Genomic DNA, 72,089 nt, shown 5'->3' with positions numbered 1-72,089 from the left:
AGCGGATCCTCGAGACAACCAAAACACCTCCTCATCCCGAGTCGACCGAACAAGTGCTGGAAGTCCCCCTCGATAAGAACCGACCTGACAGGGTCATTAAGGTTAGGTATGCACTTCTAGAAAAAGACCAAGTTCAACTCATCAATCTTCTTGCGAAAAACACTGATGTGTTTGCTTGGTCTCCTAAAGACATATCGGGAATCGACCCAAGGGTCGCACAACACCAGTTAGATATCTCTCCTAAGCCTCGTCCTATGAAGCAAAGGACATGAAAGTTCGCCCTAATTGACAAAAGGTAATTAGTGACGAGATGGACCAATTACTATAAGAATGATTTATAACTAAACTAAACTACCCTCAATGGCTGTCCAATGTAGTTCTAGTCAAGAAATCTTATGGAAGTTGGAGGATGTCTGTTGGCTATATCGACCTCAATAGGGCATGCCCAAAAAACTATTATCCCCTCCCAAGGATAGATCAATTGATAGACGCCACCCTCCTAAGGATATTAACTCCTTATGTTCATGGATGCCTTCTCAGGTTACAAACAACTCCAGATGGCTCCCTATGACTAAGAGTATACTGCCTTCATCACCGACCAAGGAGTATATTGCTACAAGATCATGCCCTTCAGCTTGAAGAATACCATAACCACATATCAAAGGATGGTCAACAAGATATTCAAGCACTAGATTGGGAAGAACATGAAGGTATACGTCGACGACATGATTGTAAAAAGTAAAGCAGTCGACACACACTTGGCAGACCTAGTTGAGACATTTCGAACACTCAAGAAGTTCGATATGTAGTTGAATCCTTTCAAGTGCATCTTCGAGGTTAGCTCTGACAAGTTCCTTGGCTTCATCATCCATTAGAGAGGGGTGGACACAAATCCCAAGAAGATCCAGGCAATAACCAAAATGTAGCTACTCCACTCGATCAAGGAAGTTCAACGCCCTACCGGAAGGCTAATAGTGCTCAATCGATTTCTATCTTGGTCGGGCATTAAATGCCTCCGCTTCGTCTGAGCTCTGAAGCACTCCAAGGACTTTGTGTGGACCTTGGAAAATAAGGAAGCCTTCGAGAAGCTGAAGGCACATGTCGCCCAATTGCCCCAACTCACCTTGGCCAATTCGATCGAGTTGCTTAGCTTGTATCTTGTAGCCTCGGGCCATGCAGTAAGCTCGATACTAATACGGGAGGACAAAGAACACAATAACCCATCTACTATACCAGCCACGTCCTAAACGAGTCAAAGAAGCAGTACCCCCTCATCGAGAAGCTAGTACTAGCCCTAGTGCAGGCGGCAAGGAAGCTACGATCGTACTTACAAGCCCACACAATAAGAGTGGTCACTAACCAACCACTCCGACATATCCTCTCCAAATTTAACATCTTTGACTAGATGCTCAAATGGTCAATCGAACTTGGAGAATTTGACATCCAATACTTTATAAGAAATGTCATCAAGGCCCAAGTGTTGGCCGACTTCAACTTCGAACTGGCCCCTATAGAAGCAACCGACAACCAAGGGTGTGCTAATGAAAAATCGACCTTATATGTCGACGGATTGGCCAATGCAGTAAGAGGAGTGGGGCACGTCTTAAAGGGGCCAAACAATCAGCTATATGAGCATGCCCTCCGATTCAAATTTAGAGCCACCAATAATGAGGTTGAGTACAAGGCACTATTGTCGAGGCTTTGACTCATGCTAGAGTTGCATGTGAAAGAGTTGGAGGTTTTCAACGACTCGCAACTAGTGGTAAGTGACATTGATGGAAGCTATGAAGCTCGAGATGTAACCATGGAGAAGTACTTGGCCGAGGTATGCCAACTCGCAAGTGCATCCTCCGTTTCTCAATAACAAGGGTTCCTTGGGCAGAGAACACATAGGCCGACACATTAGCCAAGCTAGCTTCGGCAGGAGCAACAAGGGAGTTCCCATTGAAGATCAAGACACTCACCCCCCGGGCCATTACAGCCTAAGATATCGTCGTAGTAGAAATTATGCTGAACTAGATAGAAGAGATCCTTCGCTACAAAAGGGACGGGATACTACCGATCAATCTGATTGCATCTCGTCGACTTAGACATACCCAAGCCTAGTACTACAAAATCAACAGCTAGCTCTAATGCAGATCGTTCAGCCAACTGCTCCTTCGATTCTTGGTGCCCCCGGAAGCCAAGATAGTATTGGCTGAAGTCCACAAAGGCATTTACGAAGTGCACATTGGCAGATGAACTCTAGCCTTCAAGATCCTTAAGTAAGGATACTACTGGCTAACCATGCATCGAGATGTTATAACATATGTGCAGCGATGTCAATAATGCTAGAAGCATTCCTGGGTGCAACATCAACTTGTGATCCCCCTAACCATGATCGATAGTGCCTGTCTCTTCGTGTGATGGGGAATGGACCTCCTCGGCCCATTTCCCCCTACTCGAGGATAGCGAAGGTTCCTTATAGTCGAGGTTAAATACTTCACAAAATGGGTGGAAGCCAAACAACTGACTTTTATCTCAAAAAGGTAGGTGGAATGATCTGTTTAGGGAAACATAATTACACGATTTGATAGACCAAGGGCGATCATGACTGATAATGAAACTCAATTCAATAACTCCAAATTCAAGGAATTCTACCAATCCTATAGAATCCAACTAAAGTTTAGCTCGATTACATATCCCCAAACCAATGGCTTGGTCAAGGTGACTAACCGAGCCATACTTGAAAGTCTTAAGAAAAGGGTCATCGAAGCCTATTATCATGGACTTAGCTGATTTTGCCTAAGTCGTGTAGCACCCTTGCGTATCCGTCCACAAAGGTTAGCCTTCCCAAAACCTCCTATAGTCCCTTAGGACCTATAAAACAGAAAATAAGTTAAAGAAAGCATCTCACTTATGATCCACAAGCAATCATTTCAGGAAATACTTTATAACTAATGCAAATTACAAATAGACTTTATAAGCTCTGAACAATTGCACAACAAAAGATCCAAAACCACTATAGATCGAAATCTCCCACAAGTGTCCACATGACACAACCTTTATTTACAAACCTAAAATGTGTTGGGAAATCATGGGGGGGGCGACATCATATGCGCAGCGGAAGAACAAGAAAACAAAAATCCCCGATTCCCAAAAAGATGTTCATCGTCGTGCGAAGATTGGTGCGCAAAATCCGCAAAAAAACACAAAAACTGCGTATAGAGATTGTGTTACCTAGGGAGATCGTATATCCCTGTTTCCTTGCAGATCCTTAGGAGAGGGTGAAGGAGGTCAAGCGTCCTCCTCTCTAGCGGTGATCCACACAGCAGGGTTGCGACGACGCTCCTCAAAACTCCAGGCCTACTCTGAGGTGGAGAGGGAGAGGAGAATAGGAAGGGCAAGCAAAGACTCTAGCCTATGAGGCTGTGAATCCCTCCTATTTATAGAGATCCCGTGTCAAAACCCTAATGGGTCCTTTCCCTAGTGGGTATTGGATCTGCATCCAATAAGACAAGGGCTCCGTCGGATATCTCATATCCGAACCTCTACTCATCGCAATGCCTACCATATGTGTGTGACCCTCTAGGCCCAATATCGAGCTGGCCGTGAGTCATACCTGTCAGAACTCCTTCTAACTCAGTGAATTATTATCTCTGTAATAATTCACTCGACTCATCGACTACGGAAGTACTAGGCCACTACGCCGTAGTCCCCAGACGATACAGGGGAATCCAATCCATTGGACCTGTCTGTCCTCAGTTACCATGTACCTATAGTCCCTCATCCATCTAATATCCCAGAGACCGTATATCGAGCATGGTGCTGTCAGACCCATACGGTTTCTACTCGAGTCTCGCTCTAATCGGATTCTCCCGGAGAACTCTTTCTCTCTCAACCCGAATGACCCTGGCCAGGGATTTGTTTGAGCAAGAACACATGGGATATTCCTCTCATGATACCGAGAGTGGATGATCCTCTATCGACACTCAATAGCCCTCGTAAGGTCGACTACCACTCCCAATGACCAGCTGTACTAGATCTGGGAACAGCCAAACCTATAAGTCTGGTATCAAAGAGTGGAGCACTCATACAGGACATCCTTGGTGTCTCAAGTCTAAGAACCAGATACACCACTAGGACTACGGAATCGTTGTCTGACAATAAGGCATCATCAACCATCCAGCATTCCGTAAGCGGATCAATCAGTGAACTCATTCTCCAATGAGCACCTGTACTGTATCCCTAGTGTCCCTACACGAGCAGCTATGAGACCAGCTGCATCCATCATATGGACGGGTATACAGCACACCAGTCTATCCGGTTATCACGATGTCCCTCTCGAGTAACCTATGACCGGGATTATTTAGGATATGTGTTTAAAGGTGAATCGATCTCATTATCGTGATCTCATCATGATCCGATTCCCATTGCACAAATCCAAGGACATCACAATATATATGCATTTATGCAATAGTTATAAAGTGATATACGCCAAAATATAATAAGCAAAAAGATTTTGTATCAAGTCACACGTGCCATCACTCACGTGATTGGCTTGCTGGGCACTTATGACTAGCAATCTCCCACTTGACCTAAAGCCAATCACCTATGTGTCTGATCCCCATCAGACCCCTGTGACGCTCAAAGACAATCTGAGACAATGGCTTTGTTAGTGGATCTGCAATGTTATCTTCGGATGGAACTCTTTCCACTGCTACATCTCCTCGGGTCACGATCTCTCTGATAAGGTGGAACCTCCTCAGAACATGCTTAGATTTCTGATGAGACCTAGGTTCCTTCGCTTGAGCAATTGCCCCGTTGTTGTCGCAATATAGGGAAATCGGCTCCTCACTATCCAGCACGACTCCCAAATCTGTGATGAACTTCTTCAACCAGACTCCCTCCTTTGCTGCATCTGATGCAGCAATGTACTCCGCCTCTGTGGTCAAGTCAGCAGTGGTATCTTGCTTGGAACTCTTCCAGCACACTGCTCCTCCATTCAAGGTGTACACATACCCTGAATTCGACTTGCTATCATCGACATCAGACTGAAAACTTGAGTCAGTGTAGCCTTCAACCTTAAGGCTATTACCTCCATATACTAGTAAAAGATCCTTAGTCCTTCTCAAGTACTTAAGGATACACTTTACTGCTTTCCAGTGCTCCAAGCCTGGATCCGCCTGATACCTGCTCGTGACACTCAGAGCATGCGCTATATCAGGCCTAGTACATAGCATGGCATACATGATAGACCCTATTGCTGAGGCATAAGGTATCATATTAATGTTTGCCCTTTGGAATTTTCCATGCCAAACCTTTTGACAATGGTTTCTATGTACCTGGACTGGGACAAGCCAAGCATCCTCTTGGATCTATCTCTATAGATTCTAATCCCCAAGATATAGGATGCTTCCCCTAAGTCCTTTATGGAGAAGTGTCTAGATAACCAAGTCTTTACTGTGGATAGCATTCCTACATCATTCCCAATGATGAGGATGTCATCCATATATAACACCAAAAAGCTAATAGCGCTCCCACTTACCTTTCTGTATACACAAGGCTCATCTTCGTTCTTAACGAAGTCATAAGATCTGATTGCCTCATCAAATCTTATGTTCCAACTTCGGGAAGCTTGCTTTAGTCCATAAATGGATCTAAGCAACCTACACACCTTATCTGGGCAGTTCTTGGACACGAATCCCTCAGGTTGCATCATATACACCTCCTCCTCCAGGTTCCCGTTGAGGAATGCGGTTTTCACATCCATCTGCCAGATCTCATAATCATAGTGTGCTGCAATAGCCAATAGAATTCTGATGGATTTTAGTATTGCTACGGGTGAGAAGGTTTCGTCGTAGTCAACACCTTGCCTTTGACGATACCCTTTAGCCACTAGCCTTGCTTTATAGGTCTCTACCTTTCCATCTACTCCGATCTTTTTCTTAAAGATCCATTTGCAACCGATGGGTACAATACCTTCGGGCGCATCAACTAGGTTCCAAACCTTATTGGAGTACATAGAATCCATCTCAGAATTCATTGCTTCTTGCCACTTCCCGGAGTCTATACTCATAATAGCCTCCTCGTAGGTCTGAGGATCAATATCCTCTACATCCTCTGCTCTAATATGTCCCACATATCTCTCAGGAGGATGGGATACTCTATCAGACCTGCGTAAAGTTGAAACTTGTGTATTAGATACCTGAACAGACTCGGGCTGTAGAGTGGTGCTTGAGCTTGGTTCTCCAACCTCGCTCAATTCTATCATTCTCCCACTGTCTCCGTCAAGAATGTGTTCCTTCTCAAGGAACACTGCTCTCTTAGCTACAAAGACCTTTTGGTCCTCGAGATGATAGAAGTAATACCCACAAGTTTCCTTGGGGTATCCCACAAATTTACATCGCCCTGTCCTTGATTCTAACTTATCGGGGTTGTGTCTTTTAACATGGGCAGAGCAGCCCCAAATCTTAACTACTTTAAGATCAGGCTTCTTCCCTTTCCATATCTCATATGGTGTAGACACCACCGACTTAGTTGGAACTCTGTTCAGAAGGTAAGCTGCGGTTTCTAGGGCATATCCCCAGAATGAGATGGGTAGGTCAGCGAAACTCATCATGGACCGTACCATATCTAATAATGTACGATTTCTCCTTTCAGAGACACCATTGAGCTGAGGTGTATAAGGAGGTGTCCATTGGGATAATATCCCATGGTCCTTGAGGAAGTGAGTAAACTCTGTACTTAAGTACTCACCTCCTCGATCTGATCGAAGAGTTTTGATACTCTTTCCAGTCTGGTTCTCCACCTCATTCTTATACTCTCTGAATTTCTCAAAGGCCTCGGACTTGTACTTCATTAAGTACACATATCCATACCTTGAGAAATCATCAGTAAATGTAATGAAGTAGGAGTAACCTCCAATGGCATGAGTTGACATGGGTCCACATACATCACTATGTATGAGTTCCAACAACTCAGTGGCTCTCTCTCCAGTTCCACTAAATGGAGAGTTGGTCAGTTTTCCACGAATGCAAGGCTCACAAGTTGCATATGACACATAGTCGAATGGATCTAGATATCCATCATTTAGCAACTTTTGAATCCTTCTTTCATGGATGTGACCTAGCCTATAATGCCACAGGTATGCACTGTTCAACTCATCTCGTTTCCTTTTGGACATATTTATATTCATGATATGTGGAGTGGTGTCTAACATAAATAAACCATTATGCAATGTTCCTTTCGTGATGATCTTATCATCTAATAATATCGAACAACCATTGTTCTCAAAAACAAATTTATATCCACTAACTGTTAAACATGAAATGGAGATAATGTTTTTGATAATAGAAGGAACAAAATAACATGCATCTAATGCAATAAAAGCTCCACTAGGCAGATGTAGGGCGACCTCGCCAACAGCTAAAACAGCAACTTTTGCTCCATTACCCATCTTGAGGTCCATCTCGCCTCTCTCTAGTCTCCTAGGCCTTGCCAGAACCTGCAACGAATTACATATATGATAAGCACTACCGGTATCTAATACCCATGTGTTATCATAAGAGTCTGACAAATGGAGACTGATCATGAATGTACCTGAAGCTTCATCAAGCTTTTGTTTCGCCCTTTCTGCAAGGTACTCTTTGCAGTTTCTCTTCCAGTGCCCATCTTTACCACAGTGGAAGCACTGGCCTTTGTCCTTTGTTGGGTCTTTCTTAGCAACCTTTGCTTTACCTTGTTTGCCCTTGCCCTTTCCCTTCTTAAGGGACCTTTCTGCTTTCCTTTTCTTTCTGGTCTCACCAGTGTAGAGAACTGGCTTCTCTTTCTTAATAGTACTCTCTGCCTCCCTCAACATATTGAGGAGCTCTGGGAGAGTCACCTCAAGCTTGTTCATATTAAAGTTCATTATGAACTGTGAAAAGGAATCTGGTAGGGACTAAAGCACAATGTCCACACACAAGTTATCCTCTAGGACCATTCCTAGACCTGTGAGTTTCTCTATCCACTCAATCATCTTTAGGACATGGTTCTGAACCGGTGTCCCCTCAGTCATCCTAGCGCGGAAAAGGCTCTTGGATATCTCATATCGTTGAGTCCTTTCCTGTTCCTCAAACAATTTACGGACATGTAGGAGAATGGATCTGGCATCCATCTTTTCATGTTGTCTCTGTAACTCTGGAGTCATAGAGCCCAACATATAGCACTGAGCAAGAGTGGAGTCATAAATGTACTTCACGTAGCGAGCGATCTCATCCTCGCTTGCCCCTTCTTCGGGCGTAGGCATCACTGTATCAAGGACGTACACGATTTTCTCCGCTGTGAGAACAATTCTCAAGTTACGGAGCCAATCCGTATAATTTGGACCAGTGAGGCGGTTGACATCAAGTATGCCACGTAAGGGATTTGAAAGCGACATTTTCTAAAAATAAAGATGTAGCAGAAATGAATAACATGCAGATTTTGCAAGAAATAAACTATCAAGATATGGACTTCTATCTTAATATGCTCCCACTATTTTATTAACGAGTCACGCGACACCCTCAGCACGTGAAACGGAAGTCTCCGGCAGACTTCTAGTGGGGATCAGGATCCAATCTGCGTCTTAGTGTAATCTCGAGGGACTCGACCAATCACACTAAGCCTAAAAGGTAGGCAACTCTTGCCGATCACAACTCCTTGTGATTCCCATCCTGTTCGGCCTCCGAATCACCATGGCCTCGAGGGACTCGACCAACCATGATGCTCGGTTAAGTCAATACCTTCGTTACAAGATGAGTCTGATTTGATGATATACCCTCGAGGGACTCGACCAAGCATATCATGCCCTCAGGTCACCGGTGACATCTCTATGTCGTAAGCAAGATAGCGAATCGCGATATAGGTGAGTCTCGAGGGACTCGACCAACTCAACCTACACCGGGATTCGGTTCCTACTCATAACGATGGAAGGCCACGTGGGTCAATCTAATTGCCTCACGTTTACCGACTTAATATTATCAAGAGATGTTTCTATGATTTGGTCTCCTAATATGACATGTCACACATATACATATTTAATATATATCTACATCGCATGCAAATATATATACATATCTAGTATGTGTATAAGCAATCACACCAGATGATCATGGACCACAACCTAATATGATTAGGCCCGAGCCAGTAGGCCTAATCACTCACATCAAGATCTATGTGTGCAACGGTGCATCTCCATGCCTTGTGATCGTCCATCTCGTCCTCGTCGGTTCCGTCGACATCTTGATGCATCTCCATGCATCACGATCGTCCGTCTCGTAGGTCCCGCTATGGCTTCCACGCTCCCGCTGCGCCTCCTCATGTGATTACAACTTAATCATAGGCACGCAGGCCCGACAATAAACGAGAAATATAATGGAGGTTCGCAGACCTCAATAATAATAATCACAAGTACACACATCACACGGTCCATGATCATCCGTCCACTCATCATACATCACATGTATAAATAATCATCATCATGTAGGACTACTAGATAATAATAAAAATAATAATCAACTAAACCTTTTAATTAATTAATATTTTCTGAAATCAGGGATATATAGGGAATTTCTCAATTCCTAAGGGTATTTTCGTAATTTGGACAAAAGACAGAAACTGGAATTTCTCAAATTCCGAGGGGCAAAATTGTCTTTTTCCCAGAAAACCCTAATTCCCTCTTTCTGCTGCCGCTGCCGCCGCCGCCACCCTGCTGGCGGCGGCCTGTGCGGCGGGGCGAGGGCGCTGCCCTCGCCTGCAGGCGGCACGCTCGCTGGCGGCGCTGCCGCTGCAGGTGGGCTCTCCCTTCGGGCGTCGCTGCCTCCGCAAGCGGTGCTGCCCCGCCGGGCGGCCGCCCCTGTGGGGGGGGTTTCGCCCGCGGGAGCAGCGGCGGCAGGCGTCGCGCGTCGCTGCCCTGCGGCGGCAGGCGTCGCGCGTCGCTGCCCTGCGGCGGCAGGCGCCGCTTCCTTTCGGCGGTAGGCGCCGCTGCCCTGCGGCGCCTCTGCCCGTGGGTTGCCAGCCCCGCCGGCAGCAAACCTGCTGCAAGCAGACCGCTGGCCGGCTGCTGCAGGCACTGCGCCGGCGTTGTGCTGCCTGGCTGCGGCTGCGGCTGCAGGTGGCTGCAGGCATGCAGATCGAGGGCAACAACTGTTGCTGCCCTTCCTTGCTTTTGCGTCAACGATTTTGACGTCAATATTCTTCCTAAACACAACACACGCAGTTCAAAAACCAATCATTCGCACGAACAACCTGGCTCTGATACCACTGTTGGGAAATCATGGGGGGGGCGACATCATATGCGCAGCGGAAGAACAAGAAAACAAAAATCCCCGATTCCCAAAAAGATGTTCATCGTCGTGCGAAGATTGGTGCGCAAAATCCGCAAAAAAACACAAAAACTGCGTATAGAGATTGTGTTACCTAGGGAGATCGTATATCCCTGTTTCTTTGCAGATCCTTAGGAGAGGGTGAAGGAGGTCAAGCGTCCTCCTCTCTAGCGGTGATCCACACAGCAGGGTTGCGACGACGCTCCTCAAAACTCTAGGCCTACTCTGAGGTGGAGAGGGAGAGGAGAATAGGAAGGGCAAGCAAAGACTCTAGCCTATGAGGCTGTGAATCCCTCCTATTTATAGAGATCCCGTGTCAAAACCCTAATGGGTCCTTTCCCTAGTGGGTATTGGATCTGCATCCAATAAGACAAGGGCTCCGTCGGATATCTCATATCCGAATCTCTACTCATCGCAATGCCTACCATATGTGTGTGACCCTCTAGGCCCAATATCGAGCTGGCCGTGAGTCATACCTGTCAGAACTCCTTCTAACTCAGTGAATTATTATCTCTGTAATAATTCACTCGACTCATCGACTACGGAAGTACTAGGCCACTACGCCGTAGTCCCCAGACGATACAGGGGAATCCAATCCATTGGACCTGTCTGTCCTCAGTTACCATGTACCTATAGTCCCTCATCCATCTAATATCCCAGAGACCGTATATCGAGCATGGTGCTGTCAGACCCATACGGTTTCTACTCGAGTCTCGCTCTAATCGGATTCTCCCGGAGAACTCTTTCTCTCTCAACCCGAATGACCCTGGCCAGGGATTTGTCTGAGCAAGAACACATGGGATATTCCTCTCATGATACCGAGAGTGGATGATCCTCTATCGACACTCAATAGCCCTCGTAAGGTCGACTACCACTCCCAATGACCAGCTGTACTAGATCTGGGAACAGCCAAACCTATAAGTCTGGTATCAAAGAGTGGAGCACTCATACAGGACATCCTTGGTGTCTCAAGTCTAAGAACCAGATACACCACTAGGACTACGGAATCGTTGTCTGACAATAAGGCATCATCAACCATCCAGCATTCCGTAAGCGGATCAATCAGTGAACTCATTCTCCAATGAGCACCTGTACTGTATCCTTAGTGTCCCTACACGAGCAGCTATGAGACCAGCTGCATCCATCATATGGACGGGTATACAGCACACCAGTCTATCCGGTTATCACGATGTCCCTCTCGAGTAACCTATGACCGGGATTATTTAGGATATGTGTTTAAAGGTGAATCGATCTCATTATCGTGATCTCATCACGATCCGATTCCCATTGCACAAATCCAAGGACATCACAATATATATGCATTTATGCAATAGTTATAAAGTGATATATGCCAAAATATAATAAGCAAAAAGATTCTGTATCAAGTCACACGTGCCATCACTCACGTGATTGGCTTGCTGGGCACTTATGACTAGCAATCTCCCACTTGACCTAAAGCCAATCACCTATGTGTCTGATCCCCATCAGACCCCTGTGACGCTCAAAGACAATCTGAGACAATGGCTTTGTTAGTGGATCTGCAATGTTATCTTCGGATGGAACTCTTTCCACTGCTACATCTCCTCGGGTCACGATCTCTCTGATAAGGTGGAACCTCCTCAGAACATGCTTAGATTTCTGATGAGACCTAGGTTCCTTCGCTTGAGCAATTGCCCCGTTGTTGTCGCAATATAGGGAAATCGGCTCCTCACTATCCGGCACGACTCCCAAATCTGTGATGAACTTCTTCAACCAGACTCCCTCCTTTGCTGCATCTGATGCAGCAATGTACTCCGCCTCTGTGGTCGAGTCAGCAGTGGTATCTTGCTTGGAACTCTTCCAGCACATTGCTCCTCCATTCAAGGTGTACACATACCTTGAATTCGACTTGCTATCATCGACATCAGACTGAAAACTTGAGTCAGTGTAGCCTTCAACCTTAAGGCTATTACCTCCATATACTAGTAAAAGATCCTTAGTCTTTCTCAAGTACTTAAGGATACACTTTACTTCTTTCCAGTGCTCCAAGCCTGGATCCGCCTGATACCTGCTCGTGACACTCAGAGCATGCGCTATATCAGGCCTAGTACATAGCATGGCATACATGATAGACCCTATTGCTGAGGCATAAGGTATCATATCCATGTTCGCCCTTTCTTCTGGAGTCTTTGGGGACATACTCGTAGAAAGCGATATCCCATGTCTCATCGGTATGAGACCTCTTTTGGAATTTTCCATGCCAAACCTTTTGACAATAGTTTCTATGTACCTGGACTGGGACAAGCCAAGCATCCTTTTGGATCTATCTCTATAGATTCTAATCCCCAAGATATAAGATGCTTCTCCTAAGTCCTTCATGGAGAAGTGTCTAGATAACCAAGCCTTTATTGTGGATAGCATTCCTATGTCATTCCTAATGATGAGGATGTCATCCACATATAACACCAAAAAGCTAATAGCGCTCCCACTTACCTTTCTGTATACACAAGGCTCATCTTCGTTCTTAACGAAGTCATAAGATCTGATTGCCTCATCAAATCTTATGTTCCAACTTCGGGAAGCTTGCTTTAGTCCATAAATGGATCTAAGCAACCTACACACCTTATCTGGGCAGTTCTTGGACACGAATCCCTCAGGTTGCATCATATACACCTCCTCCTCCAGGTTCCCGTTGAGGAATGCGGTTTTCACATCCATCTGCCAGATCTCATAATCATAGTGTGCTGCAATAGCCAATAGAATTCTGATGGATTTTAGCATTGCTACGGGTGAGAAAGTTTCGTCGTAGTCAACACCTTGCCTTTGACGATACCCCTTAGCCACTAGCCTTGCTTTATAGGTCTCTACCTTTCCATCTACTCCGATCTTTTTCTTAAAGATCCACTTGCAACCGATGGGTACAATACCTTCGGGTGCATCAACTAGGTTCCAAACCTTATTGGAGTACATAGAATCCATTTCAGAATTCATGGCTTCTTTCCACTTCCCGGAGTCTATACTCATAATAGCCTCCTCGTAGGTCTGAGGATCAATATCCTCAGCATCCTCTCCTCTAATATGTCCCACATATCTCTCAGGAGGATGAGATACTCTATCAGACCTACGTAAAGTTGAAACTTGTGTATTAGGTACCTGAACAGACTCGGGCTATAGAGTGGTGCTTGAGCTTGGTTCTCTAACTTCGCTCAACTCTATCATTCTCCCACTGTCTCCGTCAAGAATGTGTTCCTTCTCAAGGAACACTGCTCTCTTAGCTACAAAGACCTTTTGGTCCTCGAGATGATAGAAGTAATACCCACAAGTTTCCTTGGGGTATCCCACAAATTTACATCGCCCTGTCCTTGATTCTAACTTATCGGGGTTGTGTCTTTTAACATGGGCAGAGCAGCCCCAAATCTTAACTACTTTAAGATCAGGCTTCTTCTCTTTCCATATCTCATATGGTGTAGACACCACCGACTTAGTTGGAACTCTGTTCAGAAGGTAAGCTGCGGTTTCTAGGGCATATCCCCAGAATGAGATGGGTAGGTCAGCGAAACTCATCATGGACCGTACCATATCTAATAATGTACGATTTCTCCTTTCAGAGACACCATTGAGCTGAGGTGTATAAGGAGGTGTCCATTGGGATAATATCCCATGGTCCTTGAGGAAGTGAGTAAACTCTGTACTTAAGTACTCACCTCCTCGATCTGATCGAAGAGTTTTGATACTCTTTCCAGTCTGGTTCTCCACCTCATTCTTATACTCTCTGAATTTCTCAAAGGCCTCGGACTTGTACTTCATTAAGTACACATATCCATACCTTGAGAAATCATCAGTAAATGTAATGAAGTAGGAGTAACCTCCAATGGCATGAGTTGACATGGGTCCACATACATCACTATGTATGAGTTCCAACAACTCAGTGGCTCTCTCTCCAGTTCCACTAAATGGAGAGTTGGTCAGTTTTCCACGAATACAAGGCTCACAAGTTGCATATGACACATAGTCGAATGGATCTAGATATCCATCATTTAGCAACTTTTGAATCCTTCTTTCATGGATGTGACCTAGCCTACAATGCCACAGGTATGCACTGTTCAACTCATCTCGTTTCCTTTTGGACACATTTATATTCATGATATGTGGAGTGGTGTCTAACATAAATAAACCATTATGCAATGTTCCTTTCGTGATGATCTTATCATCTAATAATATCGAACAACCATTGTTCTCAAAAACAAATTTATATCCACTAACTGTTAAACATGAAATGGAGATAATGTTTTTGATAATAGAAGGAACAAAATAACATGCATCTAATGCAATAAAAGCTCCACTAGGCAGATGTAGGGCGACCTCGCTAACAGCTAATACAGCAACTTTTGCTCCATTACCCATCTTGAGGTCCATCTCGCCTCTCTCTAGTCTCCTAGGCCTTGCTAGAACCTGCAACGAATTACATATATGATAAGCACTACCGGTATCTAATACCCATGTGTTATCATAAGAGTCTGACAAATGGAGACTGATCATGAATGTACCTGAAGCTTCATCAAGCTTTTGTTTCGCCCTTTCTGCAAGGTACTCTTTGCAGTTTCTCTTCCAGTGCCCATCTTTACCACAGTGGAAGCACTGGCCTTTGTCCTTTGTTGGGTCTTTCTTAGCAACCTTTGCTTTACCTTGTTTGCCCTTGCCCTTTCCCTTCTTAAGGGACCTTTCTGCTTTCCTTTTCTTTCTGGTCTCACCAGTGTAGAAAACTGGCTTCTCTTTCTTAATAGTACTCTCTGCCTCCCTCAACATATTGAGGAGCTCTGGGAGAGTCACCTCAAGCTTGTTCATATTAAAGTTCATTATGAACTGTGAAAAGGAATCTGGTAGGGACTGAAGCACAATGTCCACACACAAGTTATCCTCTAGGACCATTCCTAGACCTGTTTCTCTATCCACTCAATCATCTTTAGGACATGGTTCTGAACCGGTGTCCCCTCAGTCATCCTAGCGCGGAAAAGGCTCTTGGATATCTCATATCGTTGAGTCCTTCCCTGTTCCTCAAACAATTTACGGACATGTAGGAGAATGGATCTGGCATCCATCTTTTCATGTTGTCTCTGTAACTCTAGAGTCATAGAGCCCAACATATAGCACTGAGCAAGAGTGGAGTCATCAATGTACTTCACGTAGCGAGCGATCTCATCCTCGCTTGCCCCTTCTTCGGGCGTAGGCATCACTGTATCAAGGACGTACACGATTTTCTCCGCTGTGAGAACAATTCTCAAGTTACGGAGCCAATCCGTATAATTTGGACCAGTGAGGCGGTTGACATCAAGTATGCCACGTAAGGGATTTGAAAACGACATTTTCTGAAAATAAAGATGTAGCAAAAATGAATAACATGCAGATTTTGCAAGAAATAAACTATCAAGATATGGACTTCTATCTTAATATGCTCCCACTATTTTACTAACGAGTCACGCGACACCCTCAGCACGTGAAACGGAAGTCTCCGGCAGACTTCTAGTGGGGATCAGGATCCAATCAGCGTCTTAGTGTAACCTCGAGGGACTCGACCAATCACACTAAGCCTAAAAGGTAGACAACTCTTGCCGATCACAACTCCTTGTGATTCCCGTCCTATTCGGCCTCCGAATCACCATGGCCTCGAGGGACTCGACCAACCATGATGCTCAGTTAAGTCAACACCTTCGTTACAAGATGAGTCTGATTTGATGATATACCCTCGAGGGACTCGACCAAGCATATCATGCCCTCAGGTCACCGGTGACATCTCTATGTCGTAAGCAAGATAGCGAATCGCGATATAGGTGAGTCTCGAGGGACTCGACCAACTCAACCTACACCGGGATTCGGTTCCTACTCATAACGATGGAAGGCCACGTGGGTCAATCTAATTGCCTCACGTTTACCGACTTAATATTATCGAGAGATGTTTCTATGATTTGGTCTCCTAATATGACATGTCACACATATACATATTTAATATATATCTACATCGCATGCAAATATATATACATATCTAGTATGTGTATAAGCAATCACACCAGATGATCATGGACCACAACCTAATATGATTAGGCCCGAGCCAGTAGGCCTAATCACTCACATCAAGATCTATGTGTGCAACGGTGCATCTCCATGCCTTGTGATCGTCCATCTCGTCCTCGTCGGTTCCGTCGACATCTTGATGCATCTCCATGCATCACGATCGTCCGTCTCGTGGGTCCCGCTATGGCTTCCACGCTCCCGCTGCGCCTCCTCATGTGATTACAACTTAATCATAGGCACGCAGGCCCGACAATAAACGAGAAATATAATGGAGGTTCGCAGACCTCAATAATAATAATCACAAGTACACACATCACACGGTCCATGATCATCCGTCCACTCATCATACATCACATGTATAAATAATCATCATCATGTAGGACTACTAGATAATAATAAAAATAATAATCAACTAAACCTTTTAATTAATTAATATTTTCTGAAATCAGGGATATATAGGGAATTTCTCAATTCCTAAGGGTATTTTCGTAATTTGGACAAAAGACAGAAACTGGAATTTATCAAATTCATAGGGGCAAAACTGTCTTTTTGCCCAAAACCCTAATTCCCCTTCTGCTGCTGCCGCCGCCGCCACCCTGCCGGCGGCGACTGTGCGGCGGGGCGAGGGCACTGCCCTCGCCTGCAGGCGGCACGCCCGCTGGCGGCGATGCCGCTGCGGGTGGGCGCCCTCTTCGGGCGCCGCTGCCTCCGCAGGCGGTGCTGTCCCGCCGGGCGGTCGCCCCTGTGGGGGGGGTTTCGCCCGCGGGAGTAGCGGCGGCAGGCGTCGCTACAGGTGGGCTCCCCCTTCGGGCGTCGCTGCCTCCGCAGGCGGTGCTGTCCCGCCGGGCGGCCGCCCCTGTGGGGGGGGTTTCGCCCGCAGGAGCAGCGGCGGCAGGCGTCGTGCGTCGCTGCCCTGCGGCGGCAGGCGCCGCTGCCCTGCGGCGCCTCTGCCCGTGGGTTGCCAGCCCCGCCGGCAGCAAGCCTGCTGCAAGCAGGCCGCCGGCCGGCTGCTGCAGGCACTGCGCCGGCGCTGTGCTGCCTGGCTGCGGCTGCAGGTGGCTGCAGGCATGCAGATCGAGGGCAGCAACTGTTGCTGCCCTTCCTCGCTTTTGCGTCAACGATTTTGACGTCAATATTTTTCCTAAACACAACACACGCAGTTCAAAATCAATCATTCGCACGAACAACCTGGCTCTGATACCACTGTTGGGAAATCATAAGGGGGCGACATCATATGCGCAGCGGAAGAACAAGAAAACAAAAATCCCCGATTCCCAAAAAGATGTTCATCGTCGTGCGAAGATTGGTGCGCAAAATCCGCAAAAACACAAAAACTGCGTATAGAGATTGTGTTACCTAGGGAGATCGTATATCCCTGTTTCCTTGCAGATCCTTAGGAGAGGGTGAAGGAGGTCAAGCGTCCTCCTCTCTAGCGGTGATCCACACAGCAGGGTTGCGACGACGCTCCTCAAAACTCCAGGCCTACTCTGAGGTGGTGAGGTGGAGAGGGAGAGGAGAATAGGAAGGGCAAGCAAAGACTCTAGCCTATGAGGCTGTGAATCCCTCCTATTTATAGAGATCCCGTGTCAAAACCCTAATGGGTCCTTTCCCTAGTGGGTATTGGATCTGCATCCAATAAGACAAGGGCTCCGTCGGATATCTCATATCCGAACCTCTACTCATCGCAATGCCTACCATATGTGTGTGACCCTCTAGGCCCAATATCGAGCTGGCCGTGAGTCATACCTGTCAGAACTCCTTCTAACTAAGTGAATTATTATCTCTGTAATAATTCACTCGACTCATCGACTACGGAAGTACTAGGCCACTACGCCGTAGTCCCCAGATGATACAGGGGAATCCAATCCATTGGACCTGTCTGTCCTCAGTTACCATGTACCTATAGTCCCTCATCCATCTAATATCCCAGAGACCGTATATCGAGCATGGTGCTGTCAGACCCATACGGTTTCTTCTCGAGTCTCGCTCTAATCGGATTCTCCCGGAGAACTCTTTCTCTCTCAACCCGAATGACCCTGGCCAGGGATTTGTTTGAGCAAGAACACATGGGATATTCCTCTCATGATACCGAGAGTGGATGATCCTCTATCGACACTCAATAGCCCTCGTAAGGTCGACTACCACTCCCAATGACCAGCTGTACTAGATCTGGGAACAGCCAAACCTATAAGTCTGGTATCAAAGAGTGGAGCACTCATACAGGACATCCTTGGTGTCTCAAGTCTAAGAACCAGATACACCACTAGGACTACGGAATCGTTGTCTGACAATAAGGCATCATCAACCATCCAGCATTCCGTAAGCGGATCAATCAGTGAACTCATTCTCCAATGAGCACCTGTACTGTATCCCTAGTGTCCCTACACGAGCAGCTATGAGACAAGCTGCATCCATCATATGGACGGGTATACAGCACACCAGTCTATCCGGTTATCACGATGTCCCTCTCGAGTAACCTATGACCGGGATTATTTAGGATATGTGTTTAAAGGTGAATCGATCTCATTATCGTGATCTCATCACGATCCGATTCCCATTGCACAAATCCAAGGACATCACAATATATATGCATTTATGCAATAGTTATAAAGTGATATATGCCAAAATATAATAAGCAAAAAGATTCTGTATCAAGTCACACGTGCCATCACTCACGTGATTGGCTTGCTGGGCACTTATGACTAGCAAGAACAGCCCAGATAAGGTGTGTAGGTTGCTTAGATCCATTTATGGACTAAAGCAAGCTTCCCGAAGTTGGAACATAAGATTTGATGAGGCAATCAGATCTTATGACTTCGTTAAGAACGAAGATGAGCCTTGTGTATACAGAAAGGTAAGTGGGAGCGCTATTAGCTTTTTTGGTGTTATATGTGGATGACATCCTCATCATTGGGAATGACATAGGAATGCTATCCACAATAAAGGCTTGGTTATCTAGACACTTCTCCATGAAGGACTTAGGAGAAGCATCTTATATCTTGGGGATTAGAATCTATAGAGATAGATCCAAAAGGATGCTTGGCTTGTCCCAGTCCAGGTACATAGAAACTATTGTCAAAAGGTTTGGCATGGAAAATTCCAAAAGAGGTCTCATACCGATGAGACATGGGATATCGCTTTCTACGAGTATGTCCCCAAAGACTCCAGAAGAAAGGGCGAACATGGATATGATACCTTATGCCTCAGCAATAGGGTCTATCATGTATGCCATGCTATGTACTAGGCCTGATATAGCGCATGCTCTGAGTGTCACGAGCAGGTATCAGGCGGATCCAGGCTTGGAGCACTGGAAAGCAGTAAAGTGTATCCTTAAGTACTTGAGAAGGACTAAGGATCTTTTACTAGTATATGGAGGTAATAGCCTTAAGGTTGAAGGCTACACTGACTCAAGTTTTCAGTCTGATGTCGATGATAGCAAGTCGAATTCAAGGTATGTGTACACCTTGAATGGAGGAGCAGTTTGCTGGAAGAGTTCCAAGCAAGATACCACTGCTGACTCGACCACAGAGGCGGAGTACATTGCTGCATCAGATGCAGCAAAGGAGGGAGTCTGGTTGAAGAAATTCATCACAGATTTGGGAGTCGTGCCGGATAGTGAGGAGCCGATTTCCCTATATTGCGACAACAACGGGGCAATTGCTCAAGCGAAGGAACCTAGGTCTCATCAGAAATCTAAGCATGTTCTGAGGAGGTTCCACCTTATCAGAGAGATCGTGACCCGAGGAGATGTAGCAGTGGAAAGAGTTCCATCCGAAGATAACATTGCAGATCCACTAACAAAGCCATTGTCTCAGATTGTCTTTGAGCGTCACAGGGGTCTGATGGGGATCAGACACATAGGTGATTGGCTTTAGGTCAAGTGGGAGATTGCTAGTCATAAGTGCCCAGCAAGCCAATCACGTGAGTGATGGCACGTGTGACTTGATACAGAATCTTTTTGCTTATTATATTTTGGCGTATATCACTTTATAACTATTGCATAAATGCATATATATTGTGATGTCCTTGGATTTGTGCAATGGGAATCGGATCGTGATGAGATCACGATAATGAGATCGATTCACCTTTAAACACATATCCTAAATAATCCCGGTCATAGGTTACTCGAGAGGGACATCGTGATAACCGGATAGACTGGTGTGCTGTATACCCGTCCATATGATGGATGCAGCTGGTCTCATAGCTGCTCGTGTAGGGACACTAGGGATACAGTACAGGTGCTCATTGGAGAATAAGTTCACTGATTGATCCGCTTACGGAATGCTGGATGGTTGATGATGCCTTATTGTCAGACAACGATTCCGTAGTCCTAGTGGTGTATCTGGTTCTTAGACTTGAGACACCAAGGATGTCCTGTATGAGTGCTCCACTCTTTGATACCAGACTTATAGGTTTGGCTGTTCCCAGATCTAGTACAGCTGGTTATTGGGAGTGGTAGTCGACCTTACGAGGGCTATTGAGTGTCGATAGAGGATCATCCACTCTCGGTATCATGAGAGGAATATCCCATGTGTTCTTGCTCAGACAAATCCCTGGCCAGGGTCATTCGGGTTGAGAGAGAAAGAGTTCTCCGGGAGAATCCGATTAGAGCGAGACTCGAGTAGAAACCGTATGGGTCTGACAGCACCATGCTCGATATACAGTCTCTGGGATATTAGATGGATGAGGGACTATAGGTACATGGTAACTGAGGACAGACAGGTCCAATGGATTGGATTCCCCTGTATCGTCTGGGGACTACAGCGTAGTGGCCTAGTACTTCCGTAGTCGATGAGTCGAGTGAATTATTACAGAGATAATAATTCACTGAGTTAGAAGGAGTTCTGACAGGTATGACTCACGGCCAGCTCGATATTGGGCCTAGAGGGTCACACACATATGGTAGGCATTGCGATGAGTAGAGGTTCGGATATGAGATATCCGACGGAGCCCTTGTCTTATTGGATGCAGATCCAATACCCACTAGGGAAAGGACCCATTAGGGTTTTGACACGGGATCTCTATAAATAGGAGGGATTCACAGCCTCATAGGCTAGAGTCTTTGCTTGCCCTTCCTATTCTCCTCTCCCTCTCCACCTCAGAGTAGGCCTGGAGTTTTGAGGAGCGTCGTCGCAACCCTGCTGTGTGGATCACCGCTAGAGAGGAGGACGCTTGACCTCCTTCACCCTCTCCTAAGGATCTGCAAGGAAACAGGGATATACGATCTCCCTAGGTAACACAATCTCTATACGCAGTTTTTGTGTTTTTTGCGGATTTTGCGCACCAATCTTCGCACGACGATGAACATCTTTTTGGGAATCGGGGATTTTTGTTTTCTTGTTCTTCCGCTGCGCATATGATGTCGCCCCCCCAATGATTTCCCAACAAATCAGAATGCAAGCGCAAACTGAAATGCGATGTTCATACGATAAAACCGGTTTACGTCTAAACGTCAACTTTGAAGATACTGAACTTTGAGATATGTTTTGTAAATGCACAGAAGGTAGTTTACAGTTATAATTGGAGTCAAAACATAAACGTAAACTGCAATGTAATGATCGTACGAAAACGCTGATTTACGTCTAAACGCAGATTCGGAAAGATATGAACTTAGAGATATGTTTTGTAAATCCACAGAAGGCAGTTTGCAGTTATAATTGGAGTTAAAACGTAAACGTAAACTGCAATGTAATGATCGTATGAAAACGCCGATTTACGTCTAAAAGCTGATTCGAAAAGATTTGAACTTAGAAACTCGTTCGTAAAAGCGCAGAAGGCAGTAGCTATTTAGGAGGTTTGCAGAAATGATAAAGTGCTCAAAGTAAATGCAAACCGAGATTTAGAGTGGTTCGGTCAGCTTTGACCTACTCCACTTTTGGCTTCCTCCACCGACGAGGTCACCGACGTCAACTAGAGGCCTTCCTTCAATAGGCAAAGGCCAACTGCCCTTTTACAGTTTCACTCCTTTTGACGGGCTCAGGAGACAATCCTTATAGAACTTTTCTCTCCTCTCTTTACAACTCAAAACTTGAAGAACAGAGGGAGGAGAACTTTTGGGCTTTACAACAATTTTGAGCTCTTAGAATCACAAAAAAGATCAAGATTTCAGTGTAGGTCTGTATCCTTTCAGTGCTGAATGGGTGGGGTATTTATAGGCCTCAACCCAGTTCAAATTTGGAGCTCAAAACTGTCAATTCCCGGAATTCCGGGATCAGGCGGTTGCACCTCCTGACTAGAGCGGTTGCACCGCCTGGCAGAGCTCGAAGATTGAGCCCAGGCGGTTGCACCTCTCTGTCAGGGGCGGTTGCACCGCTTGAGTCTGGCTCGGAGACTAAGCCCCAGGCGGTGCCACCTCCTGACTGAGGCGGTTGCACCGCCTGCCAGAGCTCGAAGACCGAGCCCAGGCGGTGCTACCTCTCTGTTAGGGGAGGTTGCACCGCCCAGTCTTGCTCGAAGACTGAGCCCAAGCGGTGCCACCTCCTGGCTGGGGCGGTTGCACCGCCTAGTCTCCCTGGGAGACTTAGCCCAGGCGGTGCTACCTCCTGGCTTGGGCGGTTGCACCTCCTAGTGCAATCAGGGTCCGAATGGGTAGCTCCATTCGGCCCAATTTCGGTTTCTCAGGGGCCCAATTGCCCCAAGATTAAGCTAATGGGATCACCTCCCATTTCCAACTTAATCAACGTGCTAACTACGATTACTTCTAAGACAATTTCTGTAGCTTTGCTTCGGTGCGTCAATCGCTTCTTCCGGCGAGTTTCCGGCGAACTTCCGTCGATCATCCGATGAACCCTCGGTGATGCTCCTGCGGACTTCCGGCAAACTCCTGGACTTGCGACGATCCACTTGGCGAGTTCCGACGAGCTTTGCTTGGCAAGCTTCTGGACTTCTCAGATTTGTTCCCGTAGAACCTCCGACGACTATCCGAACTTCCGTCGAACTCTCGAACTCCCAACGTGATCATGAACTTGACTCCAGCGCAACTCCTGCTGCTTGTCTAACTTTCATTATAGTTAATCCTGCACACTTATCTCAACATATAGATTAGACAACAAATGACAATTGACTTCATCATCAAAATCCGAGATTCAACAATCTCCCCATTTTTGATGATGACAATCAATTGATAATGGAGTTATCCCTGTTTATATGCCATAGTTGAGATAAGTCAACCTTGAATTCAAGACCTAAGAATTCAAGCGACATATTGATAAGTTAGATCATTTGAACTTATCAATACTCCCATCATGATACCCATCATGATGTATCTCTTTAAGGATGATGTCAAGGCTTGACATCCATCATCAGATTTTATATGATTGTGAGTGTAACTATTCATCATGTAGTTGAATATCAACATGTAAAGCTGTGAAGTAATATTTTGATATCATGATGTACACATTTCAAATTTTTGCAAGTTTTGCATATCTTCACATGGTAAGGTATCAACTCAAGGCATAATGCAAACTATAGCATCTTTTCATATATCTCTTGGTGATGCAAGGATGACATAATCATAGCATCAGTGTTCATAGCATCAATTCATATATTTCTCGGTGATGCAAGCATGGCATAATCATAGCAGTGTTTATAGCATCAATTCATATATTTCTCGGTGATGCAAGTATGACATAATCATAGACATAATCATAGCAGTGTTTATCAATTCATATATTTCTCCCCCTTTGTCATCAACAAAAAGCATGGTAATTGTGATACCAGGAGAATAATATAAGCAAGCTTATAGAGGAATTTTACATAGATTGCTTCGAATACTTCTTCCCCCTTTTTTGTTATAATCCTTTGTACAAGTAAAGATATTTCAAGATGAAATTCATACGCAGGAATCACTTCATCAAATCTATTTCAGAAACATATTTTTCATAAAAGTGTACGAGAAAATCTGATTTATAGCATTCGGATAATGAGATGCATTCGGACAAGATTATGCTACTGATTTTCAAATATAATCATGAAGACAAAACATGGCAATCAAGTGATTTGATCATTCAATAAAGTCCGAAAAAATAGTTTTAACTAGTTTGTCTATTCGGACACATCAAGATTCCTAATTCTCTTCTTATTAAATTACAAGGTTTTCAAAACTTTTAGCACAACATTCCATATCACATACCAAAAAAAAAATGATATCATAATAATCCGAGATAACCTTTCAATCACAAGGCACAAGACATATGTTTACCACGATAGATGTTTACAACCATATCAAGGATCAAGGCAAAGCACATCATGGTGAGTAACATAAGGAGTTTACAACAACAACAGATGTTCATACAAGTTCATTCATGAGGTGGAAAATTAAAGTGCCTAAACAAGGAGTCAAATTGACTATGAATTTGCTGTAGCTCAGATAGGATTTGATATTGTCGTTGTTCAAGCCGTTCTTGTCTCTGTTCGAATCGATCCATCTTAATCCCAATATCTTCGACGGATGATGTATGAGTTTGCTCAACTGGATGTGTTTCCTCAAAGGGACAGATCGGAGGAGATTGGGTACCCCTAAATACTGGTGTTTCCTGTTCTGGTTCAGGTTGAGGGGGATCAGTTCTTCTTGGCATTCTAACCCAGTTACCGTTTCTATAATAACATCTTAGTCGGTGAAGTAGATTTTTGTTTATTATGCTAAATCTATCTACTTTCATTACTTCTTCTTCTGGTGGTATTAGAATGTCGTAAGCTTTCATTATTCTAGTGATTATACCACCATATGGGAGCATCATGTCTTTCTTAGATAATTCTAATATGTTTTGTTGGATAAGATAACCAAGACAGATGTCATGTCCCTTCATGATCAAATACATAGTTCCCAATTCTAATTGACTCACTTCATCATGATGGTATTGTTTAGGAAGAATTATGCTAGTCAGGATATGATGAAGTATCTTAGTGTTTAAAGGCAGTAGATGTTCACAACTTTTAGGAATAAATGCTAAGTTGGGATTGGCAAAGATTGTTCCTAAGGCTTCAACATAGGATATTCCAATAGTTTTATCATCCCATGATCCTCTAAAGTCCTATGCTTTTCATGGGAATGCCTATCATGTCACAAATGAATCTATCAGAGATTGAGATGTGTTGTCCTAAAAGATAGGTGGACATTCTTTCTTCATCATCTATTTGTATGTTATTGTAAAACAATCTAACTAGTCTTGGATAGATGGGTTCGTTAATTTGCAAGATTGGAAGTAGATCTAGGTTTGCAAACCATTGGATAGTCTCTAAGTCTCTTAGTTCATTCAGATCTACGTATTTTCCCTTATTGATACTCCTAAGTTCGAAAGAGGAAAATTTTTTAGCATGGTTTTTTGAATAAAAAAGGGTGAGATCAAAATCTTCTACTAATCTCCTCTTTCCCTTGTCCCTTGAGGATCTTCTAGATCCCATAACTACTGCTGTTTAGAGGGATAATGATAAGCAAGAGTAAATGAAAGAAAAAACAGAGTTTAAGGGGTTCTTGGAGAGTACCTTAGTGAAATCTTCAAGAGAGGGAAGGATTGTTGATGTTTTGCTCCGAAATGAGGGGTATTTGGGATGCTAAACGGGGTGAAATGGGGATGGAGGAGGCTTGGAAGAGTAGAGGAGGGAAGGGAGTGAGTTGGGGTCGGTTTCACCGCCGGCCCTAGCTCGAGTTAAAAAGGGCAGAGTTACGGGCGGTTGCACCTCTGGCTAGAGCGGTGCAACCACTAGCAACCCGTGAGAGCTGGAGGTGCCACCGCCAGCTGGAGAGGTGCCACTGCCTGCTGGGGAGGTGCCACCGCCTGCAGGCAGTGAATACTTTGTTCTGATCAGCGTGATTTGATATGGGAGCTTTTTGTCTTTAGAAGAGTTTTCATTCAGAGCAATTAACTTTTCTTACGTAATTACGTATGAGTTTTTAATTTAAGGCAAAGACTCTTATATGATCAAGATAGATCTTTTAATGTGCATACTCCCAATGTCGTACACATGTTTGTGATAGTTTGTTCAAGTTGGTAACCCTTTCAAGTTCATGACATACTTAGTTTCTTCATGATACAAGGTTGGATTTGAAGATGATGAATGGATGAAATTGATAGGTTCGAAGATCAAGGGGATATGTGAATTTGGGAATCATATGTTTCTAAATCTGAAAAGTCAAATAAGGTTGTATCCAGATCACATAATTTCCACTTGTTATTTAAACATTGCGAGTTCCTTTTTGAATCGAGAAACAACGAGCATAACATTATTTCTTGCTCCAGCCTAAAATTTTAATGTTTTTACAGGAAGGAATGATTTTTAGGTACCCATTTGCTTTTGGGTCCCTCACAGACAGATCTAAATTGTCTATCATGTTGCATAGAATTTATCATGGTTCCTTTAGGAACCCAAATCAATTTGTTTGGACTTATTTTCTTGAATGGACAATAATGCGTCTTGTGTCCGAATTTGCAACAGAAGTTACATTTGTCTTGATGTTGAATATGTAAGATAGAGCCTTTTATAAAGGTGGTTGGATTTTGGTGAGGACTTCTCATGAATCCAATTCCACTTCTTTTGGAAACGTGACCCTTGTTTGCAAGGATCATGTTTAATGATTTGCTACCAACCTCGAATTTCTTCAAGGTGTCCTTAAGTAGCATATTTTCCTTTTAGAAGGTTTCTAGATCATGGCATTTTATGCATGAGCTTAAACTATCATGATGTTCAGCTTTTAACCTATCGAAATTACAAATAAGACTATCATGCTCCTTTTTTAGCAATTTGTATTTTCTACTAATAGTCTTACATTCATCAAACAATTCATGGAAAGCATTTAATAATTCATCAAATAATAAATCTGCATCTATTAAATTTGTTACCTCATCTCCGATGGCCATTAAGGCGTAATGAGCAACTTGCTCGGTGTTGGACTCCTCTTCTTCGGACGCGCTCGAGTCATCCCATGTTGCTTGAAGCGCCTTCTTTTTAGATGTTCTCCTTTTGACTTGGGGACAATCACTCTTATAGTGTCCCGGCTTTTTGCATTCATAGCAAATAACTTGGTCCTTCTTGGGTTCAAGTTTATTTTTTGCATCATTCTTAAACTTGTTTCTTTTAAAGAATTTTTTAAATTTTCTTGTTAGAAGTGCCAAGTCATCATCACAGTCCTCATCACTTGAGTTTTCTCTCAAGTGGCATTATGAAGTTTTAAGTGCCATATCCTTCCTATTCTTTGGAAGGATGTCTTCTTGCTCTTCATGAGCTTTACAAGTCATTTCGTAGGTCATTAACGACCCGATTAGTTCTTCAAGAGGGAAGTTACGCAGATCTTTTGCCTCTTGAATAGCAGTGACTTTAGGATCCCAACTCTTAGGAAGGGATCTTAGTATCTTATTTATGAGCTCAAAATCCGAAAAGCTTTTTCCGAGTCCTTTTAGACCGTTGACGACATCCGTGAAACGGGTAAACATGTCGCCAATGGTTTCACTCGGTTTCATCCGGAAAAGTTTAAAAGAATGTAACAGCAGATTGATTTTTGACTCTTTCACTCTACTTGTGCCTTCGTGAGTCACTTCGAGTTTGTGCCAAATATCAAATGTGGTTTCACAAGTTGAAACACGATTAAACTCGTTTTTATCAAGCGCACAAAATAAGGCATTCATAGCCTTTGCATTAAGAGCGAAAGCCTTCTTCTCCAATTCATTCCAATCGATCATTGGAAGAGAAGACTTCGAAAATCCGTTTTCGACAAGGTTCCATAGTTCAAAATCCATAGAAATAAGAAAGATCCTCATTCGGGTCTTCCAGTAGGTGTAGTCCGTCCCACTGAACATGGGTGGACGTGTAATAGAATGCCCCTCTTAGTTTCCGGCGTATGCCATCTCTCTTGGGTTTTAATCCGTTAGAGAGTTAACCTTGCTCTGATACCAATTGTTAGGATCAAGAGCACTAAGAGGGGGGGAGGGTGAATTAGTGCAGCGGAAAACTTTCGCTGATTAAAATCGAAAGCTGCGACAAAGATGATTTCGATATAAAACTAGAGCTTTAGACTCCTTTAGCTTAAGATTTAGCGAGATGACGTTAGAGTAAATCTACAAAGGCAGTTTGCAGTTTATGATAAAAATCAGAATGCAAGCGCAAACTGAAATGCGATGTTCGTACGATAAAACCGGTTTACGTCTAAACGTCAACTTTGAAGATACTGAACTTTGAGATATGTTTTGTAAATGCACAGAAGGCAGTTTGCAGTTATAATTGGAGTCAAAACGTAAACGTAAACTGCAATGTAATGATCGTACGAAAACGCTGATTTACGTCTAAACGCAGATTCAGAAAGATCTGAACTTAGAGATATGTTTTGTAAATCCACAGAAGGCAGTTTGTAGTTATAATTGGAGTTAAAATGTAAATGTAAACTGCAATGTAATGATCGTACGAAAACTCCGATTTACGTCTAAAAGCTGATTCAGAAAGATCTGAACTTAGAAACTCGTTCGTAAAAGCGCAGAAGGCAGTAGCTATTTAGGAGGTTTGCAGAAATGATAAAGTGCTCAAAGTAAATGCAAACCGAGATTTAGAGTGGTTCGGTCAGCCTTGACCTACTCCACTTTTGGCTTCCTCCACCGACGAGGTCACCGACGTCAACTAGAGGCCTTCCTTCAATAGGCGAAGGCCAACTGCCCTTTTACAGTTTCACTCCTTTTGACGGGCTCAGGAGACAACCCTTATAGAACCTTTCTCTCCTCTCTTTACAACTCAAAACTTGAAGAACAGAGGGAGGAGAACTATTGGGCTTTACAATAATTTTGAGCTCTTAGAATCATAGAAAAGATCAAGATTTCGGTGTAGGTCTGTATCCTTTCAGTGCTGAATGGGTGGGGTATTTATAGGCCTCAACCCAGTTCAAATTTGGAGCTCAAAACTGTCAATTCCTGGAATTCCGGGATTAGGCAGTTGCACCTCCTGACTGGAGCGGTTGCACCGCCTGGTAGAGCTCGAAGACTAAGCCCAAGCGGTTGCACCTCTCTGTCAGGGGTGGTTGCACCGCCTGAGTCTGGCTCGAAGACTGAGCCTAGGCGGTGCCACCTCCTGACTGAGGCGGTTGCACCGCCTGCCAGAGCTCGAAGACCGAGCTCAGGCGGTGCTACCTCTCTGTCAGGGGAGGTTGCACCGCCTAGTCTTGCTCGAAGACTGAGCCCAGGCGGTGCCACCTCCTGGCTGGGGCGGTTGCACCGCCCAGTCTCCTTGGGAGACTTAGCCCAGGCGGTGCTACCTCCTGGCTTGGGCGGTTGCACCTCCTGGTGCAATCAGGGTCCTAATGGGTAGCTCCATTCGGCCCAATTTCGATTTCTTAGGGGCCCAATTGCCCCAAGATTAAGCTAATGGGATCACCTCGCATTTCCAACTTAATCAACGTGCTAACTACGATTGCTTCTAAGACAATTTCTGCAATTTTGCTTCGGTGCGTCAATCGCTTCTTCCGGCAAGTTTTCGACGAACTTCCGTCGATCATCCGATGAACCCTCGGTGATGCTCCTGCGGACTTCCGGCAAACTCCTGGACTTGCGACGATCCACTTGGCGAGTTCCAACGAGCTTCGCTTGGCAAGCTTCTGGACTTCTCGGATCTATTCCCGCAGAACCTCCGACGACTATTCGAACTTCCGTCGAACTCTAGAACTCCCAACGTGATCATGAACTTGACTCCGGCGCAACTCCTACTGCTTGTCTAACTTTCATCGTAGTTAATCCTGCACACTTATCTCAACACATAGATTAGACAACAAATGACAATTGACTTCATCATCAAAATTCGAGATTCAACACCCTGGACTTTGCCCTTCAGCCTTGTCTCAGTACTTAAAGTCTGCCTTTATATTCTCTACCTCCTCGGCCCATTTCACAACCAAGCACTCTCCTCCCATGAGAGCAAGGGATCGATGACTCCATGAAAGTCCCACCTCTATGGTATTATGACGTTGCCATGCCCATGGTCCAACTATCCGTTGCCTCGCATTAGCATGCCTTTCTTCACGATTGGTAGATCTACCTCTATGGCACTATGGCACTTCTTCGAGTCCACCTCCATTCTAACCGATACTTGGGTTTTGGGTAGCTAGGTCCCTCTAGACTCGTTATCGCTTCCTCGCCCCTTTTGACCCTCTGCTTTAATACCTTTGTGTTCTCCAAGTAGTTCCCCTTGGTCAATGTAAAGATAGACTACAACTCCCATGCATGGACTTTGCCATCATGTTATAGGGCTTAAACTGATTATATTCTCCTTAGCTTCCTTAGTAGTAACGTTCTCTTACTCGGTCTTGTCCTCTAACTTGCTGGGCTCCCTTAAGTGAATATGAGCTCTAGAGTAGTCTAACACTCCAACCGCTCCAATCATATCTCTGCATGATTATGTCCCTCTCATAAGACTCACTGGAATTTGCATTCGAAATTTTCCCTTAGTAGTACACAACCCATATATGTTGATGACCAAGACTTTTATCTTATGCAAAATTTGATGCATGCACGAAAGACCTGTCTCTACGGCACTATGGTCTTCACTCGAATCCATAGCCCTTTTTGCCATCATGTTGTTCACCAAAGTGGAGCTCCCAATAGCTCCCAATCATACCTCCGTATGAAATAGTCTCTCACGGGATTAGATTCGTATGTATCGCATTGCCACGAACTATTCCACCATGATCCGCTACACCATGTCACCTCCTGGTGACATCTCCATTATATTTTAATATTTGTGGGATGAACTCAGATTATGATCCTTCCATGTGAGTCCTTTGCTAACACACCGTAGGGCCTTTTCCATTTTCGATTGTATTCGCTCATTTGGTAATCGACCTTCGTCCACCTGCTCTCAGGTTACACCTAAATGAAACATCGCTCTAGGATAGTCCATCGCCTATAGCTCCCGAAGCCCACCGACTTTGCTGAAATTGATGCATCATTATCTGGATCCTGGCTGTTAAGAACGAGTTGGCATTAAGGAGGGGAGTGGGGGGTGAATTAGTGCAGCGGTAAAAACATTGGTTCTGAAAATTTCTTTGAACATTGAAAACTGATTCATAAAGGTGCTTAGATTAACTTAAAAGTGCATGCGAGTGAAAGCACAATAAGGAGGAAAGGTAGTTTGCTATAAAAGTAAATTGCAAGAAGGAAAGGCAATCCAAATTTTTACAGTGGTTCGGTCGTCGTGACCTACATCCACTCCACTGATTCCTCTTCCGTCGTGGCCACCAGCATCCACTATCGGTCTTCCTTCAATATGTGAAGACCAACCACCTTTTACAACTCAATTCTCCTTTTACCGGGTTTAGGAGATAACCCTTACACCCCCACTTACTCCTCTCTCAAACTATTCTAACACTTAGAAGAAGGAGAGGAGTTCACATAAGATTGCAGTAGTATTTCTTTCCTTTTTTACTCTCAAGTCTTGTGTATCTTAACTAGGGATGAGAGGGGTATTTATAGGCCTCAAGTTGATTCAAACTTGGAGCCTAAAAATATCTTATCCTGGGTTTCCTAGGTACGGGCAGTACCACCGCCTGATAGAGCTCAGAGACTAAGCTCTAGCGCTACCATCGCCTGACAGAGCTCGGAGACAAAGCTCTGGCGATACCGCCGCCTGATAGGGGCGGTACCATCACCTAGACCACTTGGGAGACTGAGTCTCCCAAGCATTGCCACCGCCGGCCAAGCTTTCAATATCCTGGTTAGGCCTTGAATTCGGCCCAAACCAGCCCAACTTCGGGCCCAGTTGGCCCCTAACAGAGTTGATGAGATTATCTCCCAATCCCAACTCTAATTATGTGCTAACTATGATTCCTAAGACATATTCTAAGTAAAATAAGTCTGGTTTCTTTCGGCGAGCTTCCGACGATCTTTTGGCGAACTTCCGACGATCTCTCGGCAATGTTCTGGCGGACTCCCAACAAGCTCTCGGATTTCATGATGATTTTCTTAGCAAGTTTCGATGAGCTTCTTTGGCAAGCTCCTAGACTTCTCAGTTGGTTCCAACAGAACTTCCGACGAACGTCCGAACTTTCGATGAACTCTCGAACTCCCAACGAAATCACATTCTTGACTCTAGGACTTCATTTTGCTTTATGCCTTGCTATCGTAGTTAATCCTGCACACATAAAAATATGTTGAATCTTGTATTTTGATGATGAAACCAATTGATAGTATTTATGATTTGATCTGCGTTTTGAGTGATGCAGGATGCTTCGATCAGGATGAGACAATTAAAGCAGGAAGATCATGTTAGGCTAGAGGAAAACATGTCAGAAGATTAGACGTCGGGCCGGAGGATCGGTCGACATATCGACAGAAGGCTTCGGGCCATGGATTCGGGCATCAGGCCAAGAAGAGCGGATATTGCGCCAAAGATGTTGGAGTTGCGGAGTCAACTGGCCAATTGGGCAATAGGCCGTAAGAGAGGACGATGCGCCGAAGAATCAGACGAAGTGTCGATGGACCAATGATATGCCAGACAACATGATTCAAGCTTAGTAATAATTATCTAGATCAAAGTGTATTTTACATGTGTAGGATTAACTACGATAGTAAGGCATGAAGCAAAATGAAGTCCCAGAGTCAAGGACGCGATTTTTTTGGGAGTTTGAGAGTTCGTCGGAAGACCAGACGTTCGTCAGATGTTCTGCAAGAACCAACTGAGAAGTTTAGGAGCTTGCCAGAAGAAGCTCGTCGGAACTCGCCAAGAAGATCTTCGTGAAGTCCAGGAGCTTGTCGGAAGTCTGTTGGAACATTGTTGGGAGATCGTTGGAAGTTCACCGAAAGATCATCGGAAGCTCGCTGGAAGAAACCAAGACCTAGGAACTTATTTAGCTTAAGTATGTCTTAGATTTTGTAGTTAGTACATAATTAGGATTAGATTTGGGCCAACCCAATGATAAGATCCTAAAGTCTTATCGTAGGCTCTGATACCAAATGATAAGACCCTAAAGTCTTATCGTCGCTCTGATACCAAATGATAAGACTCTAAAGTCTTATCGTAAGCTCTGATACCAAATGATAAGACCCTAAAGTCTTATCATCACTCTGATACCAAATGATAAGACTTTAGGGTCTTATCATTTGGTATCAGAGCCTACGATAAGACTTTAGAGTCTTATCATTTGGTATCAGAGCGACGATAAGACTTTAGGGTCTTATCATTTGGTATCAGAGCTTACGATAAGACTTTAGGGTCTTATCATTTGGTATCAGAGCAGCGATCCTCAGCGTTCTCGCTGCAGTTTGTCATCTCAAAAAAAAAAAAAAAAAAAAAAATTTGTGAGGTCGAAGTCGGCAGCCACGCACGCTGTTCCTTCTCACCCAAGAAGGAACATTTGCTTCCCGGCGCCGACCACCCCTACTTTCCTTCTCCTCCACCGCCGGCGCTGCATCCTGGTCGGCGACCACCGCCGCCGCTGCTCCCCGGCCAGCGCCCATCGCTGCCGCTGTGTCCCGGCCAGCAAACTTCTCACCTTGCCTCGTTGCTGCCCGCATCTCGCTCGAGCGTGAAGGGCCGCGCCCGCCGTTTCCCAGCCAGCGGACCACCCATCGCCGCTTCTACCGTCGGCGACGCTGCCCTAGCCGCACCGCCATCGCTGCCTTCCCTTGGTTGCAGCTTCGGCCGTGCGATCTGTCGGCGTCGCTGTTTCTGTGGTGCGATAGAAACAGAGCAGCCGCCGGTCCCTCTGTTGCCGCAGGCGCCGGTTGCCTCTACCGCCGTCGCTGTTTCTCGGCACTTCAACGCCACCCCTCTTCTTCGTTGCCGAGCCACCACCGCTGCCAGCCACCATGCGACGACCGCCGCACGCCTCCCAGCAGCCGATCCTCCTTGCTCTGCTTCCGTAGTGCCAGAAACAGGGCAACTCACCGGTTGCCCTTGTTCCCAACCGTGACACCGCCGACTCCTCCTTCTCCACCGCTGCCGCTGCTTTTCGGCTGCACGATCACCGCCGCACCGCCGTTGCCAGCATCGCCAGCGGCTCTGGCTGTGGTGCGATAGAAATAGAGCACGCTGTTTCCCATCTCCAGCATCGTAACTTCCCGGCCAGCGACGACGCTCGCTGCCTCCTTCTTCACCGCCGCCGCTGCGCTCCGGCCAGCAACGACTGCTGCTGCCAGCCACCGCAGCCTTCACCTCAACCCCCTTGATCTGCACCGTTGCTGCAGCCCCCTTGCTCTGCACCTCCCTCTTGTTCTGCCGCTGCCGCCGGTTGCCACCACTGCAGCCTCAACCCTGGCCGCTTCAACGCCACCTCCCTCTTGTTCTGCCTCCACTGCTGCAGTTGTTGGTTGCCATCACCGCACCCTCAACCCGGCTGCTCGGCGATTACTTCCTTGGGTCACAGCAGTCACAACCATCGCCTTTCAGCCTTGCGCTCTCATCTCACAGTGACAAAAACACAGGGCAGCAACTCTTCCTCCATCGCAGCCACCGTAGCGGCAAGCCCTTGGCGGTGCTGCCCCAGCTATGCCACCATCACTGCCTCCCAGCCCTCAGCAGTAGCGATCCCTCCACGCAGCGACCATAGCAAGCATCGTTGCCTCCTACGCAGCGAACACAGCTACATCCCCACATCCTCGCAGCAACCCTTCATTCCAATAGTGCTATCACCGATTGCATCACAATAACAGCATCGAGTAGGGCAGTGATTTATGCCCTAGTCTTGACACCAAAAACAGGAGTTGAGATTACAGATTTACAGTCTTACAAAATGGCCACCGATAATTCAATGAAAGCACAAATGGAAGCATTGGAAATCAGAATTGAGAACCGGCTGCAAGAAACACTTAATGATTTCAAAAAAAGCCTTCTGGAGAGCCTCAGCAAATTTCAACAAGATGGGAGCTCAAGTTCTACGTTGCACAGATATAGAAATACTAGAAAAGAGCTCCAAGATTGTGACACAATCTACTCGTACATGAAGGTGGATGGACAGCTCGCCAAAATTTGTCAGACTTCTACAGTGTTGGAATATCAGAGTAGGTTTGAAGAATTGTCAAATCAAGCTAGAGATTGGTCAGACCGACAACTTCTGGATACATTTATTGAAGGGCTTATTCCAGAGATCCGGTGTGAAGTTAAGGCTCGTCAACCCCGCACTATGATAGCTGCGATCTCATTTGCAAATCTACATGAGAAAAAAATTAGCAAGGAAATATCAGCAAGGGGTTTGTACTATGATGAAAAGTGGAGTATGGAGAACCAATGTAAACAAGGGCAACATATGATGATTGAGCCAATTGGAGAGGAACCGAAAGCAAAAGAGTTGGACTCCGATCATGAAGGTATAAATTCTAATGAAGACGTTGAACCTACCGTACATACAATGCATACATTAGCCGACTACTCTAACCCGCAAACTATGGAAGTTGCTGGAACTCTAGAGCATCAGCCTATTATACTTTTGATTGATACTGGTAGCACTAACAATTTTATGGACAGTGAGACTATTGACCGATTGACCCACTACATTGAAGACTATGACAGATTCGAAGTAAAGATCATTGATGGACGGATTTTCACTTGTGATAGCAAAGGTTCAAAGATTAAATTGATTATACAGGGCCAGAAGTTTCATGCAACGATTACTAGACTGAAAGATCGACCTGTTGCTTACACTATCAAAAAGTGGAGACCATACTTACTTGATCAACGGGTTGTAATGCGTTGCAGATAGTCTATGGCTGAAGTGCTGAAAGAGAAGCTCCCCGAGATTGATGCTACTCAGCCTTGAGGACAAGGCTGATTTGAAGAGGGAGGAACTGTTAGGACCCTTTTTTTGAGCTTTTGAATAATGTTTATTGAGTCTGTTTAGTCCAGTTGTTCATTGAGTCGGTTTGGTTCAGTTAGAGTCAAGTAGAGGTTTATTTAATATTTATTTATTATTAGAGTTCAAGTCTTGATGGACTCTGGGTGGAACTCTATAAATAGGGATGTAACTGCTTCTTTTCAGTAATCTATGAAAAATACTATTATGTCTTTTGACAAACCCTAGGAGGCCGATCCCCTCGAAGTGATCAAGGAGGGCCGATCCCCTCGAAGTGATCAAGGAGGGCCGATCCCCTCGAAGCGATCAAGGAGGCCGATCCCCTCGAAGCGATCATTATCATCCCCTTTCTTCGATGATAAGACTTTAGGGTCTTATCATTTGGTATCAGAGCCTACGATAAGACTTTAGAGTCTTATCACCCAATTAGGGGCCAGTTGGGCCCATGTAAGAACTGTGTTGGGCCCAATGAAAAGGCCTAAACAGTGCCCCAAGAGGTGACACCGTCATAGCATAATCTTCGAGACTATGTCAGGTAGTGGTACTGCCCAGACACAGCCTTCGAGAGGCTGCAGGTGGTGGTACCTCTAGTCTGAGCGATGGTACTGCCCAGCACAGCCTCCCAGGCGATGGTACTGCCAGATTGGGCGGTGGTACCGCCCAGACCCAAGAAACCCAGGATGAGATATTTTTAGGCTCTAAGTTTGAATTAACTTGAAGCCTATAAATACCAGTAGGGAAATCCTTGGGGGCGACATCATATGCGCAGCGGAAGAACAAGAAAAATAAAATCCCCAATTCCCAAAGAGATGTTCGTCGTCGTGCGAAGATTGGTACGTAAAAATCTGCGAAATATGAAACTGCGTATAGAGTAGATTGTGTTACCTAGGGAGATCGTATATCCATGTTTCCTTGTAGATCCTTAGGAGAGGGTGAAGGAGGTCAAGCGTCCTCCTCTCTAGCGGTGATCCACATAGCAGGGTTGCGACGATGCTCCTCAAAACTCCAGGCCTGCTCTGAGGTGGAGATGGAGAGGAGAATAGGAAAAGGCAAACAAAAGCTCTCTAGCCCATGGGGCTCGGAATCCCTCCTATTTATAGAGGTCCCCTGTAAAACCCTAATGGGTCCTCCCCTAGTGGGTATTGGATCTGCATCCAATAAGACAAGGGCTCCGTCGGATATCTCATATCTGAACCTCTATTCATCGCAATGCCTACCATATGTGTATGACCCTCTAGGCCCAATATCGAGCTGGCCGTGAGTCATACCTGTCAGAACTCCTTCTAACTCAGTGAATTATTATCTCTGTAATAATTCACTCGACTCATCGACTACGGACGTACTAGGCCACTACGCCGTAGTCCCCAGACGATACAGGGGAATTCAATCCATTGGACCTGTCTGTCCTCAGTTACCGTGTACCTATAGTCCCTTATCCATCTAATATCCCAGAGACCATATATCGAGCATGGTGTTGTCAGACCCACACGGTTTCTACTCGAGTCTCGCTCTAATCGGATTCTCCCGGAGAACTCTTTCTCCCTCAACCCGAATGACCCTGGCCAGGGATTTGTCTGAGCAAGAACATATGGGATATTCCTCTCATGATGCCGAGAGTGGATGATCCTCTATCGACACTCAATAGCCCTCGTAAGGTCGACTACCACTCCCAATGACCAGCTGTACTAGATCTGGGATAGCCATACCTATAAGTCTGGTATCAAAGAGTGGAGCACTCATACATGACATCCTTGGTGTCTCAAGTCTAAGGACCAGATACACCACTAGGACTACGGAATCGTTGTTTGACAATAAGGCATCATCAACCATCCAGCATTCCGTAAGCGGATCAATCAGTGAACTCATTTTCCAATGAGCACCTGTACTGTATCCCTAGTGTCCTTACACAAGCAGCTATGAGACCAGCTGCATCAATCATATGGACGGGTATACAGCACACCAGTCTATCCGGTTATCACGATATCCCTCTCGAGTAACCTATGATCGGGATTATTTAGGATATGTGTTTAAAGGTGAATCGATCTCACTATCGTGATCTCATCACGATCCGATTCCCATTGCACAAATCTAAGGACAACACAATATATGTATGCATTTATGCAATAGTTATAAAGTGATATATGCCAAAATATAATAAGCAAAAAGATTCTGTATTAAGTCACACGTGCCATCACTCACGTGATTGGCTTGCTGGGCACCTATGACTCGCAATACCCCTCTCATCCCTCGTTAACGTACAAAAGTATTAAGAGTAAAAAGGAAAAAAACTCTGCTCTAATCTTATGTGAAACTCCTCTTAAAAGTTCTAAGTGTTAGAATAGTTTGAGAGAGGAGTGAGTGGGGGTATAAGGGTTATCTCCTAAACTCGGTAAAAGGAGAAAGAGTTGTAAGAAGGAGGTTGATCTTCGCCTATAAAGGAAGATCGATAGTGGATGCCGGTGGCCTCAACGGAAGAGGAATCAACGAAGTGGATATAGGTCATGACGACCGAACCACTCTAAAATCTGATTTGCATTTCTTTGAGCAATTTACTTTAATTGTAAACCTCCTTACTTGCTTTTTATATTCACTACGCATCTTCTGTACGCTTTCAAGCTATCTTTACGAAAACGCTTTCAAGTTAATCTCTCTCCGAAACGATTTTCGTCGAAATTAGTTTTTATCGTACTAAGGTTTTTTGAACCAACATAATTTTACTACTATACTAATTCATAACTCACCCCCCCTGCCCCTCTTAGTGCCGACTCTTTTCCTAACAATTGGTATCAGAGCCTCGTTTTCTCATTTGGTTTAATACCCAAAGAGATAGCTCTTTTCGACTTTTAAGAGGGTCACTCTCTAATTCGTTCTCCCTTTTTCAATGGGATGAACTACAAATATTGGAAAACTCGAATAAGAGTTTTTTTGTTTTCTATGGATTTGAACTTATGGAACATTGTCGAATCCGGTTTTAAAAGGTCTTCTTTTCCAATGAAAGATTGGAATGATTTGGAGAAGAAGATTTTTTCTTTAAATGCTAGAGCTATGAATGCTCTATTTTGTGCCTTAGATAAAACTGAGTTTAATCGGATTTCTTTGTACGAAACGACTTTTAATATTTGACACATTCTTGAAACCACACACAAAGGCACCAGTAGTGTTAAGGATTCTAAAGTTAATTTTTTGATGCACGATTTTGAACTGTTTCATATGAAACCAAGCAAAACCATTAGAGACATGTACACCTGTTTTATGGATGTCGTCAATGGTTTAAAAGCACTTGATAGAAGTTTTTTGGATTTTAAACTTGGAAATAAAATTTTACGTTCTCTTAATAAGAATTGGGATTCAAAAGTAACGGTAATTCAAGAATTAAAAAATTTAAATACATTTCCGATTAAAGAACTAATAGGGTCTTTAATGACCTATGAATTGACGTGCAATGCACGTGAAGAACTTAAAAACAACCTTCCAAAGAACAGAAAAGATTTGAGACTTAAAATAATTGAAGACCACTCGAGCATAAGCTCAAGTGATGGTAAACTTGAACTCCTCATGAAATTTAAAAAAATTATAAAACAAAAGTTAAAGAACCAAAGTAAAAAAGAACGCAACTACTTGCTATTAACGTAAGAAGAAGGAAGCACTTTGGGATGAATCGAGCTCCTCCGAAGATGAGGAGAAAATCAACAAAGGCGAGGCAAACTACGCCTTAATGACTTTTGACGACGAGGTAAACGAAACTCCCTTAATTTATTTCGAAATTACATGATGCTTTTAATAAGTTATTTTTAATTTAGTTTAATTATTTTTCTTAAAAAATATATGTTTAAATAATATAATGAAAATGCTAAAAAATTAGGATCATGCTTATCATTCTAGTAATTTTGAAAATGATCATGAAAATTATATGTTTTATGATAAATGAACAAAATGTTAGAATTAAATCTAGTGATTAATTTCTTATATGGTATAAACAATAGTGTATTGTGATGATTTTGTATTGCTTTTCGAGTTTTGTTGGATGACTTTTATATAAAAAAATTTAGCATACTTATATAAAATCAATCACATAAAAAGATAAATCAAATCTTTATCTAAAGAAACAATGATGTGTATCATATTGATTTCCATATTGATTTCTGACTTTAATTGAAAACGCTTAATGAAATCATGCTTATTGTTTTTAATAAAAGTTTTGGTACAATGCTTGATGACTTTATTCTATGTATGAGATTTTGAAGTTATACATGATAGCTTTTGTATGGAAAGCTTGATGATTTTTGTGATGAATCTTGTCCTTGGTTTTCGATTTTAAACATGATGCATGGTTTTGATAAGAACAAATATTTGGCCATGCTAATATAAAGTCAATCATATAAATTGAAACTAAAGAAGATTAGATATCTTTAAGAATCATTCAACATTATGTTCAATGAAGCCATACTTAATGTCTTAATGAAAATGTTAAGAGATTTGATATCATGCTTAATGAGTTTATATTTCAAAATTATATATGATGATTTTTATAATTTATGGCTTGTTGATCCTTGTCGTGATGAAATTTAATTTTTTGGTTTTAAAACGATGATGAATGTTTTTATTTAGCAAAGGCATGCTTGTATGAAATAAAAGGGGAATACATTTCTTGAAAATTTATCAATTCCGATGTTATGAATTTTTGAACCATAAAATTGATTTTGAATTTTCATTAATGAATCCATGTATATTATGCTTTTGTGAATCTTATATATTATGAAAATGATTTAAATTTAATGGATTTTATCGAAATCATGATCTTGATTTCTCATGATTTATAACTTAAAAATTCTTTTTATAAATCAAGATTGTCTACTATGATTCTTTCTTTTCGCCATTTGAGTTATCCAAAAAGAATCATAATGTCTCTTGATATTCACAATTTGTCTTCATGATTTGTATATTTCATCACCAATTTTTACTGTTAATTTTCATGTGATGATATGAAATCATGCAATACTAATGATATTATAGAAATGAGAAGTTATGATCATGATATGATATAATGACATTTAGATATCATCATAATTTGAAATATTATGATTTGTTGCTAAAATGATGTATTATGAATGTCTTAGTATTATGTATGATATGCTCAAAATAATGATGAATATTTTAAAAATAAATATTTGTATCATGTTTGATGATTTTACATTTTAATAATATGCATCATAAATTATAGTGATGATTGATTTATTTTTGGTATCATGTATGAAAAATAAAATGTAAGATTTTAAAATTATGCATATTTCAAGTTGAAACCATAATGATGCACAAACATATTGAAATAAAGTTGATACTTTACCTTTGTCATACTTTGAAAATTGTTGTAAAGGAAAAAAGAGATACAAAATTGTATTCTTCTCTTTTTTTTGACAATGACAAAGGGGGAGATAGCTAGCTTACTAGCTAGCTTGCACAAGTCAAGAAGAAGCAAAAATTTGCTAGCTTACAAATTGCATGGAGAAAGAAGTGCTATCTTGCTTATCTCAAGAAGCAAAACATGCTAACTTGAACATCTAGCAAAATTAACAAATTTGCATATTTCAAGAAGAGTTGCTTTCTTGAACATCTTAAAACTACTAGTTTGTATGTTCTAAAATGTTATAAAATTTGTTAGCTTGTATGTTGTAGAACTTGTTATCTTACTACTTTGCATATCTATGATGATAGCAAAATTGCATGATGATAAAACTAGAGATTATGTTAATTATACAATGATTTGAACTTCTATATCCAAACACTTGATAGTTGGAACTTCTCCTTTTTGTTGATGACAAAAGAAGAGAAGTATGATCATGTTATGCATGATGACGTATTGCAAATATTCATGATGAAATTTGAAATAACTTCAATTCAGCTTGAATTCAAGGTTCTATTAATATGATATATTGATAGGGGGAGTTAAGGTTAACTCCATCATCAATTGGTTATCATCATAAAAAAAGGGAGAGATTATTGAATCTTGTATTTTGATGATGAAACCAATTGATAGTATTTATGATTTGATCTACGTTTTGAGTGATGCAGAATGCTTTAATCAAGATGAAACAATTAAAGCAGGAAGAATCATGTTGGGCCGGAGGAAAACATGTCAGAAGATTGGACATCGGGCCGAAGGATCAGTCGACGTATCGATAGAAGGCGTCAGGCCATAGATTCGGGCATTAGGCCAAGAAGAGCAGATATTGCACCAAGAATATCGGAGTTGCAGAGTCAATTGGCCGATTGGGCAATAGGCCACAAGAGAGGATGATGCGTCAAAGGACCAATGACATGCCGGACAACATGATTCAAGCTTAGTAATAATTGTCTAGATCGAAGTGTGTTTTACATGTGCAAGATTAACTACGATAGCAAGACATGAAGAAAAATGAAGTCCCTGAGTCAAGGATGAGATTTCATTGGGATTTCGAGAGTTCATCGGAAGACCAGACATTCGTTAGAAGTTCTGAAGGAACCAGCCGAGAAGTCCAAGAGCTTGCCGGAAGAAGCTCATCGGAACTCGCCAAGAAGATCGTCGTAAAGTCTAGGAGCTTGCCGAAAGTCCGTTGGAATATTGCCGGGAGATTGTTGGAAGTTCACTAGAAGATTGTCGGAAGCTCGCCGAAAGAAACTAAGACCTAAGAACTTATTTAGCTTAAGTATACCTTAGACTTCATAATTAGCATGTAATTGAGATTGGATTTGAGCCAACCCAATTAGGGGCTAGTTGGGCCCATGTAAGAACTGTGTTGGGCCCAATAAAAAGGCCCAAATAGTGCCCCAAGCGGTGACACCGTCGTGGCACAATCTCTAAGACTGTGTCAAACGGTGGTACCACCGGTTTGGGCAGTGGTACCGTCCAAACATAGCCTCTGAGAGGCTGTAGGCAGTGGTACCGCCAGTCTGGGCAATGGTACCACCCAGCACAGCCTCCCAGGCGGTGGTACCGCTAGACTAGGTGGTGGTACCGCCCAATGCAGTGTTAGTGTTAGACTGACATTGGCGGTGGTACCGCCCGGACCTAGGAAACCCAGGATGAGATGTTTTTAGGCACCAAGTTTGAATCAACTTGAAGCCAATAAATACTCCTCTCATCCCTGGTTAACATACACAAGTATTGAGAGTAAAAAGGAAAGAAACCCTATTGTAATCTTGTGTGAAACTCCTTTCAAAGTTCTAAGTGTTAGAATAGTTTAAGAGAGGAGTGAGTGGGGGTATAAGGGTTATCTCCTAAACCCAGTAAAGGGAGAAAGAGCTGTAAGGAGGTTGATCTTTGCCTATAAAGGAAGATCGATAGTGGACGCCGGTGGCCTCAACGGAAGAGGAATCGGCGAAGTGGATGTAGGACACGACGACCGAACCACTCTAAAATCTGGTTTACATTTCTTTGAGTAATTTACTTTAACTGCAAACCTCCTTACTTGCTCTTTACATCCACTATGCATCTTCCGTACGCTTTCAAGCTATCTTTACGAAAACACTTTCAAGTTAACCTCTCTCCGAAATGGTTTTCGTCGAAATCGATTTTTATCGTACGAAGGTTTCTTCGAACCGACATAATTTTACTACTGCACTAATTCACCTCCCCCTCTTAGTGCCAACTCTTTTCCTAACAAAACACACTACGATCTTGATAATTATTACTAAGCATGAATCATATTTTTCGGCATGTCATTGGTCCATCGATACTTCGTCTGATTCTTCGGCGCATCATCCTCTCTTGCGACATATTGTCCAATCGGCCAGTTGACCTCTGCAACTCCGATATTCTTGGCATAATATCCACTCTTCTTAGCCCGATGACTGAATCCATGGCCCGAAGCCTTCTGTCGATATGTCGACCGATCCTCCGGCCCGACGTCCAATCTTTTGACATGTTTTCCTCCAACCCAATATGATTCTTTCTACTTTAATTATCTCTTCCTGATTGAAGCAGCCTACATCACTCAAAACGCAGATAAAATCATAAACACTTATCAATTTGTTTCATCATTAAAATATGAGATTCAACAATCTCCCCCTTTTTGAGGATGACAATCAATTAATGATAGAGTTAACCTTAACTTCCCCTATCAATATGCCATATTGATAGAACCTTGAACTAAAGTTGAATTCAAGTCATTACAAATTTCATCATGATTATTTGCAACACGTCATCATACATAACATTATCATACTTCTCCCCCCTTTTCATCAACAAAAAGGAGAAGTTCCAACTATCAAGTGTTTGAGATATAAGTTCAAATCATTACATAAAAAAAAACATAATATCAAGTTTTATCATCATGCAATTTGTAAGCTAGAAAATTTAGCAAGTGTTACATCATGCAAGCTATCAAGTTTTAGATATGCAAGGTAGTAAGATAGCAAGTTTACAACATACAAGCTAGTAAAAATTTCGAAAGCAAATGCAAGATAGCTTTCTTGTTGAAGTGTGTAAGCTAGTGATTCTTGCTTCCTATTGCAATGTGTAAGTTGCAAGTTTTGCTTCTTGAGATAGGCAAGATAGTGATATTCAAGATAGCAAGCTCTTTCTTCTCTTTTGAGTAGTGCCATTTTTGCTTCTTTTGTAAAGTGCAAACTAGCAAAATTTTACATTATTTTACAATATACAAGCTAGCAATTTGACAAGTGTTACTTCTCTTTGAAGTATGAAGGCTATCTAGTTTTTTAAAAATAATGCACGATAATAAGCTAGCAAGATACAACGTTTTACATGAAGCAAGCTAACAAGTTTTGTATTATGCAAGCTAGTGAGTTTTTTTGTAAACTTTTTACACCTTTTGATATATGCAAGATAGCATGTTTTTGCATCTACTTAAAACTTGCAAGCTAGTATTTTTGCGTTTCTAGCAATTCTTTCTCCTTATATCATCATGCAAGCTAGCAATGTTTCTTGAGATTTATAAGTTTGTAAATTTTGCTAGATGTGCAAGTTTAGCATGTTTTGCATCTTCTTGATTTGTGCAAGCCAGCTAGCAAGCTAGCAAAATTTCTCCCCCTTTGTCATTGTCCAAAAAGAAGAGAAGAAAATAATTTTGTATCTCTTTTTCCCTTTATAATAATTTTCAAATCATGACAAAGGATGAATAACAAAGATGAAAAATCAAGTTATGAAAAATAATTTTTCATCATGAATATTTTATTATTGTATGCATCAAAGTGTTGCAATATCAAATCATCATTTATAATTACATCAATGTTTCAATCATTATTTCAATATGTTTGTGCATCATTATAGATTCAATTTATAATATGCATAATTTTAAAACTTTACATATCATCCTTACTCTATGCATGATATTAAAAATAAATCAATCATCATATCATACATGATACTTATAAACTAGCAAATTTATATCATTTTAGAGCATCAAAATAATATCATGAGTATTTCATGCATTCATATCATCAATGTTTCAATCATTCTTTTAATCATAAAAAATGAAAGATCAAGTCTAAAATTTGAGAAATCAAGAAAAACGATAATCCATTTTAACAAATCTCCTCTTAAATAATTAACGAAAAGAATTCTTAGGAGATCATGATATAGATAAAATTCATTTAATCTTGTAGGAGAATAAGACCTCAATTCATGCATATAAAATCTCTCAATTCATTATGAATTATAAAAATTATAATTCTAAAAAATCATGATTCATTTAGATAGTAGATAGCAAAAAGAAACAAGGAAAAAATGATCTTCATTCATAAAAAGATTTCAAGTATCAAATATTGAGAAATCAAGATCATGAATTAAATTATTTTCCTCTTTAGTAAATGGCAAAGAGAAACATAAAAGATCAAATAAGAGATCTTGATTCATAAAAGATTTCATATTATAAATCTAAAAAAATTAAGATAAAGCTCATTCAAATTCAAATAGTCACATTAAACTCATTTTCAAGAGATTCATAAAAGTGATATAAATAGATTCATTAATCTCTTTTTTGAAAAAATCGATAAAGTAGGGAAAAATAAATTTTTCAAGGAGAAACCTTTCCTCTTTTTAGTTGTTTCAATTCATGTGATTTATTTCATTTATGCCAAATAAATAAATGCATCAACGTTTAAAATCGAAAGTGCAAGATTTATTACGTCAAAGATCAATAAGGCATAAATCATAAAAATCATCATGCATCATTTTTAAATCTCATGCATAGTATAAAACACTAAGCATGGTATAAAAAATTTTAATATTTTCATTATATAATTACATCATTATGCATCATCGAAAATGATTTCATTAAACATAAAGCATTTTCCATCAAGTTCATTTTGTTTGTTGTAGTCATGCATTTTTCTTTTCAAGTGAATCTAACTTTTCATGCTTAGTTTCCATACAAAAGCCATGCATCATTTTTAAAACCAAAAAAGCAACTTTCATTGCGGTAAAAATTGATAATCCATAAATCGTAAGATTCATCATGCATAATTTCGAAAGATAAACTCATTAAGCACTATCATTATGCATCATTACATTATTTCATCAAGCATGATTTCATAAAGTGTTTTCAATCAAAAGTAATACAGAAATAATTAAGATACACATTATCATTAAAACATCTAACATGATTTAAGTCTAACATTTTGTTCCTTTATCATAACACATGTAATTTTCATGATTATTTTTAAAATTACTAGATAAGCATGATTCCTAATTTTTACATTTTTATTTATTAAACATGTAATTTTTAAGAAAATATTTATTCTAAACTAAATTAAAAATAACTCATGAGAAGCATTATGTAATTTCAAAGTAAATTAAGGGCATTTTGATTACCTCATCGTCGAAACCCATTAAGGCATAATTTGTCACATTCCCTTTGTTGATTTTCTTCTCGTCTTCAGAGGAACTCGATTCATCCCAAAGTGCTTTTTTCTTCTTGCGTTCATAGCAAGTAGTTGCATTATTTTTGTTCTTTAATTTTTGTTTTATGAACTTTTTAAATTTCATAGTGATGAGTTCAAGTTCACCATCACTTGAGCTTATGCTCGAGTGGTCTTCAATTGTTCTTAGTCCAAAATCCTTCATGTTCTTTGGAAGGTGGTTCTCAAGTTCTTCACATGTATTGCACGTCATTTCATAGGTCATTAGAGACCCGATAAGTTCTTCAATAAAAAAAGTATTCAAAATTTTTTATTCTTGAATAGCCGTTATTTTCGAATCCCAATTTTTAGAAAGCGATCGTAAAATCTTGTTAACGAGTTTAAAATTAGAAAAGCATTTGCCAAGAGCTTTTAAACCATTGACGACATTCGTAAAACGAGTGTACATATCAACAACTGTTTCGCTCGGCTTTATTCGAAAAAGTTCAAAATCGTTCATTAAAAGATTGATTTTAGAATCTTTAACTCTAGTAGTGCCTTTGTGTGTGATTTCAAGAGTGTGCCAAATATCGAAAGTCATTTCGCACATAGAAACACGATTAAACTCAGTTTTATCCAAAGCGCAAATTAAAGTGTTTATAGCTCTAGCATTTAAGGAAAAAGTCTTCTTCTCCAAATCATTCTAATGGTTTATTGGAATAGAAGACCTTTGAAATCCATTTTTAATAATATTCCATAAATTTAAATCCAACGAAAGCAATAAAACTCTCAATCGAGTTTTCCAGTATGTGTAGTCCATCCCATTGAACAAGAGAGGACAAATGAGAGAGTGACTCTCTTGAAAGCCAAAAAGAGTCATTTCTCTTTGGGTGTTAAACCAAATGAGAAAAACGAGACTCTAATACAAATTGTTAGGAACGAGTCGACACTAAGAGGTAGGGGGGAGAGGAGGGGGGGTGAATTAGTGCAACGGTAAAAACGTCGGTTCTGAAAATTTCTTTGAACGTTGAAAACCAATTCGTAAAGATGCTTAGATTAACTTGAAAGCGTATGCAAGTGAAAGCATAGTAAGGAGGAAAGGCAGTTTGCTATAAAAGTAAATTGCAAGAAGGAAATGTAAACTAGATTTTTATAGTGGTTCGGTCGTCGTGACCTACATCCACTCCATCGATTCCTCTTCCGTCGAGGCCACCGGCATCCACTATCAGTCTTCCTTCAACAGGCGAAGACCAACACCTTTTACAACTCGATTCTCCTTTTACCGGGTTTAGGAGATAACCCTTACACCCCCACTTACTCCTCTCTTAAACTATTCTAACACTTATAAGAAGGAGAGGAGTTCACACAAGATTGCAGTAGCATTTCTTTCCTTTTTTACTCTCAAGTCTTGTGTATCTTAACCAAGGATGAGAGGGGTATTTATAGGCCTCCAGTTGATTCAAACTTGGAGCCTAAAAATATCTCATCTCAGGTTTCCTAGGTACAAGCGGTACCATCGCCTGGTATCCTGACACTGGGTGGTACCACCGCCCAGTCTAGGTGGTACTACCGCTTGACAGAGCTCGGAGACCGAGCTCTGGCGGTATCACCACCTGATTGGGGTGGTACCACCGTTGGCAGCATTTACTACCAGTAGTACCACCGCCCAATTTGGGCAGTACCACCGCCCAGACCACCTAAGAGACTGAGTCTCCCAAGCGGTGCCACTGTCGGCCAAGCTTTTAACATCCTGGTTGGGCCTTAAATCCGACCCAAACCAACCCAACTTTGGGCCCAATTGGCCCCTAACAGAGTTGATGGTATTACCTCCCAATCCCAACTCTAATTATATGTTAACTATGATTCCTAAGACATATTCTAAGCAAAATAAGTCCGATTTCTTCTGGCGATCTTCTAACGAACTTCTGACGATCTCTTGACAATGTTCCGGTGGACTCCTAGCAAGCTCCTAGATTTCACGACGATCTTCTTGGCGAGTTTTGACGAGCTTCTTTGGCAAACTCCTGGACTTCTCAGTTGGTTCCGGTAGAACTTCTGATGAACATCCGGACTTCCGACGAACTCTCTAACTCCCAACGAAATCACGTTCTTGACTCCAGGACTTCATTTTGTTTTATGCATTGCTATCGGAGTTAATCTTGCACACATAAAAATAGACTACGATCTAGACAATTATTACTAAGCATGAATCATGTCGTCTGGCATGTTATTGGTCCATCGACGCTTCGTCTGATTCTTCGGTGCATCATTATCTCTTGCGGCCTATTGCCCAATCGGTCAATTGACCTCCACAACTCCGATATCCTTACTGCAATATCCACTCTTCTTGGCCTGATACCCGAATCTATGGCCCGAAGCCTTCTATCAATACATCGACCGATCCTCCGGTCCGATGTCCAATCTTCTGACATATTTTCCTCCGGCCTAACATGATTCTTTCTGCTTTAATTCTCTCTTCCTGATCGAAGCATCCTGCATCACTCAAAATGTAGATCAAATCATAAACGCTTATCAATTGGTTTCATCATCAAAATATGAGATTCAACATGGGCCTCTACCCATACTAGCATAATATCCACTGTACACCGCTCCTTTCATGGTAACTTGAATGGCGGTACTATAGCATATTCTTCAAGAGTATTCGCCTCCATGTCCTCTTACCTTGTGCTAAGGCCTTTTGAACAACTTCACCTTCGTAAGTTAAGTCACCTTAGTTTCTTCATCAAATGCTTCGCTTAAGTAAGGTACATGTGCCTTGAAACTCCCTTCGTCTTTGGCACTATGTAGAATGAGCCCGCTCCATCAGAATGAGGGACTCATGGAACGACATGATCCCGCTCTTTCCTCTACAAGAGTTCATGTTCTTGACCTCTGTCCAAGGAAAGCTTTGTGCCTCCACCTCTATATTCTATATTTTATGTTGGCTCCCTTTATGCAGCTTGGGTACTTCGCCAAGTTACATCCAAGTTGCTCCGCTCCTCGATTTATATTAAGTTGATGATGGTCCTCACGCCCACCATTCCATAGGTTAGCCCTCTATTGAGTCCGATCTCCATATTGACTCCAAGTGTGCCTTCATTTGTGTTACCTTGGATCGCTCCCCCACTTGATCTTGCAATGCATCCCCCAATGCATTATCTCAAGCGAGATTATGCGACAACTCCTTGCCACTTACTTGGTCCATTGAGCTTTGTGGAGTTGTTTTGAGATACTCATCCTCAACATATGCGATTCGTTGCATATGGTTCTCCCTCTGGAGAGCCGAGACTTATTCCTCTTATATAGCTGTCCCGTTGGAGCAACTTATCTCTTCGCTTCCTTTGCTTTGAAAGTTTCAAAGACTACAATCCCTTTAGACTACTCCATCTTGCTAAACAAACTATGCATTGTTCTGCCTCCTGCAAACACACTTTCTAGCATGTGACTCTACGTCAATACAACCCCCACTGCACCCCTCAAGGCCTAGCAACATGCTGAACTCATTGCACACTTTAGCCACCTACGGATGTATCCTTCTCATACTGAAGAGAAAGTTTCAATGCTCCATGGCGTCGAGTTTCGGTCATCTTACGATGGCCATGAATACTCCATCGTTCGCATACAAGCCTTTGCATAATTATCAAATTCTTTGAATTAGCAATTTCCCTCACCTCTATGAGCTTTGCACAACTCTTTTGGTCACTGAACAACCTATTCCACCTTACATGGTCTCATCCTTTACCAAGCGCCTCGCTTGCTTTAAGCACTATCAAGTTGTTGAATCTCGGATTTTGATGATAAAATCAATTGATGGGTTAATTGATCTAATCCATATTATTGAGTTAAGTGTGCAGGATTAACTATGATAACCAGAAAACATAAAGCAAGGATACCGGAGTCAAGTTTGATGGACGTTTAAGAGTCCGAAGAATCGTCGGAGATGCTACCGGAATCAACCAAGAAGAAATCGGGAACCTGTCGGAATTTTCGGAAGTTCGCCGAAGAGATCGTCGGAGGTTCACGGAGATCACCAAGAAGGCTCGGCTACTCCTTAAAGTCATCACAAGTTCGGGAGCTTGCTGGGAGCCCGTCGAAAGAAGTTCGTCGGAAAGCTCGTCGGAACAATACTCGACATTCACGGTTGAAAACTTGCTTAGGATGTGTTTTGTTATGTAGTTCACTTATAATTAGGATTAGGATTAAGAGATAATCCTATATCCTGGTTAGGGGCCAATTGGGCCCAAAATTAGACTTGGTTTGGGCTAAATTTGAAGCCCAACAAGTGAACCGAAGGGTCTGGCGGTGGCACCGCCAGACTGGGCGGTTGCACCACCCAGCACCCGAGAGCTGGGCGGTGGCACCGCCCAGCACTGTCAGTGTCTGACACTGACAGGCGGTGGCACCGCCACTAACAGGCGGTGGCACCGCCAGCATCGGGAACTCAAAGAGAATTCAAATTTTGGAGCCCAAATTTGAATCCTCTTGATGCATATAAATACCCCTCAAATCTCAGCTGAGATTATAACTTTTTGAGCAGCAAGTGTTTGAGAGAAAGGCCTTAGAAAAGTCTTAGCTAGCCTTGTTTTCAATTTGCTAGTGTTCACCTCCTTCTTTCTTGCTGAAAATCTATGAGAGAGTGAACCGCTTGTAAAAAGTTGTAAGAGGGGTATTCACCATTCCCTTTCAAGATATTTGCTAGTGGAAGGTGGGAGCCTCATCGAAGAGGGGCCTCGCAAGTGGATGTAGGTTATTTGACCGAACCACTGTAAAATCGGCGTGATCTCTGGTTTGCATTTACTTATTGTCATTTACATTACTGCAAACCATTTGCACTTTAATGCTATACTGCTTTGCCTCCGTCTTACTTATCCCTTCAAGTTAAAACGCAATCGAAACGATTTTAAACAAAAACGTTGCTTTTATCTCACGAAGTTTTCGAAAGGTTATAAATCGTCAAAAGTTTATCGCACTTTACCGCTGCACTAATTCACCCCCCCCTCTTAGTGCCGCTCTGATCCTAATAATTGGTATCAGAGCAAGGCTCACTCTCATATTTGGTTTAATACCCAAGAGAGATAGCTTACTCCGGCATGCATGAGGGACACTCTATCGCACGTCCACCTATGTTTAATGGGTCGGATTACATGTATTGGAAGACCCGTTTAAGGATCTTCCTCATTTTCATGGATTTCGAGCTTTGGACTATTGTTGAAAATGGATTTCAAAAATCTTCTCTTCCGATGAGCGAATGGAATGAATCGGAGAAGAAGGTTTTTGCTTTAAACACAAAGGCTATGAATGCCTTGTTTTATGCACTAGACAAAAATGAATTTAATCGTGTTTCAATTTGTGATTCAGCTTTTGATATTTGGAGAACTCTTGAGGTCACTCATGAAGGTACTAGCCGAGTGAAAGAGTCCAAAATCAACATCCTTGTGCACTCTTACGAACTTTTCCGAATGAAACCAAGTGAGTCCATCGGAGACATGTACACCCGGTTCACGGATGTCATCAATGGACTCAAAGCTCTTGGTAAAGATTTTACTAACTTTGAACTAGTAACTAAAATCTTAAGATCCCTCCCTAAAAGTTGGGATCCAAAAGTTACGGCAATTCAAGAGGCCAAAGACCTTAAAACATTCCATCTTGAAGAACTTATTGGGTCTATAATGACCTATGAAATGGCATGTCAAGCTCATGATGAGCTCGAGAACCCCCTTCCAAAGAACAGGAAGGATATGGCACTCACATCACAAGAAGACCACTTGAAAGAAACATCAAGTGATGAGGACAGTGACAATGACATTGCACTTTTGACTCAAAAATTTAAAAAATATTTAAGAAAGAACAAATTTAAAAATAATACAAAAAATAAGTTCGAACACAAGAAGGACCAAGTGATTTGCTATGAATGCAAAAAACCGGGACACTACAAGAACGATTGCCCTCAAGCCAAAAAGAGAACATCAAAGAAGAAGGCGCTCAAGGCAACGTGGGATGATTCAAGCGCGTCCGAAGAAGAGGAGTCCAACACCGAGCAAGTTGCTCATTACACCCTAATGGCCATTGGAGAAGAGGTAATAGATTTAATTGATGCAGATTTACCTTATCATGAATTATTAAATGCTTTCCATGAGTTATTTGATGAATGTAGGACAATTAGTAGAAAATACAAATTGCTAAAAAAGGAACATGATAGTCTCACTTGTGATATCGATAAATTAAAAACTGAATATCATGATAGTTTAGCTCCATGTATAAAATGTCATGATCTAGAATCTCTCCAAAAGGAGAACTTGCTACTTAAGGACACCTTGAAGAAATTCGAGGTTGGTAGCAAATATTTGAATATGATCCTTACAAATAAGGGTCACGTTCCTAAAAGAAGTGGAATCGGATTTGTGAGAAGTCCTCACCAAAATCCAACCACCTTCATTAAAGGCCCCGTCTTACATGTTCGGCACCAAAGCAATTGTAACTTTTGTTGCAAATATGGACATAAAACTTATAAATGTCCATTCAAGAAAATTAGTCCGAACAAACTAATTTGGGTTCCTAAAGGAACCATGATCAACTCTATGCAATATGATGAACAAGTTAAATCAGTTTTTAAGGCACCCAAAAGAAAATGGGTACCTAAAAATAATCCCTTCTTGTAGAAACATACACTATCACAAGCTAGGAGCAAGAGATGGTATCTAGATAGTGGATGCTCATGACATATGATTGGAGATCCATCTCATTTCTCTATGCTCACTAGCAAAGAAGAAGGGTACGTCACCTTCGGAGACAACAACCAAGGGAAAATCATTGGCAAGGGAACCATAGGTAACAAATTAAAATTTTCTATTGATGATGTCTTACTAGTTGATGGATTAAAACATAATCTCTTGAGTGTTAGTCAATTATGCGATAAAGGTTATATCGTTAGATTTGAATCAAATGTATGTATTATTGAAAAACCAAACCATAACATGACTATGATTGCATTAAAACAAAATAATGTCTACACCATCAACCTTAATGAACTAAGTAATGAAATGTGCTTCTCTGCTTTAAATGATGATGCTTGCCTTTGGCATAGGAGACTAGGCCATGCAAGCATGAAACTAATATCTAAAATCTCATCTAGAGAATTAGTGCGAGGAATTCCAAATATAAAGTTTATTAAGGACAAAGTATGCGATGCATGTCAACTAGGTAAACAAATAAAAACTAGTTTCAAATCAAAAACTTAAATTAGCACCACTAGACCATTATAATTGATTCATTTGGACTTATTTGGACCAATTGATATGACAAGTCTAGGAGGAAGCAAATATACATTTGTAATTGTGGATGACTATACTAGATACACTTGGACCTATTTCTTAGCTCACAAAAGTGATTCTCTAAATTTTGTAAACTCACTCAAAACGAAAAAGGTTTCATTATTTCATCAATTCGGAGTGATCACGGTGGCGAATTTCAAAACCGTGACTTTCAAAATTTTTGTGAAGTTAATGGATACAATCACAACTTCTCCACTCCGAGAAATCCCCAACAAAATGGAGTAGTTGAAAGAAAAAATAGAAACCTACAAGAAATGGCAAGAACTATGTTAAATGAACATAGTTTACCTAAGTATTTTTGGGCCGAAGCCGTAAATACGGCTTGCTACATCATGAATAGGGTCCTAATAAGATCATCCCTATCAAAAACTCCATATGAATTATGGAATAACAAAAAACCAAATATTTCCTATTTTAAAGTTTTCAGTTGTAAATGCTTTATTTTGAATGAAAAGGATGCCTTAAGAAAATTTGATGCTAAATCCGATGAAGGCATCTTTCTTGGTTACTCTTCTGTTTCTAAGGCTTTTCGGGTGTTTAACAAAAGAACCTTAGTAATAGAAGAGTCTATTCATGTAGTTTTTAATGAAATTTCTAATTTAAAGAAAAATAATTTTGATGATGATCTTGGTTTTGATAATTTGAATTTAAATGAACCCCCTCCTAAAAATTGCAACTTAGATGCACCTTCTTCCGAAATTTTCTTACCCAAGGAATGGAAGTATATAGATGCTCATCCAAAGGAGCTAATTATAGGAGATACATCAAAAGGGGTTCAAACTCGTTCCTCCTTCAAGAATTTTTGTGCTAATGCCGCCTTCCTTTCTCAAATCGAACCTAAATGCATTGACGAGGCCATAAAAGATGATTTTTGGGTTATTGCAATGCAAGAGGAATTGAATCAATTTGAGAGGAATAAGGTATGGAAGCTTGTTCCTAGACCTAGTGACCATTTAGTCATTGGTACTAAATGGGTCTTTAGAAAGAAGCAAGACGAAAATTGTATCATGGTTAGAAACAAGGCTAGATTAGTGGCCAAAGGTTTCAACCAAGAAGAAGGTATCGATTACGAAGAAACCTTCGCTCCCGTGGCTCGATAGGATGCTCCTTGCCTATGCTAGTAGTAATAATTTTAAACTATTTCAAATGGATGTCAAAAGTGCCTTCTTGAATGGTTTTATTTTCGAAGAAGTATATGTCGAACAACCTCTCGGATTTGAAAATTCTCTTCTTCTTAATCATGTATTCAAATTGACTAAGGCTCTCTATGGCTTGAAACAAGCTCCTAGAGCTTGGTATAAAAGGCTTAGTTCCTTTCTTATTTTAAATAATTTTACCAAAGGCAAGGTTGATACTACATTGTTTATTAAACATTTTAAAAATAATTTTCTTATTGCGCAAATTTATGTTGATGATATTATTTTTGGCTCTTCGAATGAATCACTATGTGAATCATTTGCCAAATGTATGAGTCATGAATTTGAAATGAGTTTAATGGGTGAATTAACTTTCTTTTTAGGATTACAAATCAAACTGTTGAATCTCGGATTTTGATGATGAAGTCAATTGTCATTTATTGTCTAATCTATGTATTGAGATAAGTGTGCAGGATTAACTACGATGAAAGTTAGACAAGCAGCAGGAGTTGCGCCGGAGTCAAGTTCATGATCACGTTGGGAGTTCGAGAGTTTGACGGAAGTTCGGACGGTCGTCGGAGGTTCTGCGAGAACAGATCCGAGAAGTCCAGAAGCTTGCCAAGCGAAGCTCGTCGGAACTCGCCAAGTGGATCGTCGCAAAGTCCAGGAGTTTGCCGGAAGTCTGCAGAAGCATCACCGAGGGTTCATCGAATGATCGACGGAAGTTCGCCGGAAACTCGTCGGAAGAAGCGATTGATGCACCGAAGCAAAGCTACAGAAATTGTCTTAGATTTAATTGTAGTTAGCATGTTGATTAAGTTGGAAAATGGGAGGTGATCCCATTAGCTTAATCTTGGGGCAATTGGGCCCCTGAAAGACTGAAATTGGGCCGAATGAAGCTAACCATTCGGACCCTGATTGCACCAGGAGGTGCAACCGCCTAGGCCATGAGGTGGCACCGCCTGGGCTAAGTCTCCCAGTGAGACTGGGCGGTGCAACCGCCCCAGCCAGGAGGTGGCACCGCCTGAGCTCAGTCTTCGAGCTAGACTGGGCGGTGCAACCTCCCTGATAGAGAGGTGGCACCGCTTGAGCTCGGTCTTCGAGCTCTGGCAGAGAGGTGCAACCGCCTCAGTCAAGAGGTGGCACTGCTTGGGGCTCAGTCTTCGAGCCAGACTCAGGCGGTGCAACCGCCCCTGACAGAGAGGTGCAACCGCCTGGGCTCAGTCTTCGAGCTCTAGCAGGCGGTGCAATCGCTCTAGTCAGGAGGTGCAACCGCCTGATCCCGGAATTCCGGGATTTGATCGTTTTGAGCTCCAAATTTGAACTGGGTTGGGGCCTATAAATACCCCACCCATTCAGCACAGAAAGAACATAGACCTACACCGAAATCTTGATCTTTTCTGTGATTCTAAGAGCTCAAAATTGTTGTAAAGCCTTTAAGTCTCCTCCTTCTGTTCTTCAAGTTTTTGAGTTGTAAAGTGAGAAGAGAAAGGTTCTGTAAGGGTTGTCTCCTGAGCCCATCAAAAGGAGTGAAACTGTAAAAGGGCAGTTGGCCTTCGCCTATTGAAGGAAGGCCTCTAGTTGACGTCGGTGACCTCGTCGGTGGAGGAAGCCAAAAGTGGAGTAGGTCAAGACTGACCGAACCACTCTAAATCTCTGGTTTGCTTTTATTTCGAGCACTTTATTATTACTGCAAACCTCCTACATAGCTACTGCTCTCTGCGCCTTTACGAACAAGTTTCTAAGTGCTGATCTTTTCGAATCTGCATTCAGACGTAAATCGGTGTTTTCGTACGATCTTTACATTGCAGTTTACGTTTACGTTTTGATTCTGCAAAACTGTCTTCTGCGCTTTTACGAATGAGTTTCTAAGTTCAGATCCCTTTGAAACTGTTTTAGACGTAAACTACTTTTAAACGTAAAACTACGTTTAGACGCAAATTGCGTTTAGACGTAAAACTGCGTTTAGACGTAAACTGCGCAAACTGTGTTTAGACGTAAAACTGTGTTTTAGACGTAAACTACTTTTAAACGTAAAACTACGTTTAGACGTAAAACTGCGTTTTGACGCAAACTGCGTTTAGACGTAAAACTGCGTTTTAGACGTAAACTGAGTTTAGACGTAAACTACGTTTAGACGTAAAACTGCGTTTAGACGTAAAACTGCATTTAGACGCAAACTGCATTTAGACGTAAATTGTGTTTAGACGTAAACTATGTTTAGACGTAATCTACGCTCAATCTTAAGTAATATTAGAATCGGCTTTTACATCGAGATCGTTTTTATTAAACGAACGCAGCTTTCATTTTTAATCGCTGAAAGATTTCCACTGCACTAATTCACCCCCCCCCCCCCTCTTAGTGCTCTCGATCCTAACAATTGGTATCAGAGCAAGGTTAACTCTTTAACGGATTAAAACCCAAGAGAGATGGCATACGTCGGAAACCAAGAGGGGCATTCTATTACACGTCCACCCATGTTCAGTGGGACGGACTACACCTACTGGAAGACCCGAATGAGGATATTTCTTATTTCTATGGATTTTGAATTGTGGAACCTTGTCGAAAACGGATTTTCAAAGTCTTCTCTTCCAATAATCGATTGGAATGAATTGGAGAAGAAGGCTTTCGCTCTTAATGCAAAGGCTATGAATGTCTTATTTTGCGCACTTGATAAAAACGAGTTTAATCGTGTTTCAACTTGTGAAACCGCATTTGATATTTGGCACACACTCGAAGTGACCCACGAGGGCACAAGTAGAGTGAAAGAGTCAAAAATCAATCTGCTATTACATTCTTTTGAACTTTTCCGAATGAAACCGAGTGAAACCATTGGCGATATGTTTACCCGTTTCATGGATGTCGTCAACGGTCTAAAAGGACTCGGAAAAAGCTTTTCAGATTTTGAGCTCGTAAATAAGATACTAAGATCCCTTCCTAAGAGTTAGGATCCTAAAGTCACTGCTATTCAAGAGGCAAAAGATCTGCACAACTTCCCTCTTGAAGAACTAATCGGGTCATTAATGACCTACGAAATGACTTGTAAAGCTCATGAAGAGCAAGAAGACATCCTTCCAAAGAACAGGAAGGATATGGCACTCAAAACTTCTGAATGTCACTTGAGAGAAAACTCAAGTGATGAGGACTGTGATGATGACTTGGCACTTTTAACAAGAAAGTTTAAAAAGTTCTTTAAAAGAAACAAGTTTAAGAATGATGCAAAAAATAAACTTGAACCCAAGAAGGACCAATTGATCTGCTATGAATGCAAAAAGCCAGGACACTACAAGAGTGATTGTCCCCAAGTCAAAAAGAGAACATCAAAGAAGAAGGCGCTTCAAGCAACATGGGATGACTCGAGCGCGTCCGAAGAAGAGGAGTCCAACACCGAGCAAGTTGCCCATTACGCTCTAATGGCTATCGAAGACGAGGTAACAAATTCATTAGATGCAGATTTATCATTCGATGAATTATTAAATGCTTTCCATGAATTGTTTGATGAGTGTAAGACTATTAGTAGTAAATACAAATTGCTAAAAAAGGAGCATGATAGTCTTATTTGCAATTTCGATAAGTTAAATGCTGAACATCTTGATAGTTTAAGCTCATGCATAAAATGCCATGATCTAGAAACTCTCCAAAAAGAAAACTTGCTGCTTAAGGACACATTGAAGAAATTCGAGGTTGGTAGCAAGTCATTGAACATGATCCTTACAAACAAGGGTCACGTTCCCAAAAGAAGTGGAATTGGATTCATGAGAAATCCTCACCAAAATCCAACCATCTTCATAAAAGGCTCCATCTTACATGTTCGACAGCAAGACAAATGTAACTTCTGTTGCAAATTTGGACACAGGACACATTATTGTCCATTCAGGAAAATTAGTCCAAACAAATTGATTTGGGTTCCTAAAGGAACCATGACAAATTCTATACAACATGATAGAAAATGTAGATCTATTTGTGAGGCACCCAAAAGCAAATGGGTACCTAAACATCATCCTTTCTTGTAGAAACTAAACCATCGCAAGCTAGGAGCAAGAGATGGTACCTTGATAGTGGATGCTCAAGGCATATGACCGGAGATCCATCTCAATTCTCTAAGCTCACTAGCATAGACGAAGGATATGTCACCTTCGGAGACAACAACAAGGGTAAAATCATTGGCAAAGGAACCATAGGTAACAAATCCAACTTCTCTATTGAAGATGTTTTGCTAGTTGATGGTTTAAAACATAACCTCTTGAGCATTAGTCAATTGTGTGATAAAGGATATATTATCAGATTTGAATCTAATGCTTGCATCATTGAAAAACCACACAAAAACATATCTATGATTGCATTGAAACAAAATAACGTATACACTATTGACATCAATGATTTGTGTAATGAAATGTGTTTTTCTGCTTTGAATGAGGATGCTTGGATATGGCATAGAAGATTAGGTCATGCTAGCATGAAGCTAATCACTCAAATATCATCCAAAGAACTTGTAAGAGGAATTCCTCATATCAAATTCATCAAAGATAATGTATGTGATGCTTGCTAATTAGGTAAACAAATTAAGAGTAGCTTCAAATCTAAAAATCAAATAAGCACCTCTAGGCCCTTACAATTGATCCATATGGACTTGTTCGGACCAATCTCCACATTAAGCCTAGGAGGTAGCAAATACGCCTTCGTCATCGTGGATGACTATAGCAGATACACATGGACTTACTTCTTAAAACAGAAAAGTGAATGCCTTAGATCTTTTACCAAGTTTTGCAAACTTGTTCAGAATGAGAAAGGTTCTATGATTTCGTCAATTAGAAGTGATCATGGTGGTGAATTTCAAAACCATGATTTCCAGGAATTTTGTGAACTCAATGGATACAACCATAATTTCTCTACTCCTAAAAATCCTCAACAAAATGGAGTTGTAGAAAGAAAAAATCGAAATTTACAAGAAATGGCAAGAACCATGTTGAATGAACACAACCTACCCAAATATTTTTGGGCCGAAGCCGTAAATACTGCATGCTACATTTTGAATAGAGTTCTAGTAAGACCCCTACTGACCAAAACTCCCTATGAGTTATGGAACAATAAAAAACCCAACGTTTCATATTTTAAAGTCTTTGGGTGTAAGTGTTTTATCTTGAATGAAAAAGACAACTTAGGAAAATTTGATGCTAAATCCGATGAAGGAATCTTTCTTGGTTATTCTACAGTTTCTAAAGCCTTTCGTATCTTCAATAAAAGAACTCTAATTATCAAAGAATCCATTCATGTTGTTTTCAATGAGATTTCCGAAATCACGAAAAATGATCTTGATGAAGATGTTAATTTTGATTCCTTGAATTTAAATGAAACCCCTTCTCTAACTAACAACTTGGATGCATCCACTTCCGAAATATCCTTACCCAAGGATTGGAAGTATGTAGATGCTCACCCCAAGGAGCTAATCCTAGGAGACACGTCAAAGGGGGTTCAAACACGATCTTCTCTTAAAACTTTTTGTGCGAATGCCGCCTTTCTCTCCCAAATTGAACCCAAATACGTTGATGAAGCCATGAAAGATGATTCATGGATTATCGCAATGCAAGATGAATTAAATCAATTTGAGAGAAATGAGGTGTGGAAGCTTGTTCCTAGGCCAAATGACCATTTAGTTATTGGTACTAAATGGGTCTTCAGAAACAAGCAAGATGAAAATGGTATCGTGGTTAGAAACAAGGCTAGATTAGTGGCCAAAGGTTTCAACCAAGAAGAAGGTATCGATTACGAAGAAACCTTCGCTCCTGTGGCTCGATTGGAAGCTATAAGGATGCTCCTTGCCTACGCTAGTAGTAATAATTTTAAGTTGTTTCAAATGGATGTTAAAAGCGCTTTTCTAAATGGCTTTATTTTCGAAGAAGTTTATGTTGAACAACCTCCTGGATTTGAAAATGATAGCCTCCCTAATCATGTGTTTAGATTAACTAAAGCTCTCTATGGTTTAAAACAAGCCCTAAGGGCTTGGTATGAGAGACTTAGTTCTTTTCTTATCGAAAATAATTTCACAAAAGGCAAGGTTGATACTATATTATTTATCAAGAATTTTGAAAATAATTTTCTCATTGTTCAGATTTATGTTGATGATATTATCTTTGGCTCTACAAATGAATCTCTTTGTGAATCTTTTGCTAGAACCATGAGTCTTGAATTCGAAATGAGCTTAATGGGAGAATTAACATTCTTCTTAGGTTTACAAATCAAACAATTAAGCAACGACATCTTTATTAGTCAAACTAAATATGCTATGAATTTATTAAAAAAGTTTAATATGAACAACTCAAAGGCTATTAACACCCCTATGAGCACCTCCACTAAGTTAGAAATTGATGAAAGTGGAGAAAGCTTCAATCAAAAGACTTATAGGGGTATGATAGGAAGTTACTTTACCTCACTGCCACCAGACCATACATCATGTTCAGTGTAGGACTTTGTGCTAGATTTCAATCAAACCCTAAGATATCTCATCTCAAAGCAGTCAAAAGAATACTTAGATATCTTAATGGAACCACAAATCTAGGATTATGGTACCCAAAATCAGAAATTTTTGAGTTAACAGCTTATGCTGATGCGGACTTCGCTGGTTGTAGACTAGATAGAAAAAGCACATCAGGATCATGTCAATTTTTAGGACATGCCCTTGTTTCCTGGTCATCTAAGAAACAAAGCTCGGTTGCTCTATCAACAACCGAAGCTGAATATATTGTAGCAAGTGCATGCTGTGCACAAGTTGTATGGATGAAAAACACTTTAGAAGATTACAAAGTTAATCTTAAAGATATTCCCATTAAATGTGATAACACGAGTGCAATATGGTTAACTAAGAATCCTATACAACACTCAAGAACAAAACATATCGATATTAGACATCACTTTATACGAGATCATGTCACTAATCATGACGTAACCATAGAGTTCATTGATACTAAATATCAACTAGCTAACATTTTTACAAAACCTCTAAGTGAAGAACAATTTGATTTCATTAGAAGAGAATTAGGAATGTTGATGTGTTCGAATAGATAAACTTGTTAAAATTATTTTTCGGACTATATTGAATGATCAAATCACTTGATTGCCATGATTATATGTGAAAATCTGTAACAAAATCTTGTCCGAATGCATCTTATTTGTTTGAATGCTATAAAACAGATTTTTTCGTACACTTTCATGAAAAATAAGTTTCTGAAATAAATTTGATAAAGTGATTCCTGTGTATGTATTTCATCCTGCAATATCTTTACGTATACAATGGATTATGACAAAAAGGGGAAGAAGGATTCAACGCAATCTATGTAAAATTCCTTTATAGGCTTGTTAATATTATTTTCCTGGTATCACAATTACCATGCTTTTTGTTGATGACAAAGGGGGAGAAAAATATGAATTGATAAACACTGCCATGATTATGTTATGTCTATACTTGAGTGATGCTATAAACACTGCATGTCTATACTTGAGTGATGCTATAAACACTGCTATGATTATGTTATGTCTATACTTGAGTGATGCTATAAACACTACTATGATTATGCCATCCTTGCATCACCAAGAGATTTATGAACATGTGCAATAGTTTGCATTATGCCTTGAGTTGATATCTTATCATGTGAAGAAAATGCAAAACTTGCTAGAATATTTCAAGTGTGTGCATCATGTAATAGTGCTTTGTAGCTTTATATGATAATGTTCAACTACATGATGAATAGTTACAAACACAATCATACAAACTTGATTATGTATGTCAAGCCTTGACATCATTTTTGAAGAGATACATCATGATGGGTATCATGATGGGAGTATTGATAAGTTTAACTGATCTAACTTATCAATACGTCATTTGAATTCTTAGGTCTTGAATTCAAGGTTGACTTATCTCAACTATGGCATATAGACAGGGGGAGTTAAGGATAACTCCATTATCAATTGATTGTCATCATCAAAAAGGGGGAGATTGTTGAATCTCGGATTTTGATGATGAAGTCAATTGTCATTTATTGTCTAATTTATGTGTTGAGATAAGTGTGCAGGATTAACTACGATGAAAGTTAGACAAGCAGCAGGAGTTGCGCCGGAGTCAAGTTCATGATCACGTTGGGAATTCGAGAGTTCGACAGAAGTTCGGACGGTCGTCGGAGGTTCTGCGACAACATATCCGAGAAGTCCAGAAGCTTGCCAAGCGAAGCTCGTCGGAACTCGCCAAGTGGATCGTCGCAAAGTCCAGGAGTTTGCCGGAAGTCCGCAGAAGCATCACCGAGGGTTCATCGGATGATCGATGGAAGTTCGCCGGAAACTCGCCGGAAGAAGCGATTGACGCACCGAAGCAAAGCTGCAGAAATTGTCTTAGATTTAATCGTAGTTAGCACATTGATTAAGTTGGAAAATGGAAGGTGATCCCATTAGCTTAATCTTGGGGCAATTGGGCCCCTGAAAGACTGAAATTGGGTTGAATAGAGCTAACCATTCGGACCCTGATTGCACCAGGAGGTGCAACCGCCTAGGCCAGGAGGTGGCACCGCTTGGGCCAAGTCTCCCAGCGAGATTGGGCGGTGCAACCGCCCCAGCCAGGAGGTGGCACCGCCTGAGCTCAGTCTTCGAGCTAGACTGGGCGGTGCAACCTCCCTGACATAGAGGTGGCACCGCATGAGCTCGGTCTTCGAGCTCTGGCAGAGAGGTGCAACCACCTCAGTCAAGAGGTGGCACCGCCTGGGGCTCAGTCTCCGAGCCAGACTCAAGCGGTGCAACCGCCCCTGATAGAGAGGTGCAACCGCCTGGGCTCAGTCTTCGAGCTCTGCCAGGCGGTGCAACCGCTCCAGTCAGGAGGTGCAACCGCCTGATCCCGGAATTCCGAGATTTGATCGTTTTGAGCTCCAAATTTGAACTGGGTTGGGGCCTATAAATACCCCACCCATTCAGCACAGAAAGAACACAGACCTACACCGAAATCTTGATCTTTTCTGTGATTCTAAGAGCTCAAAATTGTTGTAAAGCCTTTAAGTCTCCTCCTTCTGTTCTTCAAGTTTTTGAGTTGTAAAGTGAGGAGAGAAAGGTTCTGTAAGGGTTGTCTCCTGAGCCCATCAAAAGGAGTGAAACTGTAAAAGGGCAGTTGGCCTTCGCCTATTGAAGGAAGGCCTCTAGTTGACATCGGTGACCTTGTCGGTGGAGGAAGCCAAAAGTGGAGTAGGTCAAGACTGACCGAACCACTCTAAATCTCTGGTTTGCTTTTATTTCGAGCACTTTATTATTACTGCAAACCTCCTACATAGCTACTGCTCTCTGCGCCTTTACGAACAAGTTTCTAAGTGCTGATCTTTCCGAATATGCATTCAGACGTAAATCGGTGTTTTCGTACGATCTTTACATTGCAGTTTACGTTTACGTTTTGATTCTGCAAAACTGTCTTCTGCGCTTTTACGAACGAGTTTCTAAGTTCATATCCCTTTGAAACTGTTTTAGACGTAAACTACTTTTAAACGTAAAACTACGTTTAGACGTAAAACTACGTTTAGACGCAAATTGCGTTTAGACGTAAAACTACATTTAGACGTAAACTGTGCAAACTGTGTTTAGACGTAAAACTGTGTTTTAGACGTAAACTACTTTTAAACGTAAAACTACGTTTAGACGTAAAACTGCGTTTTGACGCAAACTGCGTTTAGACGTAAAACTGCGTTTTAGACGTAAACTGAGTTTAGACGCAAACTACGTTTAGACGTAAAACTGCGTTTAGACGCAAACTGCATTTAGACGTAAATTGTGTTTAGACGTAAATTGTGTTTAGACGTACGCTCAATCTTAAGTAATATTAGAATCGGCTTTTACATCGAGATCGTTTTAATCAAACGAACGCAGCTTTCATTTTTAATCGCTGAAAGATTTCCGCTGCACTAATTCACTCCCCCCCCCCCCCTCTTAGTGCTCTCGATCCTAACACAAACAACTTAGGGATGGTATATTTCTTAACCAATCTAAATATACATTAGAATTGTTAAAACGATTTAACATGGATAATTCAAAAGCAATAAACACCCCTATGAGTACTACAACTAAGTTAGATATGGATGAAAATAGTGAAAATTTCGACCAAAAAACATATAGGGGAATGATAGGTAGTCTACTCTACCTTACCGCGACTAGACCGGATATTATGTTTAGTGTAGGACTTTACGCTAGGTTTCAATCAAATCCTAAATTATCTCATCTTAAAAGTGTTAAAATGATATTTAGGTATCTTAAAGGAACTCCAAATCTAGGACTGTGGTATCCAAAATCTGAAAATTTTGATTTAATAGCTTATGCAGATGCCGATTTTGGCGGATGCAAGATAGATAGAAAAAGTACATCCGGAACATGCCAATTTTTAGGACATGCACTTGTTTCTTGGACTTCCAAGAAACAAAATTCAGTTGCACTATCTACGGCGGAAGTCGAATACATTGCTGCAAGTGCATGCTGTGCACAAGTTGTTTGGATGAAAAATACATTAGAAGACTATGGAATTCACATTAAAAACATTCCCATAAAATGTGATAATAGTAGTGCCATATGTCTTACTAAAAATCCAATTCAGCACTCTAGAACTAAGCACATCGACGTTAGGCATCATTTCATACGCGATCATGTCCTTAACAATGATGTTGTTCTAGAATTCATTGACACAAAGCATCAATTAGCAGATATATTTACAAAAGCCTTGAATGAAGACCAATTTGAATTCATTAGAAGGGAATTAGGTATGTTAAATTGTCCCTAAACAATAAACTTGTTTGAATGGATTTTCCGTAAAGTTTTTCATCTTCTCTCCGTTCCTCGGTGAATCTAATCCTTCTCCTTCAATTCTAAATAACATGTTAAATTATCTTATCCTACCGCTCCAATCTGCTCAAGATTAATGATTTTATGACATTTTGTGAATCTCGAAATTGATTTTTTGATTATGAGTTTCAAGTTGACAATTTGAATTTAAATGAGTTTGTATTCGAATTATGATCTTGACTTATTGAAGTTACTACTTGAAATTTTTTTTAATCCCAATCTCTTCCTTGTACATCTACAATTTCTGTTATTTATAGAAAGAAGATATTAGATAATATGGATGTATGCTGAATTTTTCTTTAAGATGAACTCTGCGTAAATATTTTTGCATACTTAATTTTGAATGATAAAATCTTTGTATAACAAAATATGTGCTTCAGGTCTCATTTTCCTTTTTGTTGATGACAAAGGAGGAGAAAAGTGATGACTCGTATCATTTTAATAGCATGACTTATATGAATTGCAAAAGCTTTTCAAAATCTTTGAGAATATGCTTTGCAAAATCTTTGAGAAAAGTGATCGATCGATGAATGTCTTATATGCCTTGCAAAATCTTTGAGAATATCACAAGATCGATTGATCATATTGAAAGCATGTCAAACATGTATATCATGAAATTCATATTGAAAATCTTTATCTCCTGTCGTAGTAAAAATTGTCTCTTATCATTCGACTTGAAAAGGATTTTCATCGAAGTTTCGCATTTACATTATGCTTAATGAGAATAACGATAAGTTCTACTGTTAGAACTTATCGGTTTATGCTTGAATTCAATGGGATGGAATTCAAGTGTTTTTATCTTCTCATAATATGGCATATAGATAGGGGGAGTTATGTTTAACTCCATCATCAATTGATTGTCATCATCAAAAAGGGGGAGATTGTTGAATCTCGGATTTTGATGATAAAATCAATTGATGGGTTAATTGATCTAATCCATATTATTGAGTTAAGTGTGCAGGATTAACTACGATAACCAGAAAACACAAAGCAAGGATACTAGAGTCAAGTTCGATGGACGTTTAAGAGTCCGAAGAATCGTCGGAGTTGCTGCCGAAACCATCCAAGAAGAAATCGGGAACCTGTCGGAATTTTTGGAAGTTCGTCGAAGAGATCGTCGGAGGTTCACGGAGATCACCGAGAAGGCTCGGCTACTCATTAAAGTCATCACAAGTTCGGGAGCTTGCTGGGAGCCAGTCGGAAGAAGTTCGTCGGAAAGCTCGCCGGAACAATACTCGACGTTCGCGGTTGAAAACTTGCTTAGGATGTGTTTTGTTATGTAGTTCACTTGTAATTAGGATTAGGATTAAGAGATAATCCTATATCCTGGTTAGGGGCCAATTGGGCCCAAAATTAGACTTGGTTTGGGCTAAATTTGAAGCCTAATAAGTGAACCGAAGGGTTTAGCGGTGGCACCGCCAGACTGGGCGGTTACACTACCCAGCACCCGAGAGCTGGGCGGTGGCACCGCCCAGCACTATTAGTGTCTGACACTGACAGGCGGTGGCACCGCCAGCATCGGGAACTCAAAGAGAATTCAAAATTTGGAGCCCAAATTTGAATCCTCTTGAGGCCTATAAATACCCCTCAAATCTCAACTGAGATTACAACTTTTTGAGCAGCAAGTGTTTGAGAGAAAGGCCTTAGAAAAGTCTTAGCTAGCCTTGTTTTCAATTTGCTAGTGTTCACCTCCTTCTTTCTTGCTGAAAATCTGTAAGAGAGTGAACCGCTTGTAAAAAGTTGTAAGAGGGGTATTCACCCTTCCCTTTCAAGAGATTTGCTAGTGGAAGGTGGGAGCCTCATCGAAGAGGGGCCTCGCAAGTGGATGTAGGTCATTTGACCGAACCATTATAAAATCGGCGTGATCTCTGGTTTGCATTTACTTATTGTCATTTATATTACTGCAAACCATTTGCACTTTAATGCTATACTGCTTTGCCTCCGTCTTACTTATCCCTTCAAGTTAAAACGCAATCGAAATGATTTTAAACAAAAACGTTGCTTTTATCTCACGAAGTTTCCGAAAGGTTTTAAATCGTCAAAAGTTTATCGCACTTTACCGTTGCACTAATTCACCCCCACCTCTTAGTGCCGCTCCGATCCTAACACAAGTATGGTTGCCAACGTTGAGCTATAGCTCAAACTCAGCCATCCTAACCTTTGTGTGCTACACATTCATCCCATTTTGCTTGTCCTTGTGATGCCTCTTGCATAAAGGATTGATCATTCCTCTTAATGCTAATCTTAGATGTCCGCTCCTCTGAGCAACTCCCATTTTATATATCTCCATGCTTGTTATCCCCCCAAACAGTCGTGCGTACTGGTTGCCCTCAACGCAGCTCCGTTGGGTCCCTCACGTTTGCATGCCAAGTGTTTTTATGAGTGCTTGTCCCGCTCTGATACCATCTTTCACAGACTGAGCTAGTTTTGCCTAAGTCATGCGGCATCCTTTGCGTGTCCTTCCATAAAGGTCAGCCTCTCCAAAATCTCCTATGGTCCCTTAAAACCTACAAAAGAGAAAACGGGTTAGAGAAAGCACCTCACTTGAGATCCACAAGCAATCATATCAGGAAACATTTCATAACCAATGTAAATTACAAACAAACTTCACAAGCTCTAAACGGTTGTATAACAAAGGATCCAAAATGGTCCACTACAAACCAAAATCTCCCATAAGTATCCACATGACACAACATTTATTTATAAGCCTAAAATGACTACCAAACCCAACTAAATTGGGATTGTTAAGTTTTTGATCGTCCCTCTATATGTTGTGCAAAGCATGAATAAACCAAAAGACATGGACATACATGAGTATTATATTAAATACCTTGTTTTTAGTTTTGTCCATGACACCATGGCAATTGGGAGGACGAACTCCTGAGTATTCTATGGGCATAATCTTGAACTACTCTAAAAACCGCCTTGAGCGAATCACCGTTCAACCTAGCATTTAGCATCGACGTAGTGCTCCCGCTTTAGATGGTCTTCCCGACCCTTCGGATCAAGAACTTCAAAGAAAGTATGTCAGAAGGACTCCAAGCCAATCTAGACCTTATCGATGAATGAAGGGCCAAAGCACATCTCTGTGACAAAAAAGCCATGGCAAGACTTCACAACTAAAAAATTTGCCCCCATTGGATCAAGGTCGGTGATCTCGTCCTATGCAAAATTGAGATCAGTAACCCGACTCGAGCCTAAGGGAAGTTGGTAACAAACTAAGAAGGCCCTTACTGGGTGACCGGCATGATCCAAGATGGGACTTATCGTCTCACCACTCTAGAAGGAGGTTAACTAATTAGGACCTGGCATATAACAAACCTAAGAAAATTCTGTATAGGACCGAGTTCTCGGCCCTTTGAAACCTCTTTAAGCAGAAGGATGAAGGTGCCACCTACCGAATATGCCCCAAAGCCACCTTGGTCTAACAACCGAAGAAGTATCATTGTATTTTGCCAGATTATAAGCAGTCCAACACTATGAACTTTATTGGTCGAGCAGCAAGAGAAGAAACTTCCAAAATGCAAGACCCCCCCGGTAAAACTAGGACCTCGCAGACTCGAGGCCTGCATCTCAGTCGAGCAAACCTACTCCTGTGCACCTTGGCCATAAGACTTGAGACCTACACCTTGGTCGACCAAACCCGCTTCTAAGCTATGCACCTCGGCCAAAAGACCTGAGGCTTGCACCTTGGTTGAGTAAACCTACTCCTGAGCCATGCACCTTGGCCAGAAGACCCGAGGTTTGCACCTTAGCTGAGCAAACCCGCTCTCGAGCTATGCACCTCGGCTAGAAGACCCAAATCCTGCACTTCGATCGAGCGGAGCTTGCTAAGGCAGACTTGCTCCTGAGTCGTGAACCTCAGCCAAAAGACCCAAGGCCTATATCTCGACCAGGTAAACCCACTCCCGAACCATGCATCTCAGCTAAAAGACATGAGTCCTACACCTCGACCAAGTAGAGCCCGCTAAGGTTGACCCACTCCCGAGTTGTGCACCTTGGCCAGAAGACTTAGGGCTTGCACCTTGGTTGAGCAAACTTGCTCCCAAGGTATGCACCTTAGTTGAGTAAACTTGCTCCTAAGCTATTCACCTCGACTAGAAGACTTGAGTCCTACACCTTGATCGAGTGGAGCCCACTAAGGTGGACCCACTCCTTAGCCATATACCTTGGTCAGAAGACCCGGTGCCTGTACCTCAGTTGAGCAAACCCACTCCCAAGCCATGTACCATGACTAAAAGACCCAAGTCCTACACCTCGATCAAGTAGGGCCCGCTAAGGTGGTCCTACTCTTGAGTCATACACCTCGGCTAGAGGAACCGAGTCCTACACCTTAGCCGAGTGAGGCCTATTGTGAACCCACTCTCGAGCCGTGCACCTCAGCCAGAAGATCCGAATCCTGCACCTTGGCTAAGTGGCGCCCACTAAGGTAGACCCGCTCTTGAGCCATGCATCTCACCCAGAAGATCCGAGTCTTATACCTCGACTGAGCGGAGCCTACTAAGGCGGACTTGCTCTCGAGTTGTGTACTTCAGCCAGAAGTTAAGGCAGACATATGCTCAAGTCAAAAAGGCACACCTTAAGCCCCTTATGAGGAACCGGAGGCATGTGGCGAACGTGCATGGAACGACCTTGAAGTGACGCAGCGGACTCAAGAACCAACCAAAAAGGCACATATGTCGAAGTAAAAAAGGCACCACTGTGCCTGAAATCGTAGAAAGCAGCCCCACACGACACGAAACCATAACAGTTGACCCATGCTGTTCAGGGCAGATGAACTAATCGCTTAGAGTATCGATGGTCAATTAACAACTTGCATGCAACTGACCCTTGGGGAGAGGTATAAAATGCTAACCCCCTAGCCAACGTCGGAGGGATCGAGCTAGGAATTCCTCTCCTGGCATTGATCTGTTGTGTAGGGACCCAATGCCGGAGGCAATCCCAACTTCCCCTGGGCTGACCCAGGAGACACCCACTACCACTCTGACCTCGCCCTTAGCCTCGAAATGCCTATGTGGATGCCTTTGCACAATCAGGATCGAGCCAAGCTATGCTGACTCCCAGGCCACGACATAAAGGACAACAACATCAGTAAATATGATATTTACAAGATTTCAATCCACATTCTAATAATGTAATATCCTAAGATGAAATAAAACTTCACGCAACTATAATTAATATGAAATGTAGCAACTATAAATGGACAAATAACATAGAGTGGTGAAAGCTTTATACCTTAGATCTTGATGATTTAGGAGCTTTGACCACAAGGTTGGCTTTAGCAATCTCCTCCCTTCCAAACTGATAGGGAATATTTTGGTATTGCCATGCAGTGATAGCCAGTAGCCACCTCGGAATCAACATGATGTCTCAGAGTTGATGTGGTGCACGTGCGCGGAATGACCTTGAAGCGACGCAGTGGACTCGGGAACCAACCAAAAAGGCACATATGCTAAAGTAAAAAAGGCATAGTTATGCTCGAGATCGTAGGAAGCAGCCCCACATGACGCAGAACCATAATAGTCGGCCCGTGCCGTTCAGGGCAAATGAACCGGTCGCTTGGAGTATTGACGGTCAATTAACAACTTGCATGCAACCAACTCTTAGGAAGAGGTATAAAATGCTAACCCCCTAACCAATGTCAAAGGCGAAGCTCGAATACTCAATGCTACTACAAAATCTAACTTAAGCTTCGTATGGATCGAGCTAGGAATTCCTCTCCTGGCATCGACCTATTGTACAAAGACCCAATGCTGGAGGCAATCCCAATTTCCCCTAGGTTGACCCAGGAGACACCCACTACGACTTCGAC

This window comes from Musa acuminata, chromosome BXJ2-6 (assembly GCF_036884655.1).
Source record: "Musa acuminata AAA Group cultivar baxijiao chromosome BXJ2-6, Cavendish_Baxijiao_AAA, whole genome shotgun sequence".
In the NCBI taxonomy this organism is placed as follows: domain Eukaryota; kingdom Viridiplantae; phylum Streptophyta; class Magnoliopsida; order Zingiberales; family Musaceae; genus Musa; species Musa acuminata.
This window is presented reverse-complemented; position numbering follows the sequence as displayed.